Source organism: Zingiber officinale, chromosome 6B (assembly GCF_018446385.1).
Source record: "Zingiber officinale cultivar Zhangliang chromosome 6B, Zo_v1.1, whole genome shotgun sequence".
NCBI lineage: Eukaryota > Viridiplantae > Streptophyta > Magnoliopsida > Zingiberales > Zingiberaceae > Zingiber > Zingiber officinale.
In genome coordinates this window covers 12,959,034-13,019,981 of record NC_055996.1, presented here as the reverse complement: position 1 = coordinate 13,019,981, position 60,948 = coordinate 12,959,034, and the positions used below count along the sequence as shown (strand labels likewise).

Sequence of the window (60,948 nt, the reverse complement as noted above, 5' to 3'; positions counted from 1 at the left end):
GTCTGGCTCGAAAAAGTCAACGTTGTTGACTTTCTTGGTACGGGCGCTCAGAACCCTTCCGAGTGCTCGGACCTGGATTTTATCCAGATCGCGATCAAACACGATCTATGCGAAAGGGATAAAATTTTATCCCCTTCCAGGCGCCTGGAACACTTCCAGGCGCCCCGACCAAGACTATAATATAACCTTGGTCCAAGAAGCTAATCACCACAAGCAATTCTTGCATTCAACACTTGCGCGCTTCCTTGTTAGTTTAGCTTCTTTCTTTTTGCGCTTTCACTGCTGTAAGAGGCTTCTCCGCTTGAAGGAGATCTTTTAGTGTGTGATTTATTCCTTGGATTAACAACCTCCCCGATTGTCACCAAGTCAAGTCTGTGAGCCTCTTCTTTTAGTTTATTGCTTTCTTTATTTAATTATATGTAAGTGTTTAAGTTATAAGTTTGAGAAGGTTGTTTTGTGTTTGTGTTTTTTAAGGGCTACTAACCCCCCTTCTAGCCGGTCGACGCGGTCCAACAGTATGACTTCGGCCGCAAAAGAGGAAGAAAAATCAGTTAGAATCAAAAGTAGGATTGAAAGAAGTTTTATACCTAGGCTGGTCGGCAACCGGGTGCGGATAGGACTCAAACCGAAGATATAAAGGACACCCTCCAACAACAGCTTGTGGATATCGTATTTCTGACCAGCCAACATCGAAGTTGCATTGAGGTAGTCTGATCGGCTCTTGTACTTCTTTAATGGAGGTTGAGTCGCCATGTCGAGCTGCCAGTTGGTTGGGAAGTCTGGCCGCTTGGGAAAGCGCACGAAAAAGAAGTACTCCTTCCAGTGTTTATTGGAGGTCGGTATCTTATCAAAGACAATCAAGTCCACTTGGGCTTGGAAAAGAAAGGCCCCCGACTCGGACGACTTGGGATAATAAAAGTAATGAAAGAGCGGGGGGTAAGGGGAATGTCGTGCAGGCAAAAAAGAACCACCACCCCGCACAGCAGCCGAAAGGAGTTCAACACTAGTTGATGAAGGGGGACTCGGAAATATTTACACACGGAGGAAAAAAAGGGGTGGAGGGGAAACCGCAGACTGACGGTAAAATGATCTCTAAAGAAGAAAATACAGCCAAGCGGCGGAGAATTTGGTCGATCAGAAGGAGAAGGAAGAACAACTTCGTATTCGGGAGGAAACTTAAAAGCGGCTTTCAAACTCTCAGCATCGCTGGTGTCAAACCGGGACTCAGTAGAGGTGTACCAGAGTCCAAGAATGCCAGTGGGAGGCTGTGAAGAACTTGCCATCACAAAACAAAAGTGAAAAGATGTCGAAAAGAAAGAAGGCTACTGGGCTATCGCCGGAACACTGAGACACCGAAAAACTTGAAAGACGGGGAAGTACAGACACCGGAAGACGAGAAAAAGGGGCGAGGGGGAGAAGGCTTACTGGAAAGGTCGCCAGAGGAGCGAGAAAGAAGAACGTCGCCGGAGCGCATAGAGCGTCCCCAAAGAACTCGAAGAGCCGTGCGCAAAGGCGGAGACGCGCACGGGCTTATAAGCTTCGGGGGCGGTCGACCGAAGCCGTCCGATCTAGGTCGCGCAAACCCAAGCTAAGATCCAACCGTTGAATTTGAATCGCCAAACGACACATCATAAGTGGATATTCGCCTGTCACATCAGGCGTGTGACGGCAGTGGGCAGGACACGTGGCGTATTGCCATGGGTCGGCATTTAATGAGGGCATGGGGGCACGCTTAGCCTTAATGCGCAGAGATTTGCATGATTTCTCAGAAATCTGGGTGACGTAAGCTTGACTCACTCTCGCCTAAGACAGTCCAAGCAGAGATTTCACAAGTACAAACCTTTGTTGTGCCGATCAGATTGAGAGAGTATACCTACGACCGAACGACAAGCTTCAACAAGCCGATCGGCAAGGAGCAGTCGCATCCCGATCAGAAACCAAGTAATGCCTAAGGCCGATTGAGTGGAAAACTGCTCAGGCAATTGTTCAGTCAGTCAAACTTGCAGTCTCCTTCGACTAGACTTGAGGGGGATGCATGTGATGCGGTACTGATGATGAGGGGCCCCACTCCGCGCCCACAGTGGAGGTCAAAGTCAAGGCGGTCAATGCACATATAGCATCAAGCGATCGAGCGAAGCGTGCCCTGACCAGGGAAAAAGGCCTTGATTCGCCATCACCTTTGACACGGGGAGGAGTCAAAAGACCGACGCTCAAAGGATTATTGGACACCGAACGGAGGAGGAGACGAGGTACAGAAGCCAAGCCGAGCGGCTATCCCTCTCGGTAAGTCAACAGAACTTCATATGGGAAGAGTTCAGCTTCGGTCGAGCGGCTACTCCGCTCGGCCCGACGGCATGCTTGATAGTGACAAAGTGGAACTGTGGCCGAAGGGACACATGCATAGAAGTAGCGAGGTCCTGGTCAACCAGTGGGGCCACCAGAGCGGCGATATCTTGGCCAAGCGGCCAACCCGCTAGACCTTGCAGTACACTCCCTCTGATATCTAGCGACATCTTTTTGGGAGTTGGTGCCGTCGACACCGAGCAGGGACAACCAGAAGATCGTACGTCGGAAGCTTCTACTGTTACTTCAGAGATATGCTCGGTCCGTTAAGGTACTGTGTCAAGGACACTTTATTGACAAGTCTTTTCAGGGAAAACTTTAAGAAGCGTGTTCACCTTGAGAAGCGTGCACGCACGCTATCGGAGCTCTATATAAAGGGGGGTCCAAGCATTGGCGGAGGTATGCGATATTCACTGTTTGTGCTATAGTCTTCTTGTTGCTCCACCTTACATTTCATCGCCGGTGACTGACTTGAGCGTCTGAGGGCCAATGCCGATGACCCTTTCCCTGGCTCGGTACTGACGTAGTTTGTATTGCAGGTCCGAGCAGAGTCTACGAGTGGTTAACGGGAGTGCCACATCCCCGACTTTCCATCTCTTCGACTATCGGACAAGATCATATACCATGATTGCAATTTTAATCCAACCAATTTGATAATGTCTATAACATTGTTATCTAAAGAATATTTAATTACCCCCGATAATAGTGCAGCGGTTAGGTCTTTAGGTCATTCAAACGGTTAATCAAATATTTAAGAATTAAATCTTAACTACTTTGCACTATTAGGATTTTTCTCCTGTAGGATGATAATTCTAAGAACATTGATCACTTGGATATGCTTCCGCGAGCATTTTTCGAGTTATCCCAGTGGCAAGTGAAAACTTTTGTAAGTGTAAGGTAGGACCGATCACCTCTAGGATTGATCGGTTCGAAGAATTGGATATTTAGATTATAAAAAAAATCTAAAGAATATTTTACTAAAAGGCCCCTGGATAAGAAATTACAAACAAAATAAATTGGGTTAGGCATTACTCATTAGATTCATCAAAGAAAGAAAGAGCTCAAATATACGTGATTTGCACAAAGGCATTCATCCCACATGATTGCTTAAAGCGATGGATCTCCATTCATTCATTTGAATACCTAAAGCCGACTCGTGCAAGTCTTAAACACTACTATTTTTTTCTACATCTAAGCGAGGCAGCGAGCTACGTCTCGAAAGCTTTCGGTCGATGAACAATGAACAAATGAGAACAATTTAATTTTACAATTTAACATGATCATATCCTAAATAAGAAGGCTATGATCATCCTCTATGGGACTCAACCTTTCGTAGAATATTAACAAGTCACGAAAACACATAATTAGCATGTGTTTTGTGAGACTAATTATCCATTTTCAACCTAATTGTGCCCTAAACCAAGTTAAGTGGCTTTAATCAAGGGGATTAGGTTGTGAGAACAAATAGAGTTTTAGAAGTTTCAGCTTCGATACATCTCTTCTCTATATATTTTTAAGAATTGTTCTTGCTTTCTTTAAGATACAGCGCCTAATTCTTACCGATCGTCTCCGGCAAAGAGCATATATTTGTTGAGAAAGTGATCAGAGCCGGCGGCAATGTCGACGACCGACGCCAGTGGCAAGATAAAGACGGTGGTGGTGCTCGTCCAGGAGAACCGCTCCTTCGACCACATGCTCGGGTGGATGAAGACTGTTAATCCGGAAATCGACGGCGTCTCCGGCGACAGGCAGTTTTTCAACCCGATCTCCACCGTTGACCCCGCCGCCGGCGTCTTGTACTTCGGCGACGGATCGGAGTACGTCGACCCCGACCCCGGCCACTCCATCCAGGCCATCTACGAGCAGGTCTACGGCGTCCCCTTCGTCGACGCCGTCTCCACCCCCATCACCCCGCCGGGCGTGGCTGCGCCGCCGATGAGCGGGTTCGTGCAGGAGGCGGAGAGGGAGCGGGCGGGGATGTCGGAGACGGTAATGAACGGGTTCCGCCCCTCGGCCGTGCCGGTGTACGAGTCGCTGGTGCGGGAGTTCGCGGTGTGCGACCGGTGGTTCGCGTCGGTGCCGGCGTCGACGCAACCGAACCGGGCGTTCGTGCACTCGGCGACGTCGAACGGGCTAACCAGCAACGACAACAAGCGGCTCGTCGCGGGGCTCCCTCAGCGGACCATCTTCGACAACCTCCACGACGCCGGCTTCTCCTTCGGCATCTACTACCAGTTCCCGCCGTCGACGCTCTTCTACCGGTGCTTCCTCTGTTTCTATCCCTGTTTAATCAAGAAACGATTCAGTTAGGTGCTCGAAGTTATGAAATTTAGTACACAATCCTTACTAACCACCAAACTTTGGGTGCTAAATAGAAAATATAACAAAATTAGTAGTAAAATGAAAATTAGTTTTTTCTACAGAGCCGCTCAAATTTAATAGAATTAGATTTATGGACAGGAACTTGAGGCGGCTGAAATACCTGGGCAACTTCCACCAATTCGATCTCACGTTCAAGGATCACTGCAAGAATGGTAAACTCCCCAACTACGTCGTCATCGAGCAGCGTTACTTCGACCTCAAGGTCCTCCCCGGCAACGACGACCACCCTTCGCACGACGTCGCCCAGGGCCAGAGGCTCGTCAAGGAGATCTACGAGGCCCTCCGGTCAAGCCCCCAGTGGGACGAGATCCTCTTCGTCATCACCTACGACGAGCACGGCGGCTTCTTCGACCACGTACCTACCCCCGTCGTCGGCGTCCCCAGTCCCGACGGCCTCGTCGGCCCCGCCCCCTTCTACTTCAACTTCGATCGATTGGGTGTCCGCGTTCCGGCCATCTTGGTGTCGCCTTGGATTGAACCTGGAACCGGTATGATCTTTCGATGCTCGCGGCTTCCCTCTGGGCTTTAATATCTATGATCTTTAATTAGACCTTTGGCGATTTTCATGGCAGTGATTCACGAGCCATCGGGGCCGCAGGCGACGTCCCAATTCGAGCACTCCTCCATCCCGGCGACGGTGAAGAAGATCTTCAACTTGAAGGAGTTCCTGACGCATAGAGATGCATGGGCAGGAACGTTTGAGGCCGTGCTCACACGCACAACGCCGAGAATGGATTGCCCAGGTCAATTAATCTATAATTTGATCAAATTAAATCTGTTTTTTTTTCTTTTAAAAAAAATTTTGAACAGAGACATTGCCGGAGCCCAAGAAATTGCGAGCTCGGGAGGCGGAGGAGATGGCAAAACTGTCGGATTTACAAACGGATTTGGTGCAATTAGGGGCGGCGCTGAACGGCGACCATGCCCTCGCCGACGAGTACCCGGAGAGGCTGGCGGAGAGGATGACGGTGGCCGACGGTGCTCGGTACGTGCGAAACGCCTTCAAGGCGTTCTTGGAGGAGTGCGAGAGGTGCCAGAAGGAAGGCGTCGACGGGTCGCAGGTGGTGGAGGTGGTGAAGCGGCCGACGTCGGTGAAGGAAGACGATAGGACGGTGGCGAAGAGGAAGAGGCCGGCGACGACCTTGTTCGGCAAAGTGTTCTCTTGCTTGGTTTGCAACACGTCACAAGATTGATGAATCCATTAATTGAATTAATTCAAGTGCTTTGAAAGATTATTTCCAAGTAAGTAGAAATTAATATAGCAAAAGACGGAATCAATTAAGTAATATGATAGGGCTGTGTGCATTAGAAATTAGTAATGTATTCGGATATCATAATAACATGAATGGCTTTTAATTTCTGATTATTGTGTACTCGATTTATGATTTATATATTTTTTATTAATTAAGAAAAATTATAAGATATCAAGGTCACGATTTTGTGGAGACCGCGAGGCCTCGCGATGATACCGTGATTTTATAGTGCCTGCCAGTTAGATTCAATATTTTTATTTTAGCTATTTTTCAAACTGTGTAGTTGGTTATGCAAAAATCATGTGGGGTTGTGTCATCGTCCGAATTAGGGATGGTTTAAACGACAATCCAAGGTATCTTATCAATCCATTCACACGATTTCTAATAAATTTTTTTTTGACATCGCCTCACTCCCATTTAGCGGTCAGTAAAAGATTGATTAAATCAAATTAACCGATCGAACCGATCCAAGTTAGTATTTCACTTAGATTCAATATTTTTTTTAACGATTTCTCAAATTGTGTAGTTGGTTAGGTAGAAAGAAAATCTTAATAAGTGAATCTAGATGAAAGACCTAGTGAGTGAAGCTAGGCAATATGAAAAGTCCTGATGAGTGAAGTCAGACAGAAGAAAAATCTTAGTGAGTGAAGCTAGGTGAAAGTCCTGGTGAGTGAAGCCAGGTGAAAGACATAGTGAGTGAAGCTAGGCAGTATGGAAAGTCCTGGTAAGTGAAGTCAGACACAGGAAATCCAGATGGATCAAGTTTGATCAGACATCTGGTGTTGGGAAGCCCAAGTAGGTCAAAGGGATTGACCGGATACTTGGCACGGGAAATCCAGGTGGATCAAGATTGATCGGCCACCTGGTGAAGATAAGTCCAAGTGGGTCAAGGATGACCGGACACTTGGCACGAGGAGAAAAGTCCAAATGGGTCAAAGGGATTGATCGGGCACTTGGTGAGGGAGTTCTAACTGGTCAAGGATGACCGGATGCTAGGCGTGATGTACCAACAAGTCATGGTTGACCGGATGTTAGTTTATGATACTTTGGACGTGTTTTTGGGCAAAAACAAGGGCTGGATCGATCAGCCGATCGATTGGCTCATGCCCAATCGATCGATCGATCGATTAGGAGAGTCCCCGCGACAAGCCTCCTTTTAATCGATCAGTGGATCGATTGAGGAGAAGTGTCGTGCAAACAGAAAGCCTCCCAATCGATCAGCCGATCGATTGGGAGCCTCCGATCGATCAGTCGATCGATTGGGAGGTGCGATTCGCACGATAAGCCCTGGATCGATCAGTCGATTGATCCAGGCAATTCCCGAGAGCACAGAGGCGCTATGGATCGATCGACCGATCGATCCAAAGCCTCCCCGATCGATTGGGAGCAATCCAATCGATCGGGATTTGACCGTTGGCACGGATAAAGCCGTTGGCAAGTGTTTTTCTGTGCACTTCTTCCTCTCTTCTCCACAGGCTATCACAGCAAACCTCCACAGCGATTTTTCTTCCTCACCGCCAGTTCTTGAAGGTTCTTGGAGGCTCATCCAAGTCAAGAGGCGAGTTGCAACAAGAAGAAGAAGAAGCTAGGGTTTTCATTGTAATCTTGTAAGATTCATTTGTATTTTTGCTTCTTTCTTTCTCATTGTTGTATTGTGAGGTTGTAAGACTTCTTCGCCTTCGATAGTTACCGAAAAGGAGTGTTTACATAGTGGAGGGTGTGTGAGTGTGTGAATCATTGTATTAGTCACCTCTTCTTGGTTGGATACCAAGTAAATCCTAGAGTTAACGTTGTGTGTATGTTTCTTTATAATTTCCGCTGCACATCTTTGAAGAAACAAGCAACGACGAGCACGAGATCGCGCCGAGCTATTCACCCCCCTCTCTAGCTACATAATTGGTCCCAACAGTTATGTGATAGTCCGAATTATGGATGGTTTAAATGACAGTCTAAGGCATCTCATCAAACAATTCATGCGATTTTCAATAAAAAAAAATCTGGACATCACCTCACTCTCGGTCAGTGGTAATCAAAAGATCGATTAAATTGAATTAATCAACCGAACCGACCGAAATTACAAATTTGGTTCGGTCAATTTAGAAGTTCATTTTTTTTTAAAATATTGATTTAATCGGTTTGGTTTCAGTTTTAAAAAACTAAAATTAGTTAAAGCGATTAAACCGAACTGAGTGGGAGTTTAACAATTAAAATAAAATATCTAATTGTTGGATCGAGACACACATAAGAGGAGGAGGGGGGAACTGAATCATGTGATTTTAGAAAACTAGTCTTTTATTTTCTTTTAAAAACAAAGTTCGTGCAACGGAATTAAACAAAGAAATAAGAAAGCACAAGAACGCAAGCAATTTTACTTGGTTTAGAATCTTCGGTGACTCCTACTCCAAGATCCAGGTCCCACAGATCTATCGATGTGTAATCCACTAATGACCTCTTTCGGAACCGCTGGAAGAGGGGATCAAGTACAATAAAAAGAATATGTAAAGTGTAACAAGCTACATTTTCTTTTTAAGCAATAATTAAGTATACAAAGGAAACTTCATTACCCAACACTTGTAGATGATCGAATAAGGCTCGGTGTTGGTCAGCTCCTTAGTAGTAGTTGGGCGCAGCAATGTCATAGCAAAGCAACAACATGAAGTCGGAGCAGTCGGAACTTCTAATGAACGTGTAGAAGCTTGTAAATGAGGTGTGTTTAATGCCTTGGTCGAATAGCCTTTTTAAAAGGGATGGAAGATGCCTTTAACACCACTGAAGGCGCCTTCAACTGCAACTTCTATCCTTAAAAGTTAGCTCTTATCATCGCCAAAGTATTCAGCATTATTCGACTGAAGGTGCCTTCCAAGATCTTGAAGGCGCCTTCCATAGCCCTGCTCAAGGTGTCTTCCTTCACATGGAAGGCGCCTCGGGTGTTGTTCACCCGAGGCATTTTATGCTCCTTTCATCCTATAAAATGTGTTAATCCAACAAACATAGTATACTCTGCAAGATTAAGTTAGCTCAATAAAAAAGTATTAATTAGATCCTGTCCTCCAGACCCGGATCTAGTCATGGTCTCAATCTAGGTTTTCCAAATAGTCCTAAACTGGATTGACGTCTACTGTCCCTTCAATCAGGGCGTGTCCTCACTGAGTCACTCTCCTTTAGTGACTTGCCTCTACTTACCAAGTGTTAAGTTATCTCCTTGACGTCCAATCTAGCCACCAGGTATTCCTACTAGAATCACACATCTGAACTTTACCAATTGGAAATCGAACATCCCGAGTTCTTGCCAGAATCGTATATCTGGACTTCAACCTATCGGGAATCAAACATCCTGACCTCCTGCCAAAATCCCACATCTGGACTTCTTGTCCGATGTTTGGTCCTCTTGACTAGTCAAGTTAGTCAACCCACACTTAGTAACAAAGTTAGATCAACAACATATTTAACTTTAATCCACTTGTTATTTCTCAAAACTCAGGTTTGATCATTGGTACAAACTGCACCAACAATCTTTTCCTTTTTGATGTAATGATAACCTATGTTAAAGTTAGAAAAAAATATGTATACATATATAGAAATTGACTTTAAGAGAAATCTAACATGAAACAAGTAAATTTATTTTCTTGAGTATTTTAGGGTGATTTTCATTTGTTTTTCTTATTTAAACTCTACCTCTCCTCCTTTGGCATTCATCAAAAAAATATGCATATAAGTATACTAAAGTACAAAATGTTGAAATACACAATTTGTTGGTCCCTTTGGAGGTCGGCAATAGGGGAGGGGTGAATTGCCCTACAAAATAAAACAACCCTTTCTCGGATTTTCAACTAAATAAAAGCACTTGTAATTAAAATAAAGAGACTAATAAAAAGTAAACAGAACCAAAAAAGTTACTTGGTTTACAATCAGGAGATTGCTAATCCAAAAAAAATATGACGTACTATCTGATGTCTTCTTTGGGCGGAGTAACCTCTTACAGCGTTAACAGCACAGATAGAAAAGTAAAGCACAGAGAAATGGATTATAACTGAATTGAATAAACTGTGCAGATCAGTGTTATATTTATAGCACTGTTCGGGCCGCCTCGAAGGGTCCGAGCGCCCTGGGGGGATAAACTTTATCCCCTAACGTTCAGATCGAGTCAAAACTCTATCTGGTAAAAAAGTCGGGTCCGAGCGCTCGGACTAGGAAAGTCAACAGGGTTGACTTTTCTCGGTCCGAGACCTCTGCTTCGGTTCAGCTCGTCTCGGTCTGGGTTTTTCGCTCCGGCTCCACTAGCTTGGGTGATCTCGGCCATCCGGAATAGGGCTTACCCGAACCCAAATTCCGGCCTTCTCCTTGAGCAGCCTTCCTCCCCGGTTTCTCGTCCCTTGAACGTCGCGTACGTTCTTCTCGTCCACCGGTGTACTATTCCGCGATCATCTCGTCCCTCGGACGCACCGAGCCCGTCGGCTCTTTCCCGTGCCGTCCTTCTCGTTTGCCGCATCTTCCTCTCGACTCTTGTGCTCCTAAGCTTCTGCACACTTAGACATAAGGGTTAAAACAAACAGGACCTAACTTAACTTGTTTGATCACATCAAAACACCTTGGGGTTCCAACAATCTTTCCCTTTTTGATGTGAGCAACCCAAGTTAAGGTAGGGTAAAACAAACATAAAGTAAAAACAATTAAGTTTATAAATAAGTGCAAATATGATTTTTCAATGAAATATTTCAATGAAATTATACCTCCCCCTAGATTTAACATTCTTCTCCCCCTTTGATCACGTAAAAAAAATTGAGGTTCCTTAATAAGTCTAAGGTTAACCTTTTAAAAAAAATTTCTAAGTTAAAAGAAAATTTAATTTTCAGAGTTAAAAATAAATTGTTCGCAACGGAATAAGTAACTTTAGAAAAATTTCTAAGTTAAATTTCTAAAAAAAAATTCTAAGGCAAAATTTCTAATGGAAAAGCACTTTAATAGAAATTATTGAATTTTTAAAATGAAATTGTTAAGCATTTTGAAAAGATTTTAAAAAAATACATTTTAAAAAAAATTTGTTGTGCAAAAAAAATATTTTAAATATTTTTCAAAACAAATTGAGTAATTGATGTAGCGAAATCTGTCACATCTGCTAATCAAATTGTACAAATGAATTTTCCACTGAACCCCTTAATTAAACAATAATATTGTAGTAACGAGCCCAGGATCAATCCGATGAACCAACGGTAGAATGTAATTTAGGATTGTCTTTTTATTCCTATTTTTGGGGTTTTCGATATAAAAATGGAGTTGGGGGGATTTAAGCTTGAATCTAAATATAACAAAGGAAAAGCACAACAAATAAAAACTAATCTAATGCAAGAGTGAAACCTAACTATGTGCCAATGAACACTTGTGTGCCAACAATCAAACCCAAACGCATTGTCACTCTACGTTTTGATTAAATTATTAACACACACTTAAACTAGAAATGAAATACAAAAACACAAGTAAATCTGATCTACAACAAAATGTAAATCCTAACTTAACACTTAAACACTAAACAATTAACCAAACATCAAATAAACACAAATTAAGCTTCAACTATGAAATGAAATGCTAGATTACTTGCTAAAACGTAACAAACATTAAAAAAAATCTGTCTAAGCTATAAAACAGTAAGAAAAAGAACTAAAATGAAATAAAAAGGTAAATCAATCCATTCTCACAACCAATCTCACCAACTAACACACTCTTGGCGTCACACAAGAGTGCCAAAGTCGAGACCACCCAACTCTAGACCTTAATGAAGAACCTCAGCTGCGTCTCAGTTCAAGGAGTGTTCAGCTACACCGACGGACCACCCCCGGCGAGCTAAGAACAACCCGAAACCCACTCAAGTTTCGAAAATCTGGAAATCTGCTAATATGGATCTCTGGATCTGGAGTGGGGCTGTGGATGGTAGATGTGCATCGGATGGAGCTCAGGAACACCGGCGGACCACCTCCGAGTGTTTCTGATGGACGGAGATACCGTAGATTGGAGGACCACCTCCAAATCTCGGCGGGAACAGAAAATCGCAGAAAAGAGAATTGCGCCGGAAGGAACACCTGCCGACGGCTCCAGATGATCGGGATGAGCTGCTATGAAGCTCTACAATGAAGTTGAAGCTTGAGAGAACGATTGGAGAAGGAATCGGGGTCGAAATCCAGAAAAATCGCCGCGGGACGAAGCTACTGTGCGCTGTGGAGTCGACGACGGAGAAAGCTACTGTAGCTTCTCATTTAAATCAGATCTGAATCTGATCGGACGGTTGAGATTGATTCCGAGCTAAATCAACGGTGAAATGCCATCCAAAATCTGATCCAAAGGTACTGATGTTGATCTAGGGTCTGGATCTACCCTCCCGTAGGTCGGATCGATCAGATCATCATTGGATGGTCCAGATCTGCCCAGTCTTCAATGAACGGTCCAGATTAAGTCAGGATGGATCAATGGCTAGATGAACTCAGATCTGGATCAAAACTTCTGGGTCTTCATCAATGGCTTAGATCTGCTCCTCATTAGGTTGGATCGGCCAGATATTCAACGGATGGTCTAGATCTGTCCTATTCTTGATGAACGGCCCAAATCAACCCAAAGCTTGATCTTCTTGTTTAAATTCCGATTCGAGCCCAATTTCAGTCCAAATAGATCCAAATCTAAGATCCTTTGATGCCTACAAAATAAGAATCAAATATTAGCATCAAATAGCACAAAAATAAGATAATTTACAATGAAGTCCAAAAATACACACTGCATAAAATGTGATGTAACCATGATTTACCTATAAAATCAACCTCAAAACCATGCATAATTGAATCAAAATAATGCAGTAAAATCATGGTTATCAGTAACCCTTTAAAGTATTTCAAAAAAAATTAATTTAATATTTTTTCAGTTAGTTAATTAAACTCTTATTTTGATACTTGGCTTCTAGGTAGTGGCGAGGCATTATGCCTTCTTGGTTATTGGAGCAACAATCACTTTCTTAGACAAAGCCGCATAAAAGAAATTAAATGTTTAATTTTCTTGCTGAAAATGCTAAGTTTAATTTTAATTTTTAAATTAAACAAGTTTTTGAACCCAATAAAGGTTCCTTCCTACAGGGTTAATCAAGTATTTTCTAGGCACATAGGCTTTTAATATTTTTCTGATTTGATTTTGGTGAAACCTATAGTATCATTTTAATTCTCTATAATTTTTAAAAGTAGAAATATTTGAATAGGTAGACTTTTTTAAATTTTCTATTTCATCTTTTAATTTATCATTTTTAAATTTTACTTTATCAAAGTCTTCTATTAGACAAGATTTTTCCAAAATTCTTTTTATTTCTAATTTTTTTTTTTTTAATTTGGTATTTTTATTTTTCTAATTTGTACATGGATTTTGCCATAGCCTTAATACCAAAATAAAGTTGATCAGGAGGTAAGAGACATACCTCACTTACCATATCAGACTTGAACCCTGACTCTTCCCCTGCTTCGCTACATTCATCTGAAGTCGCTCCTCTTTCATCGATGCTAGGTTCTGATGTACTTTGCCCTTCATAGCTTGCCATCAGTGCTAGCCTAGCATATTCTTGTATCTCGGACTCAGATGATGAACTATCGTCCCAAGTAGCTTTTAGATTCTTGTGCTTCTTGGGTATCTTGACTTTGCCCTTCTTGAGTTATGGGCAATCCTCTTTTAAGTATCTTTCCTTTTGACACTGATAGCAACGAACCCTTCTTCTATTTATCGGATTCTTCTTATTCTGCATTTCTTTAAATTTATTAGATCGAAAGAATTTTCTAAAGTTTCTTACCATATACGCTTCTTGATCTTCTTCTGACTCTGACTCAGGTTCATCCTTTTTGGTTGCATTTAGCGCTATAATCTGGCTTGATTCCTTTGTTGTCCCTGCACATATGGTTTCATGTAATTCAAGAATAGAAAATAACTCTTCTAAGGTACTTACCTCCAGGTCCTTTGAAATGTAGTAGGCATCGATGATTGACGTCCATTCTGGAGTTCTGGGAAATGCGTTGAGTGCATAGCATATGGTGTCCCAGTTGGTTACCGTTTCACCGAGGTTCTCGAGACCGGTAATTAATTCCTTTACCTTCGCATGTAGATCGACTACCTTCTCACCTTTTTCCAGACGGATGTTCGTCAGTTTGTTCCGAAGGATGTCTCTTCTTGCTAGTTTGGCTTCGGACGTGCCTTCGTGAAGCTCCAGGATTTTTTCCCAGAGTTCTTTGGCCGATGAGTAGCTTCCGACGCGGTTGACTTCTTGAGGCGGCAGCACGCTCAGCAGGTGATACTCCGCTCGGTTGTTCGCTACGGAATCATTCTGCTCCTTCTTCGTCCAGAGACACTCTTCTTTTTCTTCTCCATTTTGATTAGTAGGACCTACAAAATCATATTTTATAATTAGATGAATTTCGAAATCGATTTTCAGAAATACCTCTATACGACGCTTCCAGTGTGTGAAGTTCCCCTCGAATTTTGGTGGAATGATGCTTGGTCCGATCATCTTGTTGCTTCGATTGGCGGTTAGTCCTCCTGAAGCGTCCTCGCTCTGATACCACTTATTGGTCCCTTTGGAGGCCAACAAGAGGGGAGAGGTGAATTGCCCTACAAAATAAAACAACAATTTCTTGGATTTTCAACTAAATAAAAGCACTTGTAATTAAAATAAAGAGATTAATAAAAAGCAAACAGAACCAAGGAAGTTACTTGGTTTGCAATCAGGAAATTGCCAATCCAAGGAAAATATGACGCACTATCTGATGTCTCCTTCGGGCGGAGTAGCCTCTTACAGCGTTAACAACACAGATAGAAAAATAAAGCATAGAGAAATAGATTACAAGTGAATTGAATAAACTGTGCAGATCAGTGCTATATTTATAGCACTGTTCGGGATGCCCCGAAGGATCTGAGCGCCTTAGGGGGGGAGGGATAAACTTTATTCCCTAACGTTCAGATCGAGTCAAAACTCGATCTGGTCAAAAAGTCGGGTCCGGGCGCCAGGAATGGTTCCGGACGCCCGGACCAGGAAAGTCAACAGGGTTGACTTTTCTCGGTTTGGGACATCTGTTCCGGTTCAGCTCGTCTCGGTCTAGGTCTTTCGCTCCGACTCCACTAGCTTAGGTGATCTTGGCCATCCGGAATAGGGCTCACCCGAACCCAAGTTCCGGCCTTCTCCTCGAGCAGCCTTCCTCCCCGGTTTCTCGTCCCTTGAACGTCGCGTACGTTCTTCTCGTCCACCGGTGTACTCTTCCGCGGTCACCTCGTCCCTCGGACGCACCGAGCCTGTCGGCTCTCTCCCGTGTTGTCCTTCTCGTTAGCCGCATCTTCCGCTCGACTTCCTGTGCTCCTAAGCTCCTGCACACTTAGACACAAGGGTTAAAATAAACAAGACCTAACTTAACTTGTTTGATCACATCAAAATACCTTGGGGTTCCAATACAATCAAGTAATAAATTTATTAAAGTAAAAAACTTATAGGTTTATTGGAGGGAGTAGTTAATGATATGAAATTTTTTTTAAGTAATTTGAAATAAATAATCAAAATTTACAAATAGATTTTAAAATTTTAAAAATTGAATTTTGCAAAACATTTTGAAAGCTAAATTATACAAGAATTCTATAACTCATTTTTCAAGAGAAATTTCAAAATACTTTTCAAAATTAATTTATAAAGTGTGATTTTGTAAAACAACTTTTGAAAATAGTATTTCAAATTATTTTTCACAAAGATTAAGTAAAGTAATTTTTAAGTTTGACTTTCAGTTCAACTTTTGAAATTAAATTTTTTAAAGTAAATTTTGAAATATCTATTCAAAATAGTTTTTTAAAATAATTTTAAGTAAATTTTAAAATATTTTTTTTGTTAAAACTACCCGTTTGAAATTTTTTTTAAATAAAACATTTTGAAAGTAGTTTTCAAATATCCTCTCCCTCCCTGAACCTGATATTACTATAAAAATAATATTCATTTAAAAGTTATCCTTAAATGTTTAAACCGTTAGTTACTAACTAACTATCTGAAGATAACAATTTTCACTTAGTTAGTCAAGTTAAGTAATAATGTCCAGTTAGAAATTTGCTAAAAAAGGACTACATAACTTGATTAATCTATTAATATTTTTCACTCAAACTTATGTTGATGCACTGATATAAGTATCGAAAGTCCAGGCAAAATGCTTACACATCTCATGTCATTCTAAGTTTTTGAATACACAATCATGGTAGATCTAGTGTGTTTATGAGATGCTCGTTATCTAGATCTATATGATCATATTTTCTAGGGATTTGTCCTAGATTAAGGCCAAAATAAAATTTAATTAATCCTTAATTTTAATTATTTTAAATTATTTTTTAAAGTTTAATTTAATTATAATTATAATTATTTTAAATTAAAATTAAAATTTTAATTTAATTTTTAAAGTTTAACTTAATTTTAATTAATTAATTTTTAAAATTTTAATTTTATTTTAATTTAAAAATTAGAAAAAAATAATAAAGAAATTAGAAAATAGAGAAGAAATCATAAAAAAAAAAAAAGAAAATAGAGAAGAAAATAATAAAAAAGAAGATAATGGAAATTATAGGATAGTTGATGTAATATGCAGTGAAAATTGATTATCTAAATTTAATAAAATGGATAATTTATCTTAAATTTTAGAGATATTATAGAGAAATTGTTTAAAGTTGAAGTCTAATATTATCCATAAGATATCATATAAAATAAGTCTAGTTTCATGAATTTAATTGTGGATCTTAACTTAATATCTTTAAAATTTAAGGTAAATCATCTATTTTATTAAATTTAGATAATTATTTTTCATTATATATTACAACTACCTTAAAATTTTTATTATCATTATTTTTTTATTTTTTCTTTTCTTCCATTTTTTTATTATTTTATCAATCTATTCATTTTATTTTTTTATTTCCTAAATTAAATAATATTTTAATATTTAAAAGAGAATACTTTCTTGAACTAGAAGTCAACTTCGAGTAGTGTACTTGCTTAGTGCTGGCAGGAACAGCATGATAAAGAAACTTTTTACGGTTAGACTAGACTGAAGCTGGAATTACACGGACAGGTTGAAAATTTGATAACCTGCTATGAGTAATAAACGGATCCTCAAAATAATCATCTCCTAATTAGAATTTAAATATAAATTTAGAGAACTAATTGACAATTTTTTTTAATAAAATATAAAATTTAAGATAAATTATGTAATCCTTTCACAATGAATTGATTATGTATATTTTATAATTTTATATATTTAAATTTTTAGATAAAATAAATATATAGGCTCAGAAGTATACGATTCCAAATAGGATAGGATACAATATTATTCTTTTTATTGTATTCAATTAAGAGATTAATGAATGATTTTCATTGTCTTTTTTTAATTAATGATAGATTTTTGTGGAGTTGATTGATTTTTATTGATTTATATAGAATCTCGTGTAGTTGTGAAAAGGATTCTATGAAGTTCTATAGATTTTTTTATAAGATTTTTATAGATATTTATAAATTTTTTCATGGAAATTTGTGGATTTATGAAAAAGAAAAATTCATTTCTTTATTGCCAATATAATAAACATCGCTCCACATTCGATTCGGTATTGTATCTCTCCATGCATTACCATTTGCTCGTTGTCGTTCTTGAGTATTAGATAATTGATCAAAGCAATCGACACCATGAACTTATTTTGGTAAGGATAATGAAGTTTCATTATCTAATTCAATTAGAAAATCATCAGAACGACACTCCTTACGAAGAAAATTATACAATCTGGCACAAGCCAAACTTTTTATAATACATTTTTTTTTTTTACAAAAGACCGTAAATTTAAAAAATAAATTAAAGAAAAATTAAAAACTGGTAAACTAAAAAAACATAAAACTAAAAAAATGATAAACTAAAAAAATTGGTAAACTTTAAAAAAATTAAAGAAAAATGTTATATTATATAATTTAGATTATATAATCTATTAGAATTATTTGTTATAGCCTTGAGGGCAATTTGATCTTTTACCTTTTCAGTTTAGAATTTAGATATAGTTTTTTAGCTTTTCAGTTTATGGTTTAGATTTTTTCTTGTAATTAACTATATAAGGCCTTGTACTCTTTATTTCTCAATTTAATTTGGATTCAATAATATGACTATTTTTTCCCTTCTCTTATTTTTTACATGGTATCAGAGTGATTTTCCTTCTTTGACCTAATTTTTTCTGTTGCCCCCTGTTATTGCTTCATGTTGTCGCTGCCGTCTCCTATTGTTGCTATTGATTTCTGCGTCAACATCTATTTTCTTGCCTGCTGCTGTTGATTTCGGTGCTGACATCTATTTTCTATCGATTGCGCCGACGTCCTATGTTGCCGATTTCTACATTTGACATCCTTTTCTGTCTCAGATTCTTTGTCTGACCACGGGTCGTCCTGATATTAGTTTTTGCAGATCATACAAATATCCTTACAGTTTGGTTATTCTGAGAATTATTTGCTCTGTCATTATGCCTGGTTGTGCAGATGCTTCATGAAAATCTGATTCATATTTGTTTGAGCAGTTTCAACAGTTCCTTGCTTCATAGCACTCTGGTAAATCAGCTTCCTCTCATATAGGTTTGTCGTTGTTTGGTAATTCAGGTTATTCTGAGAATTATTTGCTCTGTCATTATGCCTGGTTGTGTAGATGCTTCATGGAAATCTGATTCATATTTGTTTGAGCAGTTTCAACAGTTCCTTGCTTCATAACACTCTGCCAAATCAGCTTCCTCTCATATAGGTTTGTTGTCATCTGGTATTTCAGGTATATCTTCATCCTTATGGATTTTGGATTCTGGTGCCTCCTATCATATGTCATCCAATTTGTCATCTTTTGTTTCTTTTTCTTCTAGTTCATCTATATCTATTGTGACTGCTGATGGTACTCCTATATCATTAGTAGGTGTTGGTTCAATTGTTACATCTTCTTTATCTCTTACTAATGTTTATTATATTCCGAGTCTTACTTTAAATCTTGTTTCTGTTAATCAATTATGTGAGTTTAGATACCTAGTCTCTTTTTCTTCATCCAATTGTTATGTTCAGGATCCGCAATCTCAGAGGCTAATTGGGACAGGCCATAGGCAAGGAGGACTCTATATTTTAGATCAACTTAAATTACCAGAAGTTGTAGCTTCGAGTGTGGATTTATCGTCTTTTCATCTAAATCATTCATCTTCTGATTTTTATTTATGACACTCTCGCTTAGGTCATGTTTCAGCGCCTCATTTGCAGTTTTTAGCCTCTACAGGAGCATTAGGACCTTTAAAAAGTTCTGATATTTCTGATTATAGTGGTTGTAAACTGGCCAAATTTTCTGCCTTACCATTTTCTAAAAGTCTTTCTTTTTCTTCTGCTCCATTTGATCTTATCCATTCTGATGTGTGGGGAACCTCTCCTATTCCTACAAAAGGGGGGGTCAATGTATTATGTTTCATTTATTGATGATTGCACTCGTTACTCTTGGGTCTATCTTATGAAACACAGGTTTGATTATCTTACAATTTTCAATAACTTTAGAGTTCTTGTAAAAACTCAACATTCTAGTGTCATAAACTTCGAATCAATTTTCACATTTACTTACTTCTGATGGTACTATTCATCATACCTTGTGTACAGATACTCCTGAACAAAATGGCGTGGCTGAACGAAAATATAGACATATTGTTGAAACAACCCGTTCATTTTTATTGTCTGCTAGTGTTCCTAGTACCTTTTGGGGGGAAGCAATCCTTACTGATGCTCATGTCATTAATAGAATTCCAACATCACATAATTTAGGTTTGTCACCTTTTGAAAAAATTATATGGGTATGCTCCTGTCTATTCTTCTTTGCGTGCTTTTAGTTGTACTTGCTTTGTCCTTCGTCCACATGCAGAGCGTAATAAGTTAGCCTCTCGGTCTGCTCTTTGTGTCTTTCTGGGTTACGGTGTTAGTCAAAAAGGATATCGTTGCTTTGATTCCGTTAGTCAAAAATTGTATGTCTCTCGTCATGTTATGTTTCTTGAGTATATTCCATTCTTTTCTATTCCGGCTAGTTCGCATAATATGACAAAGTCAGATCTTCTTTGCATTGATCCTTTCAATACTGATACTGAGGAAGATTCACCCACAAATCCTACTTGTAGTTCAACTGAATCTGGTACTTTGGTTCCCGAGATATCCGCTCCACATGTTCCTCCTTCTGCCACTACCCAATTATCTCCTGAGGTTGCGGATGATCCTTCTGTCCACCGTCGTCAATCCACTCGTGTTCGTAAGTCTACTAAACTACCGGATTTTGCTTATTCTTGTTATTCTCATTCTTTTGCTTCATTTGTTGCATCTATTCATTGTCTTTCTGAGCCTGAGTCCTATAGAGAAGTTGTTTGTAATCCACTTTGGCAAAGTGCTATGGCTGAGGAACTAACTGCTTTGCATCAGAGTCATACATGGGATATGGTTCCATTGCCACCAGGAAAATATACTATTGGTTCTCGTTGGGTATATAAGATCAAAACTAAATCTGATGGATCTATCGAACGATACAAAGCTCGTCTTGTTGCTAAAGGATATTCTCAGGAGTATGACATGAATTATGAAGAAACATTTGCTCTTGTTGCAAAAATGACAACTGTTTGTACTCTGATTGCTGTTGCTTTTGTTTGTCGATGGAGAATATCTCAGATGGATGTCAAAAATGCATTTCTAAATGGTGATCTTCATGAAGAAGTTTATATGACACCTCCTCCTAGTATTTCATGCTAGAGTGTATATTGAAAGCCTAAGCTTTTGTAAACATTTATTTTGAAAAAAGAATCACATTTGGTCAAATTGTCTACATTTAGTTGTAGTTGTTCAATTAATTTATATTGTAGATAGCATAGTATGTGGTGCCATATACAGAAGATGATGTTATCAATACCTTATAAATTATAAGCAGTAGCTCACGACCAAAATGGAAAGGAACAAACCATTGGAAGGTCGTAGTGTAATTAGGAATTAGTTTATCTTGACTATATAATTACACTAGTACACTTAGAGTGTATTGAGTAGGACCATTTGAGGTCGTTTCTTTTATACTGACTTTATAAAGGAACAAATACCTCAGTTATTATGGAAGTGTGTGCTCTTAATCCTAATATAATAACAAGCATATATATTTGATATTTATTTTCTTTAATTTATCAATAGGTGAGATTTAGTTCGATGAATCAATAAACCCGATAAGTTGGGAAATGGTATCACTTAAAGTGTGTGTTGTTGATTATAGAAGGAAACTGTGTCATAGTAATTTAGGTTGATAATGTCCCCAAGATGAGCTCATAAATATTGTCATGTTAAACCCCGCAGGTGGACTTAGTCCGACATGACGATAAGGTTGAGTGGTACTATTCTTGGATTAAGATATTAATTAAATGAGTTGTCAGTAACTCATTTAATTAGTGGACATTCGACATCTTAAACACAGGGAGACTAACACACTCATAATAAGAAGGAGCCCAAAAATGTAATTTGGGATTGGTGTGGTAGTTCAATAATAGTTCTCTAGTGAAATGAATTATTATTGATAAAATTAAGTTGTGTGTTCGGGGCGAACACGGGATGCTTAATTTTATTGGGAGACCAAAACCAATTCCTCCTCTCGGTCCCTATCGTAGCCTCTTATTTATAGAGTACTATACCCACCTTCGTACCCATGATGTAGGGGCCGGCCAAGCCTTGGTTCATGGGTGGCCGGCCCTAGCTTGAACCCAAGCTTCGGTGGCCGGCCCCATTAAATTTAAAAAAATTTTAATTTTAAAATTTTCTTATGTGAAAGATATAATTTATTGGAGAGAATAAAATTAAAATATCTCTTCTACAAAAGATTAATAAGAGATCAGATCTCTTTCCTTATTTGTAGAGAGGAAAGATATTTTGTTTTTTCTCTTTGTAAATTATTCACATGTTGAAAAATTAAAATTATAGAAATTTCTTTTTATCAACCATGAAGGGATTTTAAAGGGAAATTTTATTTTTTAAAATTTCCAAAGACAAATAAGGAATTTTTAATTGTTGATTAAAAATTGTCTTGTTTGCTCTCCATGAGGTGGCCGGCCATATACAATTGATTAGGAAATTTTATTTAATTTTTCTTAATTAATTGTTATCAAAGAAAGTTAAGGAAATTTTATTGTAATTAAATTTCCTTATTTACCAAAGCTAAGGAATATAAAAGAGAGGGTTGGGGTGCCTTCATGAGACACAACCTCTATTATTCTCTCTCTCTTTTCCTTGGTGTTGTGGCCGACCATCCTCTTTCCCTCTCTTCCTCTTTGTGGTGGCCGAAACTCTTCTTTGCTTGGAGTCTTTGTGGTGGCCGGATACTACTTGGAGAAGAAGAAGAAGAAGGAGAGAAAGCTTGCATCCCTTGAAGCTTAGTTGGTGGAAAAAGTTCTTCATCCTTGGATTTTGGTGCTTGGCCGAAACTTGAAGGAAGAAGAAGAAGGTGCTAGGTGGTCCTCATCTTGGAAGATCGTTGCCCACACAACGTCCGAGGTTAGAAGAGGAATACGGTAGAAGATCAAGAGGTCTTTCTAAAAGGTATAACTAATATTTTTCCTTTCCGTATCATACTAGTTATTTTTGGAAATAATACCAAATACAAGAGGCATACGATTCTAGTATTTCGAATTTGTTTTCGATGTTGTGTTCTTTTGTTTTTTCTTTTCCTTGTGATTTGATTGTTCTTTTCAGTTGACCTAAAGTTATTTAAGGAAATTAAATATTAACTTTCCTTAAAAGGCTTTGTCTAGTCGGTGGTGGTTGTTCCCATATCCAAGAAGGCCATGTGCCTCGCCACGTTAGTACTGGGAGCCAATTTTGGAAACTAATATTTAATGAAATTAATAACCTAGGTGATTTGGATCGAACGTGTTAAGTTCCGCAGGAGATCCGAGTCTTAACCTAAAAGAACAAATAGATTAAACTTTGGATCAAACGTGTTAAGTTTCGCAGGCGATCCAAGTTTAATTTAAAAGAACACATGGTAGCTAGGTAAAGGTTCAGACCTTTGTACAAAATTTTTGTACAGTGGAACCATTAGGTTTACCGAGTAGCAACCAACATTTCACACAAACCTGGTGAAGTTTGCAGGCTTCGTAAAGCGCTTTATGGTCTTAAACAAGCACCTCGTGCTTGGTTTGAAAAGTTCTCTACAGTGATTACTTCGTTTGGTTTTCATCCTAGTAATCATGATTCATCATTGTTTATCAGATGTACGAGTGTAGGTCGTATTCTTTTATCATTATATGTTGATGACATGAATGTTGATGACATGATTATTACTGGTGATGATTCTGATGGAATTGCTTCCTTGAAGTCTGAATTAGCTCATTGTTTTGCTATGAAAGACTTGGGTATACTATGCTACTTTCTGGGCATTTAGGTTGCTTATTCCCCGAAAGGTTATCTTTTATCTTAGTCAAAGTATATATCTGACCTGTTTGAGTGTGCTCGTCTTACTGATAATAGAGTTGTTGATACTCCTATTGAGACTAATGCTCGATATTCTCTATTTGATGACTCACCTTTGTCGGATCCTAGTTTGTACAGAACTATTGTTGGAAGCTTAGTTTATCTCACCGTGACTCGTCCAGATATTGCGTATATTGTTCATGCGGTTAGTCAATTTGTTGCTGCACCAACTACATTTCATTGGGTTGCTGTTCTTCGTATTTTCAGATATCTTCGGGGCACTCAATTTCAAAGCCTTTTATTTCCTTCTACGTCATCTCTTGAGCTGCGTGCATACTCTGATGCGGATTGGGCTGATGATCCTACGGATCGCAAATCTACCACTGGCTTCTGCGTTTTTCTTGATGATTCCCTCATTTCTTGGAAGAGTAAAAAGCAAGATGTTATTTCTATATCTTCCACAGAAGCCGAGTATCGTGCCATGGCGTCAACTACTTGTGAGATAGTTTGGTTGCGTTGGTTGCTTGCGGATATGAGTATCTCTCTTCATCAACCTACTCCGTTATATTGTGATAATCAGAGTGCTATTCAAATTACGCGCAATTCAGTTTTTCATGAGCGAACGAAACATATTGAATTGATTGTCACATTACTCGTCATAATCTTCAAATTGACACCATCACATTGCCTTTTGTTCCTTCAAAGCTACATATTGCTGATATGTTTACCAAGGCTAATTCCGCTTCGCGCTTCCGATTTTTATTTGACAAACTCTCAATGCTTCTAGCTGTAGCATCGTGAGTTTGAGGAGGATGTTAAATTATATAATTTAGATTATATAATCTATTAGAATTATTTGTTATAGCCTTGAGAGTAATTTGGTCTTTTACCTTTTCAGTTTAGAATTTAGATATAGTCTTTTACCTTTTCAGTTTATGATTTAGATTTTTTCTTATAATTAATTATATAAGGCCTTGTACTCTTTATTTCTCAATTTAATTTGGATTCAATAATATGACTAATTTTTTCCTTCTCTTATTTTTTACAAAAAAAAAAAAAAAACATAAACTTAAAAAAAAAACTTAAACTGAGAAAAAAACGTAAACTAAAAAACGTAAAAGTTAAAAAAAAAATCATAAAATAAAAAAACGTAAAGTAAAAACTTTAAAAAGAAAAACCTAAACTAAAAAAACATAAATTAAAAAAAAATGTAAACTAAAAAAAAAAGCATAAAATTCAAAAAAGATAATAATAAAGTTAAAAAAAAAACATGTATAATTAGTTTTGTAATAGAAGGTAACACACCTCTAAAATAATTTCTATGGTAGACAGTTGACGTGATCAAGGTGGTGAAGGAATGACATCAAGAACAGTATTAAATTTGATCAAGGTGGTGAAGATTCTTTGTTGAATATGTGTCAAGTTGGACTGTGTACTATTATATTAGTAGACTCTGGACGGAGCTCAAAGAAATAATCAAAATCAAGGAACGGAAAGAGAAATGACTTATTCATAAAAAAATTAAAATGATTTGAAATCTATAGAAATCTCAAGAATGAGGAGAGACTTTTTATTTTATATTTAAACTTGTACCAAGTATTTTGAATTTGAATAACACATGACTTTTTAAAACTCTATAAAAATTTAATTTGGATATCATTAGATTTCTATATAATTTATAAAAGTTTAGATTAAATACCCCTAAACTTTTAAAATCCATAAAAATCATTCAAAATCATAAAAAATTGAATATTCAATACACCTCCTAAAATTTTGAGATTCTCAATTCACCATCCGCCCAATAATATTAAAAAAAACAACCAAATTAAGATAAACACTAACGAATTTCAATTATATATATATATAAAAATAAATTCCACGAGCTCGATTTATTTGACCATTGACAGTCAGATAATCAAAGAAAAGTTACTTCCCAGAAAAAAACAGGTGAGAAATAAATAATCACTTACGGAGACGGAGACGCAGAAGGAGGCGGCGATGATGGGTTCGCCGGTGGTGTAGATGGGATCAGAGTTAGAGCTGCACGCTATGCGGGCCGTCGCTGTCGGGTTCGTGAAGAAGGCGATGACGGAGAGCAGGGAGAGAGGGCGGCAGGTGTCGCGGCTGGAGGAGTCCATCAAGAGTTTGGAGGAGGAGAAGCGCAAGATCGAAGCTTTCAAGCGCGAGCTCCCTCTCTGCATGCGTCTCGTCTGCGAGGGTCGGTCCGATGCTCCTCCCTTCTGTCCTTCCCTCATTTGATTTCGCCAGGATCCTTTTAGGTTAAAATTAGTGTTCTTTTGTTTGGGAATTTCGATCGCGGTGATCGAGGAGTTGAAGAGGGAGATCGATCGGTTCCACGCCAAGGGGTTCGGGCGTATGTTCCAGGAATTCATGCCGATTAAGGGCAAAATCAACGAGAGTAGCTCGGATTTCAGAGATAAGAAGAACTGGACGAGCTCCTTCCAACTCTGGATCTGCGAGGAAAGTAAGGATACCAAAAACATGATAAGATTAATTCTTTTCCATTTATTTGGGGAAAAAAATTGAATCTTTGTTCATTTCTCGGAGGATTTTTGCTCTTAATGGATTCCTTTGGTTCCGATTGCAGAAATCAGTATGTGATTCTTGGAACGGCGGAGACGCGCCCCTGCCGGTATTGGAACTATACAGCTCCAAAGCGGAAGATGAGACTGCCGCTGTGTTCTCTGACCTCTCTCTGTGCTGTACCGCGATCGCTCATGGCTTTGTGACTCCGGCCATCAATAACCATCCAGTTAGTTGCCATAAGTGTACTTAAAAATCCCCAGAAGCATCTCTGGTGGTGGCGCCTGGCAAACACTGTGGCTTGCATTAGCAACAGGCTGCAGATGAGGAGGTTCTGGTCTCAGGATCTGCATCGGCTGTTTGTGCTCGCGATCGCTCCTTGTTGCTCATGGTAAGACCTCAGTTGAATCAATTGCTAGGAGGCTGATGGATAATTCTTGCAGGATGATATTTAGTCCCACATCTAAATTTTCACATTCTTCGATTAGTATAAAATATAACTATACAACTTATAAAGTATAACCCATGGAATGAAGTGATAAGATCTTAGGATCTAGGAAAATCCCCGGGTCATTCACCGCAGTGATGCGGCCGTGTAATTATGGTCCATTAAATCGGATTGTATCCCATCCTTAGGAGGGCTGAGATTTGTGTGGAGCCTTTCGATCAGATTATGGATTCATGACCATTTCTTATAGTAATCCACTTGCCCTTATAAAAAGGTTAACAGAACGGGGTTTACATTCTCATGGGTAATTTTTTTGTAACTCAAAAGACATAATTAGCTATATACGAAAGAGATGGGAAGTTCTTATTATTGATGAGTAAAGTTGTTAGGTAGGCTGGTCTATTAAAAACTCATCATCTTGTAGGGTGTTCTGAATCGATCCACCAGGTGAGTTAGAAAATCTCAAATTGAGACCAACTCAAAATAAATGCAATTTGGTTCAATTGTTCAAGTTTATAGTGAATTGTCTAACGAAAACAATCAACGATCGCAGACCTTGAAATAGGAGTCGTTAGAAGCTCCGAACCAAGTAAAATCAACCTGTGTCAAGTTTTATTTTATTTCATTCCATTTATTATTATTTGTTTTTTTTCTCCAAGTTCTTGTGAAAAATGTGAAAAAAACTACGAGCACTATTCACCCCTCTCTCTCCTCTAACGCTTTCAATCTTACACATTGATTAATTTTATTACACACATCCTAACAAATAAACTAATCATTAGATTAAACATGAACTAATCATTTTTAAATTTGTTAACACATAACATAATATTTTATAAAATAATTCTATTAGTATATAACGACAGAAAAATTATTACATAACTCATAAACTAAATGAGCTTATTACTGTTCATACATAATGACAATAACAATATAATTCTAATAAAATAGATAAACTAACACCACTCTCACTAGGATAAACATTAGTGTGGTGGCCAACACTATCCGTTTTAACCTAGACCAATCTTAGGTAGGACAACTTCATAATTCTCCATTTGGTCCACATTCGGATCCTCTTATGGATTCTCCTCAAACTTTTCGGGATCATCTTAATCCATATGGTGAAGTAGGTTTATTCACAATTGTGTATATGAGATACGCCCTCACCCTCATAATTAGTGTGTTACTTGAGTTGTATTGGTAGAAATTGGAGCCAAATCATGTTATCCAGGACTGGAAACTCTTCTCATTTGAGTTTCTAGAATAATCGATCAAGTTGTCCAATATGTCCTTGGAGTCCATGAACTGGGTCAAACTCCATCTCCTCAATCTGCTCCCTTAGCTCATTCGTTGTACCTCACAATGGGTCATTGTGTATATCATCGTCGACATTTAGAATTAAGAATAATACTGTCAGTACAAAACTGACAAACCAGTTACACAACCCGTTCAATTCAATTTACACATATACATAGAACAAACATACAGAATTTATAAACAAATAAGAAAAATTAATTTTCTTTATTTGAGGAGTTCTAGTGGACTAACACACTGGACCGGTCGATTGAGAAGTCGAATCCTGAACTTGGTCTATTGTCCTATTAGAACTAATCTAATTAGATATGGATGTCTTACCTATATTGTTTTTATTTAACCTAAATTCATTGAAGTCAATTTCAAACTTATTAATAAATCTGACTCAATTTTGATTAAATTGGTCCCAATAGAATAAATTTAGCCTATTTAATTAAATATGGAAAGATCCATCTTAATAAATCAAACTAGTCAAATTTATAATTAGTCCAGACTCATTTAATCAAATCAACCCAAAATGGTTTTGATTTAGATCTAATTGATTAGGTTAAACCAATTAATAGTTTGAACCATATCAGAATTTAATTAAATGAACTTATCTTTTTAAACTAACCTGGTCGGTCTGGTTCAATAAACCAGTCCAGTTTAAATCAACCCAAGTTGAGTAAACTCAACCCAATTAATTTCAATTAATTTCCAGCATGGAGTCATTAACTAAAAATAATGTATTAATTAATTAATAAAAAAACAAGAGCTTAATCTTAGGGTACGCATAATGGGATATTAAACGAACTTTATAATATTCATTTAACACCCCTCTCAATTAAGCGAGAAGAGAAAATATTATGTTGTTCATCCCTCTCATATCTTTTCTTTTATATATATTTTTTTCTTTTTTCTTTTTAAAAATAGTAATAAATATATTAAAACAATTAATAATATTTTTTGAAAACACTAAGATTATTTTTTAAAAAGTAACATTATTATTAAAAAAAATAATAATTTAAATATTTTAAAATATATTTATTTAATATGATATAATTTTAAAATAATTGAGTTTACTATGAAATCTATAAATAATGAGGGTTAATATTAAAAAGAATATAAATAAAAAAGATGTATTATTATAATCAATGTATGAGAATGGGTTGTGGGTGCTCTTACAAATATGTAATAAAAAAATTATGATTTTTTTTAATACGAAACCTAATTTATTTTATTTTTTTCTACAGCGTCACCACCGCCACACAATCCTCACTCCATGCCACTCAACCTCTATCACAACGAACGTGCCATTGATATGACGGTTCCACATTTATTTTTCTACCACAATGAACGCGCCAGCTGTAGTGGCTGGTCATTGCCGGCCATGACAGTCCGACAACTGAGAGAACCTAGCATGACGTGGCTCTTCCGCCACATCCTTCTGATGTCATGCGGTCGTCGACGCTCCTCTGCCGCGACACAGTTGCCAGCGACAGGAGCATAGGACATCGTTTGCCATGGTTGCGGCGACACACTGAAAAAGATTCACTATGAATAATTTTCGTTATAGAAAACAAAAAAAAAAAAACTACTACTTCAACCAAAGGTTTATAGAAATGTGGAATACATATACAATACAGCTACAGACACAGAAAATTATATACAGCTACAGACACAGAAAATGTGAAACTGATTATATGGAGAAACCTGGCCAGGGCCATGATATGTGTACTAGATTATTGCTGTAAGTACACAGATAAAACAATAACAATATAGTTGTCATTTTACCAGTCCCCAGATCTTCCAAAATGAGAAGACAAATGCCAAACAAATATCACTTTGCAGATCAGTTTCAATTAAAATTGAAGAAAAAATGTCCACAGAGATGGTTTTAAATCCGTTGTGAAAGACATAGGAATTTAACATCAACCTGAATATCATACAAAGGGAAGACAAATTTGGAAATGAAAATATCAGAGCAGTGGCAATGTACATCAATATTGAGGCAAACCACAAAAATTGTGCACAATAGTTAAGAGATTTCCATTGATCAATAATTCTAGACTTTGATTTTGTTAGGTATGAAAACGTGTAATCATATCATATCATTTCGAATTCTCAGGACTATAAACAAATGAACAGGCAAGTGGAAACAGATCCTAACAAAAACACCACAGAAAAGAAATCTGAAACCCAGGAAATCAATAACCAAATGGGGTTGAAACCGCATAAAGTCTCAGTAAAAAATGGAATCTCAAAGGGCAAGTTCTGCGAGCATGAAATAATGCCATTTTCTAACATTTTAAGAGAAATTAAACATGTAGTAAATAATTGCAGTAATCAGCTAACCTTCTGTTTGAATCCTGCTTGAATGTTATAAAAAGTGAAAAATTGTTCAGCTTCTGTTTGCAGCGAAATGATTACATAAAAAGGTGAAAAATTGTTCAGCTTGAGCAAAATCTAACGATTATCACGAAATATGAAGAACAAGGAAATGCAGAACAATTGGATCAAATGCCTAATCTACACTTTTATCACCTCCCGCTTCTCTTCCGGCTATAAATCAACAAACAAAGCGGTATCGATCACCATGATCCTAAAAAATGAATCGAAACCTAGATCCAGACCCCAAAGATGCCATGTTTCGCATGAGAAAAATTTACAGATTCAGATGTAGTACCATGATAGGAACCCGGGGGCCTATCACATGGAAAAATCGAAAGAGAAAATTGAAAAGGGGATAGGGTGATCACTTCGAGGGGATCGACCTCCAATAATCAAATGAAATTGATTAACTAAAAGGGAAATTACTTGTTCTCCAAAATTACATAACGTCTCTTTAAATATAGACCTAAACTATCTTTTCAAAAGAAAAGGTCTAAAAGAAAAATAAAATAAAAATATATTTTCAAGAGAAAATGTCTTATTAAAACTTATCTAGAAAAAAAAAATCTAAAACTTATTTTAGAAAAGGAAATAAAGTTAAAGAATTTATTTGAATAGATTCATTAAAGAATCTTATCATTCCACCGCCCTTCAAAACAACCTTGTCCTCAAGGTTGTTTATCAATAAACTCTGAAAATTTTTCTTGAATGGTATCATATAATTTCCATGTTGCATCATTGATAGATAAATTGCCCCATTGAATTAATAGCTCAACCGTTGCTTGATTGTTCTTCTTCACAAGTCTCCTTTCTAAAATAGCATAAGGTTGAAATTTAACTTCACCATCTGAATTCACTTCAGGAAGGTGTTGTTGAGGAGTAAATTTATCGCCTAGTTTATTCTTTAAACAAGGCACGTGAAATACAGAGTGTATTTTAGAATCTTGTGGAAGCTCCAAGCGATAAGCAACAGGTCCAATACGCTCTATCACTTTATAATTAAGGGCCATAAAATTTCGGCGACAACTTCATAGAGGTTGAAGGACGAATTGAAATTTATTTGTATGGTTGAAGTTTTAGAGAAACCCAATCTCCTATTGCAAATTCTCTTTCCGAACGATGCTTGTCGGCCAGTAGCTTCATTCTTGCTTGTGCATTGCATAAATTGTTTTTCAAAAGTTGCAATATTTGGTCCCTTGTGCGTAGGTTTTGGTTGACTTGATGCACATTTGTTGATCCACATATGTATGAGCTAATTGAGGGTGGTATATATCCATAAACGACCTCAAATGGCGTAATTTTAGTAGTTGAGTGGTAGGTTATATTGTACCATCATTTTGCCCATGGAAGCCAATGAACTTACTCCTTGGGTCTATCACCAGTTAAGCAATGTAAATAATTCTCTAAACATCGATTACCTCTGTTTGTCCATCAGACTGTGGGTGGTAGGATGTGCTAAAACTAAGTTTAGTGCATTGCAATTGGAATAATTCTCTTGATGTGCATAGATCTTATGATCATTTATACATGTTTTGACGCACCTTCATTTACTTTATTCACGTATATTCTATGCATGTTCACCTCTCTTAGCATATATTCAACATAAATACTCTTTTATTCGGAGATCTGCTATTTGTGTATTTTCTTGTTGATAGGACGCGATTTGGAGCAGAAACAAAGCTTAAGTGGAGTCTAGAGATTCCAAGGTGTCATGTCTAGGCCGTGTGAAATTTCTGCACTGCATCTCTCCAAAATTTACTTGTGAAAATCGGATCTTTATCAGTGACAATAGATCTTGGTAGACCATGTAGTTTGATTATATGGTCAACAAATGCTTGAGGAACACGGGCAATTGTATAAGGATGCGATAATGTACAAAAATGGACATATTTTGTCAGACGATCAACGACCACCATGATAGTAGTTTGTCCTTGTGAAGTGGGTAACCTATCTACGAAATCCATGGAAATGTCGACCCATATTTGTTCAGGTATGGGAAGGGGTTGAAGAAGACCTGGTCTTGCTACATTTTCTCCTTTGTTTCTTTGACATATATTACATTCAGCAACAAAGTTTTTGGTGTCTTTCTTCATTCCCTTCCAATAGAAAGCTCTTGAAATTCGTTTATATGTGCGTAGCCAGAATGCTCTGCAGTTGGTGAATAATGAAATTTCTCCAGTATTACTTCCTTTTAAATTGAGTTTGTTCGAAGGAAGATTTTGTTTTTATATCGTAAAATTTCTCCATCCCAAGAATAGTGGGGTTCTAGCGATGAATTTTGTAATACGTTTTGGATAAGAGTCCGTGCCGCTGAATTTTCCTTTTGCTCTCTTTTTATGTTCTCCAAGTTTTTGCAAGTTACTAAAGATATAGCATCAAACTCTATTTGGTTAGGAAGGCGAGATAAAGCATCAACTACTGTATTTTCCGTTCCCTTCTTGTAAACGATTTCATAATCATAACCTAAAAGTCTCTTGATCCATTTTTGTTGATCCATATTTGAGATACGATGATCCAAGATGAACTTAAGACTCTTATGGTTAGTTCCTATTTGAAAGCGTCGACCAAGAAGATAGAGTTTCCATTTTGTAACGGTATGTATGATAGCCAACATTTCCTTGTCATAAATTAACATCTGTTGATGTAGAGGAGATAGTGTCTTGCTAGTAAAAGCTAATGGTTGTCCTTCTTGCATAAGTACTGCTCTGATTCCAACTCTGGATGCATCGACTTCAATGACAAATTTGTTATTGAAATTAGTTAGTGCAAGAACTGGTGTTGTCGTCATAGTCTCCTTTAAATTTTGAAATGCGTTTTCTGCTTCAGGACATCATCTAAATGCATCTTTCTTTAACAAAGCCGGTAGCGGAGCACTAATCTTTCGATAATTTTTTACAAATTTACGATAATAACTTGTGAGACTCAGAAAATCATGTAATGCCTTGATATTCTTTGAGGTGGGCCACTCCTTCATAACTAGCACCTTTGAGGGATCAGTAGCTACTCTTTTTTGGCTTACAATATGACCAAGGTATTCCACCTTAGTTGTCCCAAAGCTGCACTTAGATCTTTTCACAAAAAGAGAATGCTCACGTAAAAGAGTGAGTACTTTATAAAGGTGATGCAAATGATCTTCGAATGATGAACTATACACAAGGATATCATCAAAGAAAATCAAAACAAACTTGTGAAAGTAAGGCCTGAAGATATCGTTCATCAAACTTTGGAATGTAGAAGGTGCATTAGTTAAATCGAAAAGCATGACTAAAAATTCATAATGACCATCATGAGTCTGAAAGGCTATTTTTGGAATGTCTAGCTGATAGATCTTTATCTGATGAAAGCCTAAGCGAAGATCCAACTTTGAGAAGAATGAGGAACCTCCTAATTCATCAAGTAATTCATCAATAATGGAGATGGGGTGCTTATCTTTCACTGTAATTTTATTGAGTGCCTGATAATCTACACACATTCGCCAACTTCAGTCTTTCTTTCACATGAGCAGTACTGGAGAAGAATATGGACTTACACTTGGGAGAACAATACCAGCTTGAAGCATCTTTTGTACAATCTTCTCAATTACCTCCTTCTGTATGTAAGAGTAGCGATAAGGCCTAATATTTGTTGGTGCACTCCTTGGTATTAGAGGTATACGATGATAATGTGGTGATGGAGGAAGTCCCTTTGGCTCAGCAAATATCATAGAAAATTTTGAAGAAAGTGCCTCTAATTCTGGAGGAGTATGTGAGGTACCTTTAGGATCCTTTTTATGGAGAGTTGCATGAGAAAAATGGAGCAAACTTTCTTTAATAACCGCTCTGTCTGATAACTACTGATTGATGTGATAGTATCTTGTCTCTTGCCTCTGATGCAAACTTCTTTTCCTTGATCTTGGAAGTGCATTGTTAGTTGAGAGAAATTCCATATTATGTCTCCTAATATTCTCAACCATTGTGCTCGTACAACATCACATCCATCTAGGGGTAGAAGAGATCTGTGATTAATTCATAATTTAGTAAGAAAATTTCAATATCATCGCATTTTCCTGGACTTGTAAGTGATCTTCCATCCGCCACCTTAACATCAAATGTAGACGCTCGCTGTATTTTTTGTTTAAGCTTTCTTGCTAAGGTTGAGTCTAGAAAATTGTTGATGCTTCCTAAATCTATAAGTATCATTATTGGTTACTTTTTAATGAATCCTTTTACCTTCATTGTTTGCGGAGTTTGTAGTCCTTCTAAGGCATGTACTGATATTGCTATAAAGTCATCTTGTACTTCGTTGATGTTATCTTGTGTTTCACTTTCAACGAAATCATCTTCTTCCTCAGAGTTATCTATTGGTCTTTTGCTTGCATGGATGACCACAGTGCTACTTTTCATCGCAATGCCAGCATAATCCCTTTGTCATCCTTTCCTTGATCTCTTCTTTTGTCAATCTACGGGGTGTTGAATAATGTGATGAATTTTCATGAATTACCTTATTATTTCTTTTTCCTTCCTCATTGATCTTCTCTTCTTGTAGTCGTGCAAAGGATAAGGCAGCCTTCATGGTGTGGGGTTGATTTATTTTTACTTCTCGTCGTATATCAAGGCGAAGTTCTGTAATAAAAGTGTCCAATAGTTGCTTTTCTGACCAATCACGAGTTCAATTAGAGAGTCGCTTGAATCGTCCTTGGTACTCTAGTACAGTTGAAGTCTGTCAAATTTTGGCTAATTTTCCATCAACATTCTTATAACTGGAGGGACCAAATCGATTGATGAGTTTTTCTTTGAATTCCTTCCATTTTGGAGGCTCATTGCATGCTTTAAGCCAGTCATACTATTGGATGACATCGCCTTCGAGGTTTATAGATACTAGTTCTATCTTTGCATTGTCCGATGTGCTGTGGAAGTGAAAATATTTTTCAGCTCTTGAAATCCATCTAATCGGATCGTTGTTCTCCCAGCGAGGAAATTCCACCTTCATACGTGGATGGTTGTGCTCTCAATCTTCATTTGAGTTCGCTCATTGGTCATATTGTTATTATCGAGACTGCTGATTTATTCTCCTTTTGATTAGTATGTTTGAGCTGGAATCTATTTTTAAACGATCCTTCAATTCTTGCACTATTGTGACCAACGATGCCATAGTTTTTTCGAGTTTATCCATCATTGTCTTATGCTTAGTTTCAAATTCTAGAGCCCATTTGACGTCAGGATGAGATCCTCCAGTCGTCATATCAGAGTGAATTTTCTTCTCTTGAAGTCGGGATAAGACCATGCACTTGTTGAAGTTGCTGTGAGATACTATAGGACGATGATGAAGTGAACGCGCTTTGATACAAAGTTAATAGGAACTCGGGGGTCTATCATATGGAAAAATCGAAAGAGAAAAATGAAAAGAGGATAGGGTGATCACTTCGAGGGGATCGGCCTTCAATAATCAAATGAAATTGATTAACTAAAAGGAAAATTACTTATCCTCTAAAATTACTTTAATGTCTTTTTAAATAGAGATCTAAATTATCTTTTCAAAAAAAAAAAAAATAAATAAAAATATATTTTGAAAAGAAAATCTTATTAAAACTTATTAAAAAAAAAAAGAAAAAAGAAAATCTAAAATGATCTTATCACACCATACCTTTAAAATCAAGCTCAAACGTGCAATCCACCGCGACGGACGAACAACGACAGCTTACAAAAGAAACAGTGTGACCGTTCGACGACATCTCTATGAGAACAATCGTTCCGCAGTCAACTAAATGAGATGGCGGCCGGTTGGAGCTCACCGGCCATTTTGGGCGGCGTTGCAACCTCCGTCGAAGCACTAATTGGGCCATACAAATTAAAGCCCATTTAATAGACAAAAAAAACAAAGGGCATTTTCGTGAAAACGAGAGTTCTACACCCTAGCACTGACCCTATCTCTCTCTATAAATTTATTGTCCATCGCTGCGGGTGTAAAGTAATATTAGCGCCGCTGCAGTACGGTATGTTCCTTGTTGTCTTCGATCGATCTTTCCGTTTCTATTTTCCGTCCATTCTCGATCTTTGGATTTCTTGGCGATGAGATAAATGATAGATGACGAGTCCGATTTAATCCATTCCATTCAACATGAGGACGAATCGAGGCATTTGTCTGAAAGAAATCTGTCGCTTTTCTTCTTTTTCTTTCTAATTTCATCTCACATTCTATTTTCGGTTCATTCTCAATCTTTGGATTTCTTGGTGATGAGATAAATGATAGATGACGAGTCCGATTTAATCCATACCATTCAACATGAGGACGAATCGAGGCATTTGTCTGAAAGAAATCCTATCTCTTTCTTCTTTTTCGTTCAAATTGCATCTCGTACTCATTTTAATTGGCATTATGATGAATCTCATATCATTTCTGAGAATTTTTTTATCTGACAGAATTTAAACCTCCTACTCATTCTGAATGCTAATCCGAGTTTTCTTCAGCAATGTAGATTGTTGTTCTCCATTCTCCATTATATTTGTTGTCCGATCATGCTCGTCATGTTATATACTTCAATCTATTTTCTATTGAATTTTCTTATAGCTCGCTGTCTACAAAATCTGATTGCGGATAGAGTTTTATCAAGAATCCATTAATTGATGTGTTTGTATTTGTATTAATCTATCTTTAATTCTTTCATCATTAATTGATGGAGATAAAAGAATAAATTGGCTAGTGAGTGCTAATCAATTGATGGAGTTTCGATTAGGTTTTATTGTTGTTTTGTTATTGTTAAAATAGTTTTTCTTTTATATGATCCAAACGGACGCAAGCGAACCAAATGAACCTGTCAAACCAAATGTGCTCTAAAATGATGTGAAGTCAGAACAGATTGTGCTTGCTAAAGGACAACAAATTGAGCCAACTAGCTGAATCAAGCAAGTTTTTTCTGTTTTGTGCTTCAGATTAGAGTGTCTTTATAGCTAATGTAGTTGCATCGATGCCTCGACGGTGCCAAGCCATACACTTGTGGCTACACAATATTTATCTTGAGATTGTACTAAGTTAACTAGAAGAAGAGCAAATATAGTCCGCCATGACAAACAAACTGTTGAAAGATTATACAACAGGATATGTAAGGGGCCTAAGGTCTAAAATCACCAAATCTCCAATTAAGATAAATAATCTTGAAATCAAATTAGAAATAATATCCATGTATAACAGAATCAATATGAGGGAGGACCAATTGAAGACCTCGATCATGATCCGAAGTAAGATGACTTGGTTCCGAGCGACTAAAATATTGTAAAATGAATTCAGAATGCATATTATTGGCTCGCAATTTCAACTTACTAGAGAACCAACAAGTAATAACATCTTATGAGAAAGATGATCTGCATTATCAAAAGTACCAAGAAAGAACAATTAAACAGTCGTGATTTGTTAATTCAATGGGATTCTATTCACAATCAACCTAGCAAGCACACCAACAGCAGCAATTCATGATAACATGGCAACAATGACAGTCCTCCAGATAGCAAACTGGCTGGAACCAAACAAGGCTAGCAATTTACCAGAGTACCAATAAGAAATAGCAATGCCTTGAGATAGACATCAGCTTGTTGCCCATTGTGAACTTCTCTGAGAATTCCATGAACATGATTCCCCCCATGGAATGCATGGCCATACCCATAAGGAAAACCAGCGCCGGGCCATAAGCGGCAGTTGCAGCAGGGATCCCATGAACTTGAAAGCTAAAAAGCAGGAACAAGCCACCAAGCCACCGATGGCAGTAGAGAATGTGTAGTTACCAAACCTAGTGCTAGCTGGCCACCAGAGCTCTGCCCATGAACCATGGATTCCCAGGGTGGAATTTGTTCGGGTCGGGCGTTTTCGACCGTTGGTCAGTGGAACTCTTCCCTCGGCCATAGAGAGACACCAGCTTTTCTTCCTCGGCAATGACCTTGTAGACAGGGCATTCAAAAGATTAAGCGTTGTTGAATATGAGTAAATGGAGAAGAGGCGGCGGAAGAAGATAAAAATTTCATTGTGAATGAGATTTTAGTCTCGCATTAGGAGTTTCTTGACATATTGGTTGATTTATCAGTTGATAGCAAAGAAAAATAAAAGAGGAAGCATAAATAAAGGGCGCATATTATCTTCTTTACACACATCAGAAAAATTCTACCCCAGATGTTTGGTTAAAATATTAGATTTTCTTTTAACAGTTGATTTTCTTTTAATAAGTAGTTAACTTATGAATATTTTCTAATTTACTCTAGTAAAAGATAGGAAATTTCCTCGGACACTAGTCATCTTAAGATTAATCAAAGTAAATTGGATATGCTAATTAAAAAAAATACTAAAAATAGCATTAACAACACCATGAAGGCTAATCCTAACATGTTGATTCTCATTCTCCAATTTCTTTTCTAAGATCCTAAATTAGGGAGCTTCTCCTTCACTTAGCTCCTGGTTGACTACAAACTTCCTTGTGGTTACAAATAGGAGAAGGTTTAGGGTAGATGAGATTTAAATAAAGATGTCTCAAGAGAGAGAAAGTGCTGACCATGAAAGTATAATTGAAGCTAGGACTAGAGTTGTTAGACGATCAATCCGTGGTGCGATAGATCGATCCATGAGGGACCAGTTATTTCATGGGGTGGGGCGGGTCTATCTGTCATTTGGCAGATTGAAAAATCTCCAACCCAATTCAAGGTAGTTGCGGATTAGGTTGGTTAACCTAGGGATTTATCAAAAAATTTTAAAAAAAATAATATTTCATATCTTTTTTATTTTGAAAAAGTTTTATCAATTAAATATATCTAGAACAAATATTTTAAATATAAATGGACACAAATTAGTACTGATATTTGATGAAAAATATTATTTTATTTTAAAATTATAATAAAGAAAGATAATAAATTGATATAAAATTTTGTTTACATGTGTTTCTCAATTCATGAGTCAATCCAAGCCTGTCACAGGTAGAACCGCACGATGGGTCAGCCCACGACAAGCTTGGGTTGATTAAGTTTCAACTCAATCCGCTAAATTATTTAGCAGGACGGGCCAACTCGACAGACTTAATCCAAATTAACAGCTCTAGCTATTATAGGAATGGTTGAATTAAAGTATATATATCCTACTATCCGAATATTTTTGAAATAGACAGTCTATCCCATAGTTTGCCTATAAAAAAAATTCAAGAAACATGGTAGCCCCTTATATGATGCCTGGTTTCACTAGTAATTCAATCATAATAGATATATATGCGTAGGAATCAAATCCTGAATTATTTGAGAATGTATCCGACCTCTTACCATCCAACAAACTAAGGAGGAATTAAAGTGTATATGCCAAACTAGGGTAGGAATGGCTGACCAGCCTAAGAGTATCCATATCAATTTCTCTATTACTATATCTAAAATTTAGGGTAAATGACTCACTTTATTAAATTTAGATAATCACTTTTCACTACACACTACATCAAAATCCTAAAATTTTCATCATCCTTAATTTTTTATTATTTTCTTCTCTTTTTTCTATTTTTTATTATTATATTTATGGAATAAGTGAAAGGAGAGAGATTGAGTGGAAGGAGAGAGATTAAAAAATATATTATTTTATTTTTAGGATAGAAGTTTCATTCCCTAAATTTAGAGAATCACTATTCATCAAATCTAAATTTAGGGAATGGATAGGGTAACTGATGCAGAGGATTTTTAATTAACCTATCCAAAATTTAGGGTAAAATCTTTGAATAGGGTAACTGATATGGATGCTCTAACAAGATAATAATTTGAGGAACAAGCCTTGCAAATCTGCTTCATTCATTTGTGCATTCTCTCTTACGACATATCATCGTGTTAGTCTATAAGTGTGACTGTAAATGAATAAACATTCATCAATATATTTGATGCTTTTGTTATATATATATATATTTGACATAAATTATAGAGGGTAATATTGTTAGTTCAGCTTCGTAAAAAAAAACAAACAAACAAAAATTTAAAAAAAAAAAAGAAGAAGAAGTTAAGTTTGGTTTGAGTTTATACTATTTTTAATGAAATAAGAAATTAAAAGTTTCTAAAGAGATAATATCTTAGAAATACGATAGTTAATGTTTATGCGCTTGTAGCTTAGCGGATAAAGCATCTGTTTCCTAAGTAGAAAGTCGTAGGTTTAGGTTCAACCCTTACTTGGCGCACGTGTATATAGATATATTAATTTTAAAAATAATAATTAATTTTTTAATTAATGATCAAAATTAAAATAAAATTATGGATATTAATATTTAATCTCACATCTAAAATTTCACGATTCTTCGATCAATGTAAAATATATCTATACGGTCAAGAGATCATAAAATCTATGGGATGAAGTGATAAGATCTTTGGGTTCAAGAAAATCCCTGGGTCACCCACTGCAGTGTAATTGCGGTCCATTAAATCTGATCGTATCTCATTGCTGGGAGGGCTGAGACATGTGTGGAGCCTATCGATCAAATTCTGGATTCATGACTGATTTCCTCACAGTAATTCACTTGGCCCTACAAGTGGGTTAGGTTTACATTCCCATAGGTAGTTATGTTTTCATAAATATCAAATAAAATATTTTTCAAAATATATTACTCAATTATAGATATATTAATTTTAAAATTAACAATTAATTTTTTAATTAAAGATCAAAACAAAATCAAAGTTATCGATCAGATTCTGGATTCATGACTGATTTCCTCATAGTAATTCACTTGGCCCTACAAGTGGATTAATCGACACTTAGCCCTACAAGTAGGTTAACCGGATGGGGTTTACATTCCCATAGGTAGTTATGTTTTCATAAATATCAAATAAAATATTTTTCAAAATATATTACTCAATTATAGATATATTAATTTTAAAATTAACAATTAATTTTTTAATTAAAGATCAAAACAAAATCAAAGTTATGGATATTAATATTTAGACCCACATTTAAATTTTCACTATTCTTCGATCAATGTAAAATTTAACTATACGGTCAAGAGATCATAAAGCCTATGGGATGAAGTAATAGGATCTTTGGGTCCAGGAAAATCCTTGGGTCACCCACCACAAGGATGCGGCTGTGTAATTGCGGTCCATTAAATCTGATTGTATCCCATCCCTGGGAGGGCTAAGACACGAGCGGAGCCTTTCGATCAAATTTTGGATTCATGATCGATTTCCTCACAGTAATTCATTTGGCCTACAAGTGGGTTAATCGGACCGGGTTTACATTCCCATAGGTAGTTAAATTTTCAAAAATATCAAATAAAATATTTTTAAAAATATATTACTCAATTAAAGATATATTAATTTTTTAATTAATGACCAAAACTAAACCAAAGTTATGGATATTAATGTTTAGTCCCACATCTAAAATTTCACGATTTTCGATCAATATAAAATATAACTATAGGGTCAAGAGATTGTAAAGCTTATGGAATGAAGTGATAGGATCTTTGGGTCCAGGAAAATTCATGGGTCACCCACCAGGTTGAGACACGTGTGGATCATAACTGATTTTTTTTTAAAATATCAAATAAAATATTTTATCAAAATATATTACTCTTGTTTTTTTTGGATGCTTGGACAATTACAATTAGTTTTTTTTAATGATAAATTAATCAAATAGATATATCAATACATAACACAGCCCATGGCAATATTTTTTTTAAAAAAAATATCAAATAAAATATTTTATCAAAATTTATTACTCTTTTTTTTGGATGCTTGAACAATTATAATTAGTTTTTTTAATGATAAATTAATCAAATAGATATATCAATACATAGCACAATCCATCGGATATATTAATAATTAATTTTCCAATGAATATATTAATAATTAGTTTTTCAATTATTAGACCGCTGATGGATAATTTCTATAGGACAGACAATATTTTTTTAAAATATTAAATAAAATATTTTATCAAAATATATTACTTATTTGTTTTATTTTGGATGCTTAGACAATTACAAATAGTTTTTTTTAATGATAAATTAATCAAATAGATATATCAATACAGAGCACAACCCATCAGATATAGACAGCCGATGGATAATTTCTATAGGTTGATGTTTAGTCCCACATCTCAAATTTCTAATTCTTCAATCAATATAAAATATAACTATATGATTTTCAAACCACAACCCATGGGATGAAGTGATAGGATCTTAGGGTCCAGGAAAATCCCCGAGTCATCCACCCCAGTGATGGGGTCGCATAATTGTGGTCCATTAAATCAGATTGTATCCCATTACTGGGAGGACTAAGACATGTGTGGAGTCTTTCGATCAGATTGTGGATTCATGACTGTTTCTCATAGTAATTCACTTAGCCTTATAAATGGGTTAACAGGACGGGGTTTATATTCCCATGGATATTTTTTTTAAAAAAAATATTTTATCAAAATATATTACTATTTTTTTTTTGTTTTGGATGCTTTGGATAATTACACTTATTTTTTTTTGTTAATGATAAATTAATAAAATGAATTATATTCCCATGGGCAATTTTTTTAAAAAAATTATCAAATAAAATATTTTATCAAAATATATTACTATTTTTTTTTGTTTTGGATGCTTTTGATAATTATAATTAGTTTTTTTGTTCATGATAAATTAATCAAATGGATGTATCTGGATTCAAATAGCAATTATTTGATCTGCCAATTGAGATCAATAACTTTGAAATAAAATGAGTTATAATATTTATGGTGCAACAGAATTATGAGGGAGGGCGAGTTGAATATTTTAATCATGGTAACAATATCTCATGCACTAGTTACTAGACCATGATCTAATGTAAAGTGTCTCAGTTTCAGGTGCCTAAAATAGTGTAAAATGAATTCAGAATGCATATTATTGGCTTGCAATTCCAGCTTACTAGAGAACCAAAAAGTAATAACATCTTACGATAAAGATGCTCTGCACTATCACAATACGAAGAAAGTACAATCAAACACTTGTGATTTGTTAATTCAATGGGATTCTATTCACAGTCAACCAAGCAAGCACACCAACAGCAGCAATTCATGATAACATGGCAACAATGACAGTCCTCCAGATACCAAACTGGCTGGAACCAAACAAGGCTTGCAATTACCAGAGCACCAATAAGAAATAGCAATGCCTTGAGATAGACATCAGCTTAGCTTGTTTCCCATTGTGAACTTCCCGGGGCATTCCATGAACTTGAAAGCTAAGAAGCGGGAACAATCCACCGATGACAGCAGAGAATGTGTAGTTACCAAACCTAGTGCTTGCCACCGGAGCTCCACCCATGAACCATGGATTCCCATGGTGGAAGTTGTTCGGGTCGGGCGGCGGCGCCGTTGCGGGCCTATCTGCCCAGCTGGGCAGTGATGAATGTTCATACCAGGTAACGTTTACAACAGTCAGTGGCAGATCTAGGGGGAGCGGGGGTGTGCTTGAGCACCCCCTTGCTCTTGGAAAATTCTTGTCACGCTCCGGAGGAGTCCCTGTCCGAAGAAATTTCGGCAGCATCTCCCCTGTACGGCGGACAATCTGAAACTTTCTACATCACCATATACCTTAGCCACATGCGGCTGGAATAATAGCAATAATAAAAATACAACAACACAGACAACCACGCAGTTTATATAAATTTCAGCCTCTGGCTGACACAACCACGTAGTTTAATAACAATCAAACTAAACAGTAGTACGATGACTCGAAAACAACCCTACTCAACTACACTCATAAAGCTCAAAACTGACGATAAAACCAACTTACCTCTTCTGCCATCTAGGCAGACATGTAGTAAAAGCAAATCCAAATAAAAGTCATCCACAAGTAAACAATCCATACAAGATCCAAAGTATCCAAAACATAACAAGTTTGAAACATAGTCTAGTAAAGAAGAAAACCAAAAGATCAATAAGCCCTCGTGGTCTGCAGGGGACTAGCGACTGAAACTCTCTTCTGACAGCATCAACCTGACAATAATAACGGAGGCGGGGGTGAGTCCAACGCTCAGCGGGTAACAACTGATATACATAGTAAGGAAGTAACATCTAGCACTAATCATGCGTACAGTCTCCTGACGTAATAAATGTAAATGCAATCTGAAATGAACAGGAGAATACTATACTAACCAGGACCTGGTACAAGGGTAACAGGGTCGTCAGACCGAGGGTGTCATAATCTTGTATGCATGTCAAGCATGGACATCCAACCAATATGCAGCAAATAAATGTAGCAAACACAATCACAAGAAATAAATGCATCAATGTGTATGATGCCAATGCAGTCATGGTCACCCCTGACGCCAGTCAGCAATCTCATACCCAATGGTGGGACCGAGTGGGTAGGACTGTGACAACCGTGCACTCTGCATCACTACTCCTGATGAGTGACCGAGTGGACGGGATGCTGTCGGAGTACACACATACTCCTACCCCAAATCATAAATGGGGGAGCGCAATGCTCTCATCTCCCGGTACACAATGACGGGAAGGGATCTCGACGTGCTACCACGCTGCAATCACACTACCCATGAGCGGACTAACGGAGCACCGAACGAGCAAACTGACGTGCTACCACGCTGCGTCACGCTACCCATGAGCGTCAACAACGGAGCACCGAACAGTGATGAAACTGGCGATGTGCTCGACAATAATGGAGCAATCTGTCACACAGCATGCAATCATGCGAATGGTGCATGACACTAAGCATGGTAATATATTGAACCAATCTATGTACATATATGATGTGCACCATAGTCAATAAATCATATCAAGGATACACAGATCAGATGAGGTATCACACCTAGGTCCTGAACATGGTGAAGCATGGTTATATCACTACCCCTAATCATGTATAATCAGGTAAGCAATAACATGAGATGCAAAACAAGCAATCAATCAAACATGTAACAGGTATCGGGTAGTGACTAACCGAAACAATTAAAAAACATAATTGTTGCTATTTGTTAAATTCACTACTATACATATCAAAGACATAAGGTCAAAAGTACCCGCCTCCAATAAGAAATGATCCAATCTGGTCCAAATCTGACGTCGAGATACTCGTCTCACGTCAAAGTCCTGTGTCACCAATACATATACATTTTATTCAGCTAATTCCTATAAATAGCTAAATAAAAATCTCTTACACTAATTTAGGGACAAACCCTAATTAACACAATAGCATAAACCTAATCCACAATCCACCAATGGATCAAGAATCCAAACTTAATTCCATTTACACATGATTACACATCTACATAATCAATCACCTAATCCTTACCATAATTCAGCCGCTGCTAGAACTCAAGGGTTGCTGTTGGACAAAGTGCTGCTGGATGAAGAGTTGCTGCACAATTAGTGACTGCTCATTGCCGGACACGAGGTGAGCAGCTGCTGGAAGCAAGAATACCTGCTGGACTAAGGGCTGCGGGAATAGGCAATTGCTGGAAATCAGATATACTACCAGGAATATATTGATCTGATCCAAGATTAAACTCCTAGAAATCAACAAGGATACGCATGCTCACCTCACTGCTGTTTTGTTCGGATCCTGTCAGCAAATGGAAATCTAGGGCACGGTAGCACCAGGGAATCGACGGCGGTCAACAAGACAGCGCACAGTGGCGGTCGGCTAGGGCTGAGGAGGAGCGCCAGAAACCCTCAACCGATAGTGGATCGGGGTCGACGATGGCGGGTCGGCTGTGGTGACGGTGTAAGGCGACTAGGCTAGACGACATAGAGGGAAAAGAGCTCGGCAATGTGGCTCGGGCTCGAGGGTAGAGGAGAGACCGACGCTAGACTGAGTCGACGGCGGCGTCGCGTCCGGCGATCAACACACAGTGGTGCGGCCAGCGTTGTTTCGCGCGGAGGCGGCGCGCTGCAGACCTAGGACAATGGCACGGGATCAGGCGGAGAAGAGTCGGGGAAGAGAAGAGAATCGGCAAAGGTGCGGCACAATCGAGAAGAAATCAAATAAGAGGAGAAGAAGAAATTGCCGCGGGCGGTTAAGGCTTCGGCGTGAGAGAAGAAGGGAAGAGGGCGCGCGGGTTTTCGGCGAGGAAGAGAAGAAATAAAGAAAAAAGAAAAAGAAAAAGGAAATATAAAAATAGACATTTCCTCGCTTAAATGGGTAGCCTAAACAGGCTTTTCCCGGGCCCTGTTTTTATCCCCGTTAACTCGTCCGTACGAGCTCCGAAAAAATTCCCGAAAATTTTCCAAAAATTTCAGAAAATTCCCTTATTAATATTCGCCTATTTTCGGTATTTTACATTCTCCCCCACTAATAAAAATTTGGTCCCCAAATTTCATTATCTACCATCAGCAAGTACTAACAACAGATATAAAGTATAAATGCTGAACGGTAAATTAAATCACATATCTCAAGTGAAAAGGTGGGGATATCGAGCTCGGATAGTATCCTCGAGCTCCCAAGTAGCCTCCTCGTCCGAATGATGCTGCCATCCGACTTTAACCAGTCGGATAGTCTTGTTCCGCAACTGATGCTCCTTCCGGTCCAAAATCCGTACCAGAGTCGGGTCAGGTACGTATCTCCTCAGCATAAATACGTGGAATACATCGTGGACGCCTGCCAGGGACGGTGGTAGTGCTAACCGGTAAGCTATCGCTCCGATCCTCTCCAATATCTCGAAAGGGCCAATGTACCGCGGTGCTAGCTTACCTCTGAGGCCAAATCTCTTCACCCCTTTCGTGGGTGAAACTCGTAGAAAAACATGATCGCCAATAGAGAACTCCAAAGGTCTGCGTCTCCAATCAACATAACTCTTCTGGCGGTCCTGCGCCTCTGACATCCTCCGTCTGATAATATGGACCAACTCTGCCTCCTGCTGAGCTCTATGAGGTCCCAACAGCTGGGCCTCTCCAACCTCATCCCAGAGGGTGGGTGTCCAACAAGGCTTACCATACAACGCTTCAAACGGTGCCATTTGGATAGCCGAATGAAAACTGTTGTTGTAGGCAAACTCTACCAACGACAGATGGTCCTCCCAACTGCCTCCGAAATCCATAACACATGACCTCAGCAGGTCCTCTAAAGTCTGAATGGTCCGCTCTAACTGTCCATCTGTCTCCGGATGGAAAGCTGTACTAAATCAGAGCTGCATGCCCAAGGCCTGCTGCAAACTCTGCCAGAAACGAGACGTGAACCAGGGGTCTCTATCCGAAATGATAGTCAAAGGAACACCATGTAATCTGATGATCTCCCGACAATATAGATCTGCCAATCGATCCAGGGAATCAGTCCTCCAGATCACTAAGAAGTGTGCGGATTTGGTTAATCGATCAACGATTACCCAAATCGCGTCATGGCCTCGTCGTGTCCTCGGTAAACCCACCACAAAGTCCATGGTAATGTGATCCCACTTCCACTCAGGAATAGGAATCCGCTGAAGTAATCCTGTAGGTCTCTGGTGCTCAGCCTTCACCAGAGGCGCAGCGGAACTAGGAGCAAGATGGATGCGACAGCTAGACCCGGTGGCGGTGGCCAAATATGGCAGCAGCTTGGGATGACAACACACGGAGGACAACTAGAGATAAAAGCCATAATAGTTGAAAATTAGATTTTCTATTTATTGCTTTTATATTGTGCTGTGTGTGCATGTTGGTTTACATATTTAGTAGGCTAGCATAGTTAAAATTTCTCATTTATAAATAACTAAGTGGGAGAGGGATTTTTAAGTAAATCCCATGGTCTCCATTACTGGTTTGTAAGTGATGCAAACAAGCTTGCGCGTTGGCTCTGAGTGCCTTCCTCCATAACGGATGAGCTTGTTTGTGGATCACTAGAACAGACTTCCATTTTTAGATGACTATAGGAAGTTAATTAAGAGCGTGTGATCTTCCCCAACGGAAGGGGCATAATCTTATTAATGGACTTAGTGTCAAGTAATTGTATACACTTAGACACATTTAATAGTATCCTCCCCAACGGAGTCACTACTATCACTTGTGTGACCAAAGGGAAACCAACTATTGATTTGTCATAAAACTAGATTGGCAATATAATAAAATTAATAAACCCCTCTTACAAATGTTTGAATTTGTATACGTCCACACTAACGTGGCATACAAGATTCATGGTGTTTGAGGTAATTTTATTTGTCAAAAAGTTATATTGACAAGATAGTCAATGGGTAAAACCCTCCTCTTACAAATGATGAATTTGTATACGTCCACACTAACGTGGCATGCAAAATTCACGGTGTTTGAGGTGTTGGTAAATTTAAATAATATTGTTTGAGGAATCAATGTTATTTTAAATTCAAAGAGTTTTGACCAAATATTTGATCAAAGACAGATCAACTATTAATTTTATTCATCATAAAGTAAAGTTGACGAGATAATAAAATTAATGAATAAAATCTCCTCTTCGATTTTGTATACACAAAATTCATGGAGATTTTAAGGAGTTGATCTTGACCAAATATTTTTGTGATTCTTAGGATGTTTGTCAATCCCTAGTAGTCATACTATAGAAAAAGACTTAGTAGTCCCAATTGTAATGATTGGAAATAGGACTTGGACATTAAGGTAGACTGTCTTCTTAGAACTAAGAACAATTTAGGTGTATTTAATTCATTAGTTGAAACATATCTAGTGGTGTTATCTACCAGAACCTGGAGTGTAGATACAAGATGCCATTAATCATGTCTGCAATTCATTGCAGGGTTCCAGGAAACCCGACAACTAAATGAAAGGTAAATCACCGTCCACATGGGCACTACTGTAAAAGTGGTAGCTGTTGCAGTGGGAGATGTTTATCTTATGATAAGAATAAAATATGGATTTTAAGTAATTGTCTTTACATACCAAGTTTAGAAAGAACCTGATTTCAGTTTCTAAACTATTATAGATATTGTGTCTATTTTGATAACAAAGTTGTTATCAAGAAAAATAGGAAAGTTATCTATTCTGGTATGATGGTTGACAATTTATAATCCAATAACTCCCACGATGCAACAAATGGAAATTAGTAACACATCTTCTAATTTTAAGAGAAAGCAACCTTCGGAAATGAACCAATTATATCTTTGGCATCTAAAGCTAGGTTATACTTGAGTAGGATTCATTGGTAGCTGATGAACGTTTGGGTTCATTGGTAGTGGAAATCTTTCCAACCTGCGAGTCTTACTTGGAAGAAAAATAACCAAGAAGCTTTTAAGTCCAAGGGGTATGGAGTCAAAGATATGTTGAAATCGGTTCATTCTGATTTGTGTGATCCTATGACTATCCAGACAAGAGGTAGTATTGAATATTTTGTCTAATTTATAGACAACTATTCAAGATACAAATAAATTTACTTAATGTACCGCAAGACTAAGTACTTTGATTAGTTCAAAGAGTACAAGGTTGATGCGGAGGAATAAAGTAAAAAGTCACTATGGAAGATCGTAGTGGCAAGTACCTCTTGAGAGATTTTAGGAGTCACTTATCAGAAGTTGGATTTCAATCCTAACTAACTGCATCTGGTACGCCCCAACAGAATGTGTAGTAGAAAGAAGGTAAAGAACTCTTATGGAATAATTAGATAGATGATGAGTTATTCAGAAAATTACCAAATTTGTTTTAAGGATAAACTCTGAAAATGAAAGTAAACATAGTTCCTTCCAAGTCATAACTCTCTACTCATATAGAATTGCTGAATAGGCGTAAGCCTATTTTGAAGCATATTAGGATTCGGGTAATCTAGCACAAGAGAGATAATGATAAGTTGGATAGGAGTTCACTTGTTTGTAAGTTATCCTAGATAAACAAAAGTAGGTTTATAGTCTTAAAAATCAGAAGGTCATTGTTAGCATCAATGGCTGATTTTTAGAAAATGACTATATAATGAACCACGTGCTCATAAGTAAATTTGTTCTTAAGGAAATAATAAAGGACATGTCTAACCTAGTACCAACTGTACAAGATGAGATACCACAAGAAAACTGCAACACGTATCACAAATTGATACACAATTACAGAAAGTGTCTTGTTGTAGTGGGAGGGTTGTTATGCAACCTAACTAAATAGGTTCATGTTTTGGGAGAGTTTTTGGACTCGATCCCTGGAGGACATGATCTCCGATCATATGATGAAGCACTCCAAGATAAAGATGCGATATCTTGGCAAAGAGTAATGAATAAAAGAATTAGAATATATGTATTCTAATAAAATCGGAAGTTTGTAGAATCACCAAATGGTGTAAAGCCGTTGGGTGTAAAAGGTCTATAATAGGAAAAGAGGATGAAGGTAGTAACTTTCAAAGCAAGGCTTGATGAAAAAGGAAACTTTTCACCGGTAATCATGCTTAAGTCTATCCGGATTCTTTTATCTATTTGGCAAGAGGATGTCAAGACATTCCTTAATGGAAGTCTTGAAGAAAACATCCATATAAAGTAGCGAAGGGTTCATTGCAAAGGGCTAAGAGCATCTTGTGTGTAAGCTCAATCGATCTATGGACCGAGGCAAAGCTTCAAGGTCTTGGAACATCCGGTTTATCAAAGTAATCCAGATCTATGGATTTAGTAACCGGATAAGTCTTGTGTATACAAAAGGTGTGATGGAAGCGTGGTGGTATTTCTTGTACTATACGTAGATAACATTTTTGGTAGTTGGAAACAATATCAAAATGTTGTCAGAAGTAAGGGTATGGTTGTCCAAACAATTCGATATAAAGGACTTGGAAGAATGTATATATTCTTGAGATCAAAGTAATAAGGGATCGCAAGAAAAAAATATATTTTACTTATCTCAAGCTTGATACATCGGAAAAATCCTTGCTCATTTTAAGCATGCAAAACTCCTAGAAAGGTTTCTTACCTTTTAAGCATGGAGTGTCTTTATCTAAAGAGATGTCTCCGATGACATCAAAGGAGATTGAGGACATGTAGGCAGTTCTTTATGCTTCGGCAGTTAGACAACCTAATGTATGCTATGCACGAGATCAGAAATCTGTTTTGCCAAGGGCATAGTTAGCAGATATCAAAGTAACCCTAGACAAGGACATTGGACTGCAGTAAAGCATATATTAAAGTACCTTAGAGGAACTAGAGATTATATGCTAGTTTACAAGGCAGTTAATTTGGTCCCTGTGGGTTGCATGGATTTTGACTTCCAATCGGATAGGGACAATAATAAGTCAACCTCGGGGTTTTGTGTTTACTTTAGGAGGTAAAGTCATAACTATGAAAGAGTGATAAGCATAGGTTGTTGGATCGAGATGCGCTAGAGGGGGGGGGGGGGTGAATAGCGCTCGTGGCTAAAATCGTTCTATTATCGGAATCGTAAAAACTATCGGAGAAGTAACGCAGCGGAAAGTAAACAAACACACAGAAAGACAAGAGAATTTACTTCGTTCGGAGCCTGTGACGACTCCTACTCGAAGGCCCGCGATCCTTGATCGCTTTCCGTGGGCAACAACTATAGGCTCGACAAGAGTACAAGTATTACAGTTAAGTATAATGAAAAAAGTACAATTATACCGACGACAATATCGTAATCTGAAGATTTCGGAGCTCCGGGTCGCCGGTGTCTCGTAGCAGCACTTCGGGATCGTCTCGTGAGCAGCTTGTAGCAGAAAGATCGCTTGGAAGTTGTTGTCGAGAGCTGCTGGTCGAAACCCCTTATAAAGGGTGTTTAAGGCGCCTTCTACTGTTCACCAAGGTGCCTTGAACAGCCGAGTCAGCCGCGGAGATGAGAAGCGAACTGGTCGAATCTTATCTCAGACTCAAGGCGCCTTCCACTGTTCACCAGGCGCCTTCATCTATTCAAGGCGCCTTCCACTGTTCATCAAGGCACCTCTCATGACCAGCTCCGGCCTTGCATCGAGGCGCTCAAGCTCCATGGGCGCCTTGGATTCATCGGAGGCTTTGTTGCTCCTTTGCACTGCAAGATCGTTAGTCCCAAACACTACCTGCAAAGACAAAGTTTAGCACATAATACAATAAATATTATAAATGAAGTATTTAACAGTCTCTGAGTCTGACTTCGGGTTTCCAACCGGAAACCCTAGGTCGACCAGCGCCTATTGTTCCCTCTACGGGAACGCATCCTCACCTACTCCACTCGGAGATTTACATGCCGGTGCGATCCTCCGGATCGATTGGACTTTGCTCAGCACTCGACGCTTCCGGACTTTCTGCTGGACATCCGCTTCCCGGCTAGTCCAGACTTTCACCTGGTTCGCGACACCAGGACTTTCCACCTAGGGTTACCACCCCCTAGGACTTTTGCCTAAAGCCATCGACCTGCCAAGACTTTCCGCATAGGGTTACCACCCCCTATGACCTAGGGTTACCACCCCCTAGGGTTTTCACCTGCCTAATCGCAGCTAGGACTTTTGCCTAAGTATCACTTAGGACTTTCCTGCAAGCTCCATGAACTTTGTTAGATAACACCACCACTTAACTTTGAGCCCTTTGCCATAATCAAAACTCAGGTTCGATCATCTGGTGCTCACTGCACCAACATAGGTGTTTTTCTGGACTCCACCATAGAAGCTTAGTATATGGCAAGCCTCTGAGGTAGCCATTAAAAGCTGTATGACTCAATAACCTCAAGATAGACTTAGATATGATTTCTGGTTTGTCCAAAGATTATTACAATAATGTTGGTGCAGTAGCAAACTCGAAGAAATCATAAGTCTATAAGGCAAGTAAACACAATAGAGCGCAAGTACCACCCAATACGAGAAATCGTATAAACGAGGAAAAGTTGTTGCCGCCTAGATTGCATCAGGTGATGACCTATTGATCCTTCCACTGAGGTCCTTAAGGCAAGAGCTTTTGATGGGCATGTTGAAGGATTAGGAATCAGATGTATGGTAGCAGATATAGCAGCTTAGTCTTTTAGTATAAGTGGGAGATTGTTAGAGTGTATACTAAAAGCCTAGCTTTTGGTATAAACATTTATCTAGAAATAAGAATCACATTGGTCAAATGTCTACATTTATGATAAATGTAGTTGTTCAATTAATTTATATTGTAGATGACATGGTGTGTGGTGTCACACACAGAAGATCATGTTATCAATACCTTATAAATTATAAACAGTAGCTCACGACCATGATGGAAAGGAACAAACCATTGGAAGGTCATAGTGTAATTAGGTATTAGTTAATCTTGACTATATAATTACACTAGTACACTCAGAGTGTATTGAGTAGGACCATTTGAGATCGTTTCTTTTATACTGGCTTTATAAAGAAACAAAGACCTCGGTTATTATGGAAGTGTGTGCTCTTAATCCTAATATAATAACAAGCACATATATTTGATATTTATTTCTTTAATTTATCAATGGGTGAGATTTAGTTCGATAAATCAATAAGCCCGATAAGTTGGGAAATGATATCACTTATAGTGTGTGTTGTTGATTATAGAAGGAAATTGTGTCCTAGAGATACTAGGTTGATAATGTCGTCAAGAGGAGCTCATAAGGATTGTCATGTTAAACCCTGCAGGTGGACTTAGTCCGACATGATAATAAGGTTGAGTGGTACTACTCTTGGACTTAGATATTAATTAAATGAGTTGTCAGTAACTCACTTAATTAGTGGACATTCGATATCTTAAACACAGGGAGACTAACACGCTCATAATAAGAAGGAGCCCAAAAATGTAATTTGGGATTGTTGCGGTAGTTCAATAATAGTTCTCTAGTGGAATGAATTATTATTGATAAAATTAAGTTGTGTGTTCGGGGCGAACACGGGATGCTTAATTTTATCGGGAGACCAAAACCAATTCCTCCTCTCGGTCCCTATCGTAGCCTCTTATTTATAAAGTACTATACCCACCTATACCCACCTTCATACCCATGTTATAGGGGCCGGCCAAGCTAGCTTGTGGATCAAGCTAGGGCCGGCCAAACCATTGGTTCATGGGTGGCCGGCCCTAGCTTGAACCCAAGCTTAGGTGGCCGGCCCTATTTAATTTAAAAAGAATTTTAATTTTAAAATTTTCTTATGTGAAAGATATAATTTATTGAAGAGATTAAAAATTAAAATATCTCTTTTATAAGTCTCTACAAAAGATTAAAGAAAGAGATTAAATCTCTTTCCTTATTTGTAGATTAGAAAGGATATTTTATTTCTCTTCTTTATAAATTATTCACATGTTGAAAAATTAAAATTATAGAAATTTCTTTTTATAAACCAATCATAAAAGGGATAAAATTATTGGAGAAATTTTTATAAAATTTCGGAGACAAATTAGGAAGTTTTAATTAATTAAAACTCTCCTTGTTTTATTTTTAAAGTGGCGGCCATTGTTTTAAAAAGAAAATTGTTTTAATTAAAATAATTTTTCTTTACATGGCAAAAGAATTAAGAAAATTTTGTAATTAAATTTCCTAATTTGCTAGGCCAAGGAATATAAAAGAAGAGGTGAGGTGCCTTCATGGGACAACCTCTATTATTTTTCTCTTTTTTCCTTGGTGTGGTGGCGGCCCTTCCCTTTCTCCTCTTGTTGGGCGAAACCTATCTTCTTGGTGGAGCTTTTGTTTGTGGCGGATCAAGGAAGGAGAAGAAGGAAAAGCAAGTCTCATCTCTAGCATCCTTGGAGCATTGGTGGAGGCGAAATTCTTCATCCTTGAAGAAAATTATTGTGGCCATCCTCTTCCTTTCTTCCTCTTTTGTGGTGGCGAAACCTATCTCTTGCTTGGAGTTCTTGTGGTGGCGGATACTACTTGGAGAAGAAGAAGAAGGAGGAGAAAGCTTGTATCCTTGGAGCTTGGTTGGTGTTTTATTCTTAGTCCTTGGTGAAGCTTCTTTCTTTGTGGCCGAACCTAGCTAGGAGGAGAAGAAGGTGGTTGGTGGTTCTCATCTCGGAAGATCGTTGCCCACACAACGTCCGAGGTTAGAAGAGGAATACGGTAGAAGATCAAGAGGTTTTTCTACAAGGTATAACTAGTAATTTTTCTTTCCGTATCATGCTAGTTATTTATGGAAATAATACCAAATACAAGAGGCTTACGTTCTAGAATTTCGAATATGTTTTTCGATGTTGTGTTCTTTTGTTTTTTCTTTTCCTTATGATTTGATTGTTCTTTTTGGTTAACCTAAAGTTATTTTAGGAAATTAAATATTAGATTTCTATAAAAGGTTTTGTCTAGTCGGTGGTGGTTGCTCCCATATCCAAGAAGGCCGTGTGCCTCGCCACGTCAGTACTGAGAACCAATTATGGAAATTAATATTTAATGGAATTAATAACTTAAGGTGATTTGGGTCGAACGTGTTAAGTTCCGTAGGAGATCCAAGTCAAAACCTAAAAGAACAAATATATTATGTTTTGGATCAAACGTGTTAAGTTCTGAGGCGATCCAAAATTTAATTTAAAAGAACACATGGTAGCTAGGAAAGGTTCAGACCTTTGTACAAAATTTTGTATGCAGTGGAACCTCTAGGTTTTCAGTAGCAACCAACAATTGGTATCGAGCTAGGGTTTTGCCTCTGTGTATTTAGTATTAGGTTAATTATGCACATGTCATACATAATTTAGGCGGGTTAATAGTAGGACGTGCTAACTTTGTGGATGCATGATCCAACTATTATGGTTTTAATTATTATGTGATTGGACCCTTGGACATGTCAAGGAATTTATATGTGTGTGCATGATTGTATTAAAATACAGGAGGTATTTAGTTTAATTAGGTTTTATTTTGATCTAGATACATGTACATTCCTTTTATGGAATATAGGATCAAAATGTAAAATTCTATTTATGTCGTGGATCGAATCTTGCAAAGCGTGGAACCTTCTAAGGACCGTAGGCGCAGTGGAACTAGGAGCAAGATGGATGCGACAGCTAGACCCGGTGGCGGTGGCCAAATATGGCAGCAGCTTGGGATGACAACACACGGAGGACAACTAGAGATAAAAGCCATAATAGTTGAAAATTAGATTTTCTATTTATTGCTTTTATATTGTGCTGTGTGTGCATGTTGGTTTACATATTTAGTAGGCTAGCATAGTTAAAATTTCTCATTTATAAATAACTAAGTGGGAGAGGGATTTTTAAGTAAATCCCATGGTCTCCATTACTGGTTTGTAAGTGATGCAAACAAGCTTGCGCGTTGGCTCTGAGTGCCTTCCTCCATAACGGATGAGCTTGTTTGTGGATCACTAGAACAGACTTCCATTTTTGGATGACTATAGGAAGTTAATTAAGAGCGTGTGATCTTCTCCAACGGAAGGGGCATAATCTTATTAATGGACTTAGTGTCAAGTAATGGTATACACTTAGACACATTTAATAGTATCCTCCCCAACGGAGTCACTACTATCACTTGTATGACCAAAGGGAAACCAACTATTGATTTGTCATAAAACTAGATTGGCAATATAATAAAATTAATAAACCCCTCTTACAAATGTTTGAATTTGTATAAGTCCACACTAACGTGGCATACAAGATTCATGGTGTTTGAGGTAATTTTATTTGTCAAAAAGTTATATTGACAAGATAGTCAATGGGTAAAACCCTCCTCTTACAAATGATGAATTTGTATACGTCCACACTAACGTGGCATGCAAAATTCACGGTGTTTGAGGTGTTGGTGAATTTAAATAATATTGTTTGAGGAATCAATGTTATTTTAAATTCAAAAAGTTTTGACCAAATATTTGATCAAAGACAGATCAACTATTAATTTTATTCGTCATAAAGTAAAGTTGACGAGATAATAAAATTAATGAATAAAATCTCCTCTTCGATTTTGTATACACAAAATTCATGGAGATTTTAAGGAGTTGATCTTGACCAAATATTTTTGTGATTCTTAGGATGTTTGTCAATCCCTAGTAGTCATACTATAGAAAAAGACTTAGTAGTCCCAATTGTAATGATTGGAAATAGGACTTGGACATTAAGGTAGACTGTCTTCTTAGAACTAAGAACAATTTAGGTGTATTTAATTCATTAGTTGAAACATGTCTAGTGGTGTTATCTACCAGAACCTGGAGTGTAGATACAAGATGCCATTAATCATGTCTGCAATTCATTGCAGGGTTCCAGAAAACCCGGCAACTAAATGAAAATTAAAACACTGTCCACATGGGCACTACTGTAAAAATGGTAGCTGTTGCAGTGGGAGATGTTTATCTTTTGATAAGAATAAAACATGGATTTTTGAGTAATTGTCTTTACGCACCAAGTTTAGAAAGAACTAGTTTTCAGTTTCTAAACTATTCAAAGAACTTGATATTCTGCCTCTTTTAATAACAAAGTTGTTATTAAGGAAAAAGAGGGAAGTTATCTGTTCTGGTACGTTGGTTGGCAATTTATAAATCCAATAACTCTCACGATGCAACAAATGGAAATTAGTAACACATCTTCTAATTTTAAGAGAAATCAACTTTCAGAAATGAACCATTAATATCTTTGACATCTAAGGCTAGGTTATATTAACTTGAGTAGGATTCATCGGTAGCTGATGAACTTTTGGGTTCATTAGTAGTGGAAATCTTTCCAACCTGCGAGTCTTACTTGGAAGGAAAAATAACCAAGAAGCTTTTAAGTTTAAGGGGTATGGAGTCAAAGATATGTTGAAATTGGTTCATTCTGATTTGTGTGATCCTATGACTATCCAGACAAGAGGTAGTATTGAATATTTCGTCTATTTTATAGACAACTATTCAAGATACAAATAAATTTACTTAATGTACCGCAAGACTAAGTACTTTGATTAGTTCAAATAGTACAAGGCTGATGCGGAGAAATGTTAAAGTAAAAGTCACTATGGTAAGAACGCAGTGGCAAGTACCTCTTGGGAGAATTTAGGAGTCACTTATCAGAAGTAGGGATTCAATCCAAACTAACTGCACCTGGTACACCTCTACAGAATGATGTAGTAGAAAGAAGGTATAAGACTCTTATGGAAATAAGTAGATTGATGATGAGTTATTTTACCAAATTTGTTTTAAGGATATGCTCTGGAAATGGAAGTGAACGTAGTACCTTCTAAAGTCATAACTCTCTACTCATATAGAATTGCTGAATAGGCGTAAGCCTATTTTGAAGCATATTCGGATTCGGGTAATCCAGCACATATGTTAAAGAGAGATAATGATAAGTTGGATAGGAGTTCACTTGTTTGTAAGTTATCCTAGATAAACAAAAGTAGGTTTATAGTCTTAAAAATCAGAAGGTCATTGTTAGCATCAATGACTGATTTTAAAAGGACTATATAATGAACCACGTGCTCATAAGTAAATTTGTTCTTAAGGAAATAATAAAAGACATGTCTAATCTAGTACCAACTGTACAAGATGAGATACCACAAGAAAACTGCAACACGTATCACAAATGATACACAATTGCAGAAAATGCCTTGTCGTAGTGGGAGGGTTGTTAAGCAATCTTAAAAGATTCATGTTTTGGGAGAGTTTTTTCCCTGAAGGACATGAACTTGATCTCCGGACATATGACGAAACACTCCAAGATAAATATGCAGCATCTTGGCAAAGAGTAATGAATAATAGAATTAGAATATATGTATTCTAATAAAATATGGAAGCTTGTAGAACCACCAAGTGGTGTAAAAGCCTTTGGGTGTAAAAGGTCTATAATAGGAAAAGAGGGATAGACAGGAAGGTAGAAACCTTCAAAGCAAGGTTTGATGAAAAAGGAAACTTTTTTCACTGGTAGCCATGCTTAAGTCTATCCGGATTCTTTTATCTATTTGGCAAGTGGATGTCAAGACAGCATTCCTTAATGGAAGTCTTGAAGAAAGCATCCATATAAAGCAACCAGAAGGGTTCATTGCAAAGGGCTAAGAGCATCTTGTGTAAAGCTTAATCAGTCTATGGACTGAGGCAAAGCTTCAAGGTCTTGGAACATCCGATTTATCAAAGTAATTCAGACCTATGGATTTATTTAGTAATCGGATAAGTCTTGTGTATACAAAAGGTGTGATGGAAGCGTGGTGGTATTTCTTGTACTATACGTAGATAACATTTTTGGTAGTTGGAAACAATATCAAAATGTTGTCAGAAGTAAGGGTATGGTTGTCCAAACAATTCGATATAAAGGACTTGGGAGAATGAATATATTCTTGAGATCAGAGTAATAAGGGATCGCAAGAAAAGAATATTTTACTTATCCCAAGCTTCATACATCGGAAAAATCCTTGCTCGTTTTAAAGCATACAAAACTCCAAGAAAGGTCTCTTACCTTTTCAGGATGGAGTAACTTTATCTAAAGATATGTCTCTGTAGACATCAAAGGAGATAAAGGAAATAAAGGCAGTTATGCTACGCATTGGAAGCCTAATGAATGCTATGCACGAGATAAGAAATCTGTTTTGCCAAGGGCATAGTTGGCAGATATCAAAGTAACTCTGGACAAGGACAGTGGACTGCAGTAAAGCATATATTGAAGTACCTTAGAGGCACTAGAGATTATATGCTAGCTTACAAGGCAGTTAATTTAGTCCTTGTGGGTTGTATGGATTTTGACTTCCAATCGGATAGGGACAATAATAAGTCGACCTCGGGATTTTGTGTTTACTTTAGGAGGAAAAGTCATAACTATGGAAGAGTGATAAGCATAGGTGTTTTTTCTGGACTCCACCATAAAAGCTGAGTATATGGCAAGCCTTTGAGGTAGCCATAAAAGCTGAATGACTTAATTACCTCAAGATAGACTTAGATATGATTTCTAGTTTGTCCAAAGATTATTACAATTTATTGTAATAATAATGGTGCAGTAACAAATTCGAAGAAACCATGAGTCTATAAGGCAAGAAAACACAATAGAGCGCAAGTACTACCCAATACAAGAAATTGTATAACGAGGAGAAAGTTGTTGCCGCCTAGATTACATCAGATGATAACCTAAGGTCCTTAAGGCAAGAGCTTTTTGAAAGGCTTGGGAATCAGATGTATGGCAGCAGATATGGCAGCTTAGTCTTTTAGTATAAGTGGGAGATTGTTAGAGTGTATACTAAAAGCCTAGCTTTTGGTATGAACATTTATCTAGAAATAAGAATCACATTGGTCAAATGTCTACATTTATGATAAATGTAGTTGCTCAATTAATTTATATTGTAGATAACATGGTGTGTGGTGTCACACACAGAAGATCATGTTATCGGTTCCTTATAAATTATAAACAGTGGCTCACGACCATGATGGAAAGGAACAAACCATTGGAAGGTCGTAGTGTAATTAGGTGTTAGTTTATCTTAACTATATAATTACACTAGTACACTTAGAGTGTATTGAGTAGGACCATTTGAGGTCGTTTCTTTTATACTGACTTTATAAAGAAACAAAGACCTCGGTTATTATGGAAGTGTATGCTCTTAATCCTAATATAATAACAAGCACATATATTTGATATTTATTTCTTTAATTTATCAATGGGTGAGATTTAGTTCGATGAATCAATAAGCTCGATAAGTTGGGAAATGATATCACTTATAGTGTGTGTTGTTGATTATAGAAGGAAACTGTGTCCTAGTAATCTAGGTTGAGAATGTCCCCAAGAGGAGCTCATAAGGATTGTCATGTTAAACCCTGCAGGTGGACTTAGTCCGACATGACGATGAAGTTGAGTGGTACTACTCTTGGAGCTAGAGATTAATTAAGTGAGTTGTCAGTAACTTACTTAATTAGTGGACATTTGTTATCTTAAATACAGGGAGACTAACACACTCATAATAAGAAGGAGCCCAAAATGTAATTTGAGATTGGTGCGGTAGTTCAATAATAGTTCTCTAGTGGTATGAATTATTATTGATAAAATTAAGTTGTGTGTTCGGGGCGAGCACGGGATGCTTAATTTTATCGGGAGACCAAAACCAATTCCTCCTCTCGGTCCCTATCGTAGCCTCTTAATTATAGAGTA

General features: G+C 37.4%; 1 protein-coding gene and 3 non-coding genes across 4 annotated transcripts; all 4 read left to right on the top strand.

The window, feature by feature from the left end:
• Positions 1–3,952: 3,952 nt before the first annotated feature.
• LOC121990774 (non-specific phospholipase C3-like) lies at positions 3,953–5,918 on the top strand. The gene is made up of 4 exons (XM_042544845.1): positions 3,953–4,604; positions 4,804–5,213; positions 5,298–5,468; positions 5,536–5,918. The coding sequence occupies exons 1-4, from the start codon at positions 3,961–3,963 to the stop codon at positions 5,916–5,918; spliced, it is 1,608 nt and encodes a 535-aa protein (XP_042400779.1). The 5' UTR covers positions 3,953–3,960.
• A 30,266-nt stretch (positions 5,919–36,184) lies between these two features.
• LOC121993486 lies at positions 36,185–36,274 on the top strand. The gene has a single exon (XR_006115326.1). It is a non-coding gene; the product is annotated as a small nucleolar RNA SNOR75 (small nucleolar RNA).
• A 75-nt stretch (positions 36,275–36,349) lies between these two features.
• On the top strand, positions 36,350–36,439 carry LOC121993485. The gene has a single exon (XR_006115324.1). It is a non-coding gene; the product is annotated as a small nucleolar RNA SNOR75 (small nucleolar RNA).
• A 52-nt stretch (positions 36,440–36,491) lies between these two features.
• Positions 36,492–36,568, top strand: LOC121993439. Its single transcript, XR_006115283.1, has one exon. It is a non-coding gene; the product is annotated as a small nucleolar RNA Z105 (small nucleolar RNA).
• Positions 36,569–60,948: the final 24,380 nt, after the last annotated feature.

Excerpts from the sequence above, each read along its gene's own strand:
- LOC121990774 (XM_042544845.1), top strand. The coding sequence starts at position 3,961 with ATGTCGACGACCGACGCCAGTGGCAAGATAAAGACGGTGGTGGTGCTC. Across the intron at positions 4,605-4,803 it reads CCGTCGACGCTCTTCTACCG|GAACTTGAGGCGGCTGAAAT; the intron begins GTGCTTCCTCTG and ends ATTTATGGACAG. Across the intron at positions 5,214-5,297 it reads TTGGATTGAACCTGGAACCG|TGATTCACGAGCCATCGGGG; the intron begins GTATGATCTTTC and ends TTTTCATGGCAG.